This window comes from Mastacembelus armatus, chromosome 10, assembly GCF_900324485.2.
Source record: "Mastacembelus armatus chromosome 10, fMasArm1.2, whole genome shotgun sequence".
In the NCBI taxonomy this organism is placed as follows: domain Eukaryota; kingdom Metazoa; phylum Chordata; class Actinopteri; order Synbranchiformes; family Mastacembelidae; genus Mastacembelus; species Mastacembelus armatus.
The window spans coordinates 26671163-26735910 of NC_046642.1; the positions used below are offsets into that span (position 1 = coordinate 26671163).

At 40.4% G+C, this 64748-nt stretch overlaps 3 protein-coding genes across 6 annotated transcripts in view; 1 reads left to right on the forward strand and 2 right to left on the reverse strand.

The window, feature by feature from the left end:
• nocta (nocturnin a) overlaps positions 1 to 703 on the reverse strand; it is a 7575-nt gene extending 6872 nt beyond the window's left edge. Inside the window, exon 1 of the mRNA XM_026329877.1 lies at positions 84 to 703. Within this exon, the coding sequence (XP_026185662.1) occupies positions 84 to 246 (163 nt within the window). The 5' untranslated portion in view covers positions 247 to 703. The remainder of the gene's footprint in view (positions 1 to 83) is intronic.
• A 16292-nt stretch (positions 704 to 16995) lies between these two features.
• LOC113144128 (protein PELPK1-like) lies at positions 16996 to 19360 on the reverse strand. The gene is made up of 4 exons (XM_026329871.1): positions 19324 to 19360; positions 18873 to 19276; positions 18591 to 18760; positions 16996 to 18022 (listed from the first exon to the last, which is right to left on the reverse strand). Exons 1-4 carry the CDS (start codon positions 19358 to 19360, stop codon positions 16996 to 16998), a joined length of 1638 nt encoding a protein of 545 aa, XP_026185656.1.
• Positions 19361 to 21062: 1702 nt separating this feature from the next.
• On the forward strand, positions 21063 to 52553 carry csnk1a1 (casein kinase 1, alpha 1). 4 transcript variants are annotated; one of them, XM_026329853.2, is made up of 11 exons: positions 21063 to 21796; positions 22033 to 22139; positions 36334 to 36460; positions 36892 to 36990; positions 40558 to 40641; positions 43973 to 44112; positions 44362 to 44440; positions 45253 to 45327; positions 45417 to 45523; positions 46184 to 46332; positions 51795 to 52553. In XM_026329853.2, exons 1-11 carry the CDS (start codon positions 21674 to 21676, stop codon positions 51800 to 51802), a joined length of 1098 nt encoding a protein of 365 aa, XP_026185638.1. In that variant the 5' UTR covers positions 21063 to 21673; the 3' UTR covers positions 51803 to 52553. The 4 variants fall into 4 exon arrangements, with proteins under 4 accessions (XP_026185638.1, XP_026185640.1, XP_026185639.1 ...); XM_026329855.2 differs by having other exon boundaries at positions 46184 to 46296; XM_026329854.2 differs by lacking the exon at positions 51795 to 52553 and having other exon boundaries at positions 46184 to 46337.
• The last annotated feature ends 12195 nt before the right edge of the window (positions 52554 to 64748 follow it).

The following is a 64748-nucleotide window of genomic DNA, read 5'->3' on the forward strand; positions in this document are numbered from 1 at the left end:
TTGATTTGTTATTTAAATGTTCCCAGGTGGCACATACAGACTTATTACAAACTATACAGTATCGTGTACAATATGTAGAGTACCTGGCATTGCCCCGGTGGTGGACAGTCCGCTTGCTTCAAGCAGAAAACACGTTCTTTTGACCCCCCCACCTTCGACCTTATCGGACCGACAGTACCATGGTCCCCCCCGCGGACACCCACAGAGCTGGCTCAATAAAGCCGAACAGCGACGCGCTGGATTCATCGTGTACCGCCCTGTGTCCAACACAGAAACAGCTGGAAGTTACAGGCCGCTATCCTTTAACCACACTAACAAAGCCCGGCCATTTATTTAACAAAACGTCATCCACACATGATGTAGTCCAGACCGTTTCGTACTTTTATGAAGGTAGGCCCGGCAGAGAACCGGCAAGTTACATCAGTTTTAGGTTGAGTCACGGAACACGGACTGCTGAGGGGGACACCAAAGATGGACTGGCCCATAACGTTATCTTGGGGGCAATAATTACGTTACAACTGAAGAAGTGAATAAATGGCCCCTTAAATATTCCCCACTGTATTACTGTATTTTTTCACAGGCGGTTAAAAGTCTAAATTTAAACAAGAAGAAAACAGGAGCCCCCACCATGTCACCAGTGGTTCGACCCGCATTGAAACTTGATGTGGAAACTAGTGCGGAGTGGGCGTTAACTTTCCATTAACTAGCCAATGAGCTTCCAATACGGATATTGCAGTTAATGCGACTATGACAGCACGCCGGGCACGCCCCTTTCCTGAGCATCTGTCTGGCCTGTCAGCCTTATCTACAGGTATAGAGAGCATTTGTCGGCGTCAGAGAAACAGACGACTATTGGGTAGGTGTCCGTTATGTTTATATTATCTTAATATATTGTATTAATTATTTTTCATAATACAGAGAAAATGTATCACACTAAACTTTTTTGGCAAATGAAAAAAGTCAGCTTCAGAACATTGGAAACTAAAGGTTTGCCTAATTACACCACTTGGTTACACACCACTGCTGCAGTTACCAAACTGACAATCGGGGGGGAATAAACGTGTTGTGGCAGTTTCAATTGGACTTTTCAAATTGGAGACACTGAATAACATATTCCCAGATCATTTTTATAGCTTTTAACTGCCTTTGTATTTGTTCATTCTGCACGACTTCATTAGTTAAAGATTAATAGCCTGTCAGAGGACATTTTAGGCAGTTCGGTATAAAACGTAAACTTGATGTGTGAAACACACACCTGTTTTGCACAGGAACACGTCGGTACACTGGAAGTCATGAGGCTGATTGTGCTGCTGTGTTTTGCCCAGCTGCTCCCTGCCTCTGGTGAGTTAACACATTAAATAATGATCCCACTTCAAAGCACTTTTCCTTTTAACCAGTCAGCTTGTTTTGTTTTCTTATAAAACTGGATTTTCTAGAAATCAGAAACAACACATGAAAATGACACAGACTGCTATAGGGTGCCTATATTGCTATATAGGTCATATATCATAGTGTGAAAGAATGATCTGTAATGTTACTGTGCATCTTCATGATTCAAGATGGGTTTCTCAAATCAAACTGTTTATGTGAGAACAAGGGTTTTCAGATTATATGTTATACATACTTTTAAAGAATTTAAAGTAAAATGTGATTTGGAAAATATGAGGGACATAACTGTGACAGATTTGCTCCTCACTTTTTAATTTTTTTCACAGTATGTCATTTTACAGTATGTCATCTTCCCATGGTTGTTTGTAGCTTTTATAAGCAGTCGTGTTTATCAAATAGCACCAGACACCACAGGGACATGACATAAAGTGTGAACTCAAACCAGATTAATGTGAACCCTGATGCACAGAAATTTTAGGGAGTTGCCATGATGGTTTCTCCCCTAAAGGTAATACAGGAGTTTACCTGACTTAAGTCAATATTATAACGAACTGTGTGTGTGTGTGTGTGTGTGTGTGTGTGTGTGTGTGTGTGTGTGTAGTCTTGTCCCACGATGTGACTCAAACTGGGACATTGGAAAAAAAAGCTGTAAATGAAAACAGAGAGGTGAGGCTGCTGACTAACAATGTTTTTGTTTACCAGGGTGTTTATCAAGGTAAATGACCAAATTAAACCAGCCATATCCAGTATAACAAACTCATCTTTAACTGTCTTGTCCTACAACCTGTGATAATGTTTTCACACCCCAAATGCAGTTTGATCAAAAAAATCCTAGTCTGGTGTTGTAATATGACAAAGAACCAATGCTTTACAAAAGCAAATATGTAAAAGTGTGCCAGCCTGTTCTGTTATTTTAAAAATAATTGTCCAGTATGTTGGAAATACTCTTCCTTTCCAATAGTGGATTGAGAGATAAAGCAGAATGTTTCACAAAACTCTTGTTGACACCTCACTCAAAAACCATAGCCTTTATAATTGCATGCTAATTTAAAAATGAACTGAATCAGCATGTCAATAAACATGTGACTGACTGCATTTGTTTCCAGCCTGCCTGTGAGAAATATGAAGAAGGAATCTGCACTAAGGAGTATGATCCAGTATGTGGCAGTGATGGAAAGACATACAGCACAGTGTGTGTTCTCTGCCAGTACAACAACAGGCATGTGACATCTACCTACGCCAATAGGCACAAATACAAACCGATATATGTGCACACACATATAATACAAACCACAGTGCTCTAAAGCCATGTACTTATTTATTACAGCAAAAAGAAGAATGTGGAAGTGGTACGCAAAGGGTCGTGCCTTCAACACCATTAAGTCTGGGTGACAGTGACAAGCATGCACCTACACACAAACATTTGATTATATAATAGGCAGGTTATACCCATTTCTTCTTCTCAATAAAGATACATGTTGCATCATGTCTTCTGTGTTATCCTTTAGTACTCAAACGTCCTTGCTGTGTACACTATATACCAGTATAAACCACTCAACACTGGGGATACTTCAGACACTTGATATTATTCCTGTAAAGTTGTGGAAATGTGAGAGACAAATTTTGAAAATCAAAAGGTCAAATCAAGTAATTAGTTCACAGCATATGGACTCAATTTCCCATAACCTACCCACTATCTGCCTTCTACCTGGACTTCACCCAGACACTCAATGTTACAGCATCACACTGGATTTACAGTGAAACAGGATACTCCCTTTATCTTGCCATCATGCTCCATGTGAACTAGATAATATTTTTCTGTAGAACAAAGACAACACATAAAACACCAGCTTTTTTCTCTGTGCTCACCCCAGTGTTAACTGGAATTTAACCTAGTTGTGTTTATCTGTGATTAATTGTTTTAACCCATTTAAACCGACAGTAGTGCCCGAAATCTCTGATCTGACTTGATGGTTATAGTACTTCATATGTTCCATATATGTCATCACATTATGTGCATGAATGTAAAAATGTAAAGATATGGTCTGGCAGACCTGTTGTATGGTAGGCCATAAAAAGTGAAAGTTACTTACGTGGCCAAGTATGGTGACCCATACTCAGAATTTGTGCTCTGCAATTTAACCCAATCCAAAGTGCACACACACACCTGAAGCAGTGGGCAGCCTGTGCGCCCGGGGAGCAGTTGGGAGTTCAGTGCCTTGCTCAAGGGTCTCACCTCAGTCATGGTATTGAGGGGTGGACAGGGTGCTGGCTATTCACTCTGCACACCTACAATTCCTACTAGACCTGAGACTCGAACCCACAACTTTTAAGTTACAAGTTCAACTCCCTATCCATTAGGCCACAACTGGGTCAACCAGTTAATGTTTACTGCAAGCCACACAGCTTTCAGCAAGATAGAAGTGGCTGGTTCCCCTTTACTCTCCACGTCTGCCATTTTGCATTTTTTGGAGAAGTTGTTTGTCAGAAGTTGTCCATCCATCCATCCATCCATCCATCCATCCATCCATCCATCCATCCATCAATCATCTATAACCACTTATTCCTAATTAGGGTCAGAGGGATCTTCTGGAGCCTATCCCAGCTCTATCTGGGTGAAAGGCAGCGGTACACCCTGGACAGATCCAATCATAGTCAATCATTTAATGTACAGTCAATCACAAAAACAACCAATAGCATTTACTGACAGAAACAGCTCTTCTTTCTTCACATTTGTACTTGCAAGTGTGATATTTGCACATGAAAACTGTTAAATTGTGCAGATCTATGTTTTTACCCTGTGTTTTTGCACCCCCTAGTTTTGACATTGTTTTAATGCCACAGTTAAAAACAGTTAACATGCTGCACACACACAGCACTGCCCCTGTCACACAGCAAAGTAACTTTGAATACACAGCTATATTATAGTACTGTTGTTCAAGTGCTAACAATTATAAAACAAGGTATAGTATGCTACCATTTTTAATGGCAGGGTATTGTGATAACTCTCAGTATTAGCATCCTATACTGCATGACACTACCGTAGATGCAGGTCTTCACTCTAATAGTTGAGTCAATAGAATGAGGACAAAACACTTTTCATGTGGAAAATATTCTTACCAGACTGACATCTGGACAGTCAGTTTACCAGATGGTGTGTTATTTGATGCTAAAAAACTGCATATTGATGCTAAATGTTTACAAGGTTTTGACTGATTAAATTCTGTGTTTAGCCTGGTATACAGTGGTACTGATCAAAGTGTTTCTCTGTTCCTCTGATACCAGTCACATGCTCCAGTCTCTGTAATAAGATGTTGTGGTCAATAGTGTCGGGTGCAGCACTAAGGTCTAGCAGGACAAGTATATGTTTCTGTACTATGATGTGCTCTAAATCCTGATTGAAAATCTTCAAATAGTTCATTTCTGTGTAAGTCAGGGGTGTCAAACTTACGGCCCGCGGGCCAGATCGGGCCCGAAAACGGGTTTAATCCGGCCCGCGAGATGATTTGAAGTTTAAATTAGCTGCAATTTTTCAATGAAAGAAACTGCTGTTCTAAATGTGTCCACTGGGTGTCGCAATAGCAATTGTGTTAAGCAGGCAAACTGTTTATACCGGGGCTGAGCAAGTAGGCCTATACCTGTCAGCTGGCCCGGAGCTAGCTGCCTTGTCGGTCCGGTCCGGCCCACTTGGGAATAGATTTTCCTCCATATGGCCCCTGACCTAAAATGAGTTTGACACCCCTGGTGTAAGTGGTCTGATAGCTGCTTAGCAACAGCTTTTTCTAGGATTTTAGAAATAAATGGCAGGTTGGATATTGGTCTATAATTAGCCAAGACTCCTGGATCAAGACTAGGCTTTTTGAGTAAAGGCTTGATTACTGCAGTCTTAAAGGCCTGTGGTACGTAGCCTGATACTAGAGCTAAATTTACCAAGTCCAATAAAGATGAGTTCATTAATGGCAGGGTGCCTTTAAGCAGTCTAGTCGGGATGGGGTCTAAGAGACACCTTGATGATTTCGATGAAGCAACTACTGATGTAAATTCAGAGAGATCTATAGGAGAGAAGCAGTCTAAACATAACTGAGGTCCTACAGATGATTCAAGAGCTACTGTAGTAGAAGATTCATTTATTGCAGGTATAGGAAGCATCTGCTGAATTTGATCTCTAATAGTTGTGATTTTATTTGTAAAGAAACTCATAAATTCATCACTGCTGAGAGCTAAGGGAACACTGGGCTCAACAGAGCTGTGACTTTTTGTCAGCCTGGCTACAGTGCTGAAAAGAAACCTGGGATTGTTCTTATTTTCCTCTATTAGTGATGAATAGTATGCAGTTCTGGCTTTACAGCAGTTCTGGCTCTTTTTTATGTGTATTCATATTGTGCCTTTGTGTATATTATTCTTCGTGTTCTCCTTGTAGGTTTTTCATTATTATTGCATTCCTGTGTTCCTGGGTTTTGGTTTATGTTTAGGATCCCTCTTCCAGGGTAGGTGTGAGTTTTGTATTGATTTCCCCATTTTATCCTTGGACACCTTTAGTTTACCATTTATTTTTCATTTATAATAAACTGTTGATCTCTATCCAGTTCTGCCTCCTGTGGTCTGTCTGCACTCTTGAGCCCTACCTAGCTTATTTGTTAAAAAAAAACATGACACTCCACTGTGTTGGCACATGACATAGAAGTAAATAATGATGGGATCATTTCCTACATTTTTTTAACCACATTTCCACACAAGCATCTGCTGTGGTGGAATTTTCTCCCTCTGGAGCTGTGCAAAGTCCCTTCATGCTTCATGCTTCAAACGCTCCACCATCATCCCCATCCCAAAGAAACCCAAAATTACAGGACTAAAAGACCACAGGCCTGTGGCTCTAACGTCTGTGGTCATGAAGTCATTTGAAAGACTGGTGCTGGCCCACCTGAAGGACATTACTGGACCCTTGCTAGATCCTCCTCAGTTTGCCTACAGATTAAACAGGTCTGTGGATGATGCTGTCAATATGGGACTGTATTATGTTCTGCAACATCTAGACAGACCAGAGACTTATGTGAGGATCCTGTTTGTGGACTTCAGCTCGGCCTTTAACCCTCTCATCCCAAACCTCCTCCTGCCCAAATTAACTCACCTCAGTGGATCAACAGCTTTCTGACAAACAGGCAGATGTGCTGGGTCCAGCACCCGTATAATCAGCACTGGAGCTCCTCAGGGATGTGTCCTCTCCCCACTGATCTTCTCTCTCTACACAAATGAGTGCACTTCAAGGAGCCCTCTGTCAAACTCCTAAAGTTTGCAGATGTCACCACACTCATCAGCCTCATTCAGGATAGTGACGACTCCACTTACAGAAAGGAAACTAAAGAGCTGGCTGTCAGGTGCAGTCTTAACAACCTAGAGCTTAACACGCTCAAAACAGTGGAGATTATTGTGGACTTCAGAAGAACCCCCCCTGCTCTCCCCCCACTCACCATCACGGACACCACTGTAATAACAGTGGAGACATTCAGGTTCCTGGGCACCACTATCTGCCAGGACCTGAAGTGGGACACTCACATTATACACAGACTCCACTGTTAAAAAGGCCCAGCAGAGGTTATACTTCCTTTGCCAACTGAGGAAGTTCAACCTGCCACAGGAGCTGCTGAAACAGTTCTACTCTGCCATCAATGAATCCGTCCTCTGCACTTCTATAACTGTCTGGTTCAGCTCAGCTACCAAATCTGACCTCAGAAAACTACAATGGATAGTCTGGACTGCTGAGTGAATCACTGGTACACCCCTCCCTACTCTCCAAGAACTGTACTTATCCAGAGTGAGCAAGAGGAGTAAGAAAATCACTCTGGACCCCTCACATCCAGCCCATTCCCTCTTTGAACTGTTGCCGTCTGGTCAACGCTACAGAGCACTGCGCGCCAAAATGGCCAGGCACAGGAACAGTTTCTTCCCTAGGGCAATCCATTTTATGAACACTTGACAATAATTGTGGAACACACAACACTATTTATACACTTGTACAATTATTTATCTAACTCACATACTTTTTAGTTTACATTTCGAATTTGCACATAATATACATAATGTACATACAATTGTCAACATACCTGGCAATTAAGCTCATTCTGATTCTGATTCAAATGTTGCATGATTCATTATTTTAAATTCAAAAGTTATTAAAGAATGGAACAGTTTATCATCACTGACTTTATTAAACTTCTACTGACATATACTACCTATACTAGGTCACCAGAAGAGAGCAGCAGCATTAACAGCCACCATTATGCATGGTGGACCAATCTGACCTTGAACTTGTGCGTTTAAATGTCTTCAGTCTGTAGAATTCATTCAGTATCTATGAAGATGACTATAGGCCTTTGTGTCTGTGGGGAATAGAGCAGTCAATATTTTCTATATTACTTTTTTTTCAATTTATCATACATGCTTTTGAAAAACCCACAGATAAAATTAGCAATGGAATCTAACATTATCAATTCAGATTAATGTCACCAATTAATAGGCAACATAGAATACAACTAATGCACACAAGGAAAAAACAGAGATGACTAATACTTTACTGTTACACAAATAATCCAAGCAATTGTTTCCACGCGGCACGCACCACACGATATGCAACATGCACCACGCTCCACGGCTTCTTTTTGTCCTGTGTATGCCCTTGAAAATTGGTAACTGTGTTCGTCAATCAGTAGACTCTTGCTGTGTTTTTATGATGCCAAGCTCATGTGATGTTTGTAAATACATGCTTTGTTTTGGTCTTGAGTTCATGCTAAATATTCCCATGCCAAACTGCCAAGCCTGCTTAGTGAAGAGCCTAGTTTTTAAGCAGTTTTTGAAGTTGTGTACCTACACCTGAGCAAGTTTTCTAATCCACATCTAGAGTTCCTCTGATGTGCTGTTTTTGTTTGTTTGAGAGTGATTTTGAGTTATGTGTCATCAATAAATCTGTTCTTTTCCTTTATCTCTGAGTCTGAGTGTTTGTATTTGGGTCCATTCCTTGAAAACGTGATAGTAGGAAAATACTTTTGGAACTAGTTCTTGTCATTGTGTTTCTGATAATAAAGTTCTCTGTTTTCCCATTTTTTATACAGTGTGTGTTGGATGTTCCCTTTTAGCCAATTAGAAATTTCAATACAGCCTGATATAGTCACAATATTAAGATATCATGCAAGTTTTGAGGACAAACACATGTTTTTCAAGATATACACTCAACAAAACTACACAAACAGCAAATATCCAAACTGCCACTATTGTTGATTGTTTTGCTAAGGTTTATGACCTCAATTACATGTAAACACAAAGTTATAGGATCAGTGAAACAGTCAGCCCAGCAGTGCTCAGACAGTAAAGTGATGAACACATGATGTAATGTAACATGCAGTTGCACACTGTGCCTGTTTGAAAACGTTCATAGCTTTGCAAAGCTTATTATCAACCTAAGGAACTCAGCTGTAATCCGTGTGTTTCATTAAAAATGTAAGACTCCAAAATGAATGTGCATAAACAGTAAATGAAATACTACTGTATCTATCAAACTACAGTGATTTACATACCCTGTTACTGGCTTCCCCACAAGTTGTTGGAACTGATCTTTCACAAGTAAGTTTTGCCCAGTTTTTCAGGAACTTTACCATCAAATTAGAGATTATGCAACCTGGAAGTGAAGAACAGTTTACAAACACATTCACATACATTGATTATAAGACATGAGATGCATATACATATACACAAGAGCTATTCTAGATTTTGGGGATTAAAAAGGCATTCCTGCTGGCATATGTGTTAAATATAGTGCAGATGGTTTTCAGAAAATTAAATTGTTAACCTCCTATGACCTGGCGTCCACATACGTGGAATTTCTAACCTCTCCAAAAGTTTGTGGTAAATCTGTCAGTGCATCGAAGAAAAAAAACTTTACTATTCCATTTAAATGTAGAGCACAGAGTAGAAGAGGTAACTGTTGTGGAGCAGGAAGTAGCAAAGATCAGTAAGGATGAAGTGAGGAAGGTGTTGAAGAGGATGAAGAGTGGAAAGGCAGTTGGTCCGGATGACATACCTGTGGAGGTATGGAAGTGTTTAGGAGACGTGGCAGTAGAGTTTTTGACTGGGCTACTTAACAAGATCTTGGAGAGTGAGAGGATGCCTGAGGAATGAAGGAGAAGTGCACTGGTGCCCATCTTTAAAACAAGGGAGATGTGCAGAGATGTGGAAACTACAGAGGAATAAAGCTGCTGAGTCACACAATGAAGTTATGGGAAAGAGTAGTGGAGGCTAGACTGAGGTCAGAAGTGAGCATTTGTGAGCAGCAGTATGGTTTCATGCCAAGAAAGAGAACCACGGATACAATATTTGCTTTGAGAATGCTGATGGAGAAGTACAGAGAAGGCCAGAAGGAGCTGCATTGTTAAGGTTAGCCGCAGTAAAACAGAGTACATGTGTGTCAATGAGAAAGTCTAAAGTAGAACGGTGAGGTTACAGGGAGTAGATGTGAAAAAGGTGGAGGTTTTTAAGTACCTAGGATCAACAGTCCAGAGCAACGGAGAGTGTGGAAAAGAAGTGAAGAGACGTGTGCAAGCAGGTTGGAAAAGGTGGAGGAAAGTGTCAGGTGTGATGTGTGACAAAAGAGTGTCAGCAAGAATGAAAGGAAAGGTGGACAAGACAGTGGTGAGACCAGCAATGTTGTCTGGTTTAGAGACAGTGGCACTGAGAAAAAGACAGGAGGCAGAGCTGGAGGTAGCAGAGCTGAAGATGTTGAGGTTCTCTCTGGGAGTGACGAGGATGGATAGGATCAGGAATGAGGACATCAGAGGGACGGCTCATGTTAGATGGTTTGGAGAAAAAGCCAGGGAAGCCAGATTGAGATGGTTTGGACATGTTCAGAGGAGGGACAGTGAATACATTGGTAAAAGGATGCTGAGGTTAGAGCTGCCAGGAAGGAGGCCTAGAGGAAGACCAAAGAGGAGGTTCTTGTATGTAGTGAAGGAGGACATGAGGATAGTTGGTGTGGGTGAGGAGGATACAGAGGATAGGGTTAAATGGAGGCAGATGATTCGCTGTGGTGACCCCTGAAGGGAGCAGCCGCAAGGAAAAGAAGAAGATGCCCTTGTTATGCTTTTTGACACATGGAGAAACTTCATCCATGTGTCCAAAGTGGGGAATGTTTGATGTTTGACCCAGTAAGACAACCATTGTTCACACAAGGGTTCACAACCCATTCACTAAAAATCATACAATTATACCGTCTTTGTGCTACACATAATGTAGGAAGAGGGAAAGCAGTCAGATATGCTGCGGAGTACTCTGACTAAAATCAGCAGTAACAGTAGTACAGTATTTGCCAGAAATCCAATTTTAGCACCTTTTTCGGGTATTATTTAATGACAACACTGCTCCTACCACCCAGCAAGTGGAGGGTGCAGTGGAAAGAGATAATGTCACACTAAAAACTGATCTGGCCAAATGTTGTGATGAACAGGTCTTCTGTGAACTAAAGTCTTATCAGTAATGTTGATTTACATGTGTATGAGAACACAGACATGATCTAACTTCGGTCTAGTACAGATCTTGTTTGGAAGACCACCTAAAATGGGAACTGGACCTATAAACAGGCAGTCACTACCACCACATGAATGAAGGATTCAGTGTTTAATATTGTGAAACTTTGTGATCTGTTTTGTTTTCAAGAAGGTCATAGACCCTTTACCCACAGCAATGAACCATCTGCTGCATGATCTCAGACCAGGTGACCACCTCAGAAGGAAACACAGGAAGATCAGGCAGTGGAACTCTCCATTCCTTGTCACCCGCATTGCAATAAATGTTGCTAAGAGAGTCATCTGGGTACACACCAGCCACTGTAGATGAAGTTCAGCACCCAGTGCTAACCAACAAGAGCAGATGGCGAAGCACAGTGCTCTGCTCCAACAATCACCAGCATCTTACCCAACACAGTGTCTCAGCTGTGAGGAATGAGGGTTGAGTTGGTGCATGCCCGTACTCTAACCTCCAGCAATTGACTAACTTCAGGGCATTTGCGTTTGTGGTGAGAAGGTTTGAACTTGTCTGTGTGCACCATCATGTAACGTGGACGACCATGGCATCGATTAGGCACCCAGGCCTATGTGGCCTACTAAGGCACCTCCTGAATTTTTACATTGCTAACAATAATCAGAGTTACTACTGGTTGTGTCCAGCACCTTGTTCAGCTAAACGACACATGGGTTTCGCCCACTGAGACATTTTCAAGAATCCTAAATCACACTAGACATTAATTACCTGTTTCAGACATGCTATTAGCACAAGACTAAAATACATTTCTCACAACCAGCAGAAAATTAACCCATGATGCTTTGAAAAGTTTTGGTAAACCAACTCTTATGAGATGGCGACATATTAGAATTGCATTCTCTTGGGTGACTCATGTTGTAATTTAATCTCCAATAACACAGGTTTGTTACCAAAAATCAATCAATTTGCTGAAGCACAGTGAAAGTTATGGCCATATTATGAGTGAAAAATGACCCTTGGTGGATGAAAACATCCTGAACAGTACTTGAGGATTAACCCTACAAAGACCACAGTGGGTAAAATAAGTACTGAACATGTCACCATTTTTCTCAGTAAATATATTTCTAAAGGTGCTATTGACATGAAATTTTCACCACCATGTTGGTAACAACCCATGCAATTCACACATGAAAACCATAGACGTCCATGAATTCAGTTATGTGTAATAATGTGAAATGACACCGGGAAAAAGTATTGAACACATGAAGACAGGGAAAGAGCTATGAAGCCATGACACCAGCTGAAATCAATCAGTAATTAGAACGCAACCCTGTCCCTTGTCAGTGCAAAGTAATATCAGCTGGGTCAGTACCAACTCATGCCCTATGAAAAGGTGCCTCATTACCAGGTTGTCACAAAAGAAACATCTTATGATGGGTAAAAGCAAAGAGCTCTTTTAAGACCTTTGCAATCTTATTGTTGCAAAACCTACTGATGGCACTGGTTACAGAAGGATTTCTAAACTTCTGAATGTTCCAATGAGCACTGTTGGGACCATAAACATCATACACCATTTCACCATAAACTGGCCACGGCCAGGTGACCAAGATTTCTAATAGATGAGTGAAAAGAATTATCAGAAGAGTTGTCCAAGAGTCAAGGATCACATGCGGAGAGCTTCAGAAAAACCTGGAATTAGCAGGTACAAGAAAACAATAAGTAATGCACTCAAGCACCATGGCTGTACGCTCACCATGCAAAACTCTACCTGAGCAATGCATGCGACTAGTTTCTCCATACAGGAGGCGTCTTGAAGCTGTCATTACCAAAAAAGGCTTTTTTACAAAGTATTAACTAAATTTGAGTAAGCACGTTCGATACTTTTTCCTGTGTCATTTCACATTATTACACATAACTGAATTCATGGACATCTATGGTTTGATTTCTTTACATGTGTGAATTGCATGGGTTGTTACCAACATCTGGTGAAAATTTCATGCCAATATCACCTTTAGAAATATATTTACTGAGAAAAATGGTAAAGTGTTCAGTACTTATTTTACTCGCTGTATTTCTCTGCACCCTTGGGTCCAGTGAACCATCATTGCCAAACTGTCAAACAAATCCAGTCTCAAAGGCCTCAGTCAGATGGAAAATGCTGTCCACAGACAAAGAGATTTGCTGGCATCTGTTCATTGTAAATGAAAGTAATCCTTTGTCTTCTTGTCATGTTATGATAGTGAGAACAGACATTGTTGTTACAGTCAGCAGTAGAGCAACATCTGTCCATAGCTGGTAACCCAGCTACGCTTATCCTCTTGGAGTCTACCGCAGCAAGAGGGCAACAGCGGTGGACAGCAAGGTTTGGGTAAAGTTTTTTGTGGATGGTGTTTGGTCAGAGCCAGAGGATGGAGTATACAATTAACTCTCTTGTCAGTGTGTACAGGACAAGGAAGTGTAAAACTGACCATTCAGCCAATGGTTTTCACCAGCAGGAAAAAGGAAAAAAGCTTCCCCTGGAATTATTTTATTCTGTTTCATGTGAATTACCATTTCACTCATGCTGTTGCCTTCAGCAGTACTATCTTCTGTTATGTATTTGTCATATACAATGATATATGCACATACTGGTATCCCATGATACTTTGCCACCCCTTCACCACCTGGACTAAATTGTTTTAGATTGGTCACTGAGCAGAGCAGATTATAAACACTGAGTGAGCTTGATTTCTACTGAATGTGTGTGGAGATTGGTCATGTTGTAGTGGTAAATTCACATTACATTCCATTGTAGAGGGATCCTGATTTGATGTGATTAAATCCCAGCAGTTGTCTGTCATGTGACTGCGATGACACTTAACATGGATTAAGACATGGATTCCCAGACTTGAATTTAGCATGTCACTTCTCTCCTACCTCTCTATATTTGCTTGGGTACTTCCTTGATTGTGTGTTGGAAAGGCTGACTGTAATATAAATGTCTTGAGGGGAAGCAAATATTATATTCACAAGTGAAATGTATATCAACAGGAGACAACCACACTTCCCCCCAGTCTGTGACTAACTTACAAATTGGGGAAGCATAAAGTGAGTGAGACACTCACAGGCTTACGAACATACTGAAGGCTGTGTGCGCGTGAACATATTTAATAAATCCAGAAAGGCTTTTCCAAGATTAAAAATCACATGTATGTCATGATAATAACATTTGTAATGGTCTGTTGATTTCAGTTTTTAATCTTTGTAATGGAGACTGTGGTTCCATTACTTTTACTGTGATACCTAACTGTTAACTTGATTGAAGAAGCATATTGTATGTAAAATGAACAACTGCACACTGATATTTTGGAGTATAGCCTATTGTGATAATTGAACAGACATAGTTCCAGTGCCTTAGGCTACAGTTTATGCAGCATATTTAGTGTTAAACTCCAAACATCAAGCACCAAACTTTCCTTGTAGCAAACCATCAGCTGATTCAGTCAGAGGATGCATCAATAACTGGACATTCAAGGTAAAGCACAGTGGTAGCTAAGCCATTAGTAACTGTGTTAGCCAGAGGTTTAAGATAACTTTAGTTCAAAAGGATGAGTCACCTTGCTCTCGATTGTTCAGTTTGTTTAAATGGACCCTGGCATCTTTGCTGTGACCTTTTTTTTTGATGACTGGTCATTTTAAAAGTTTTCTGGAGGTGTGGCGACACAGGCTAAATTTTGACCTTGACATTTTACAGTATGGAGGTTTTCTGGCCTTGTTATTCCTTTTGCAATTCATTTTACATTTGGCAACTTAATGTGCTTCATTGCATATTGAATTGTCAATTGCAGAATACATTTTCAAATTCCATGATTGCAAATTGCACATGGAATCAATTGTAAAATGAATCATCTACAGGTTAAGTCCAGATGCCATGATTCAACCTCTAGATAACATCACCTGAGTAGACTGAGAATCTCCACAGACATAAAATAATAATATGAGAAAATCCATGCAGACACAGGGAGAACTTGCAAACTGCACGTAGAAGGATCCTGGTAGGCCATGGGCTTGAATCTATAACCTTCTTGCTGCAGAGACTTTACAGTCTGTATTTGCAACACGGTTGGTAGTGAAATCTCAAATGTATAGAAAATCAGGCGGACGTTAAACAACATGCGTCCTTGCAGGTAAGTGCACCTCTGTGGTAACCATTTAATATGAGCATGAAAAGCCCCATAATTTTTACAGTGGAAAAATTGATGTGCTGAAGCCTGGTGACGTATTTTTACTGGTTGCAGTTATGCAGCAGTTAATGTTTATGGTAGCTGAGTCAGGCTGATGACTCATTTGCCACCCCTTAAGTTATTTTTCCTGTGATGACCTGGCTCTTAATAGGAGGAGTTGGTGGCCAGCGATCACCATGGGGAGTCAGTTGCAGCCTCCTACAGCAAGTTGGCAGCTGGCAGCTGGAAAGACCAGATGTGAGCTTGGCCTGGCAACCAGATGGGTGGCAGAGAACTGGGGGCTTGAAAGCACCAGAGAGGATGTAGTGGAAATCTGTGGTTACCACTCCTAAGGGGGCCCAGAGACACCACACTAGGCAGGACTGTACAGACAGGTAGGCAATCAAAGAAAGGGCTGGCAGCTCAACACCAGAACACTAAAAGAACTTTAAAACTATTAATAAAGATACTACATTGCTGGCTGTCTGTGTCTCTGTATCGGCAGAGATGGAGATCCTGTGGTGGCAGTGGAATCCGCTAAAGTGGTAATTTGCATGACTTAAACTTAAATATACTGTCCCACATGACAGTTCAGACATTAAAAGCGAAGTGTATGCAAAGTGGAGAAGACCTAAAAGCGTAAGTGGAAACAATGCAAAAAGTTAAAGCCAAGTGGTGGTAGGACAGGGGGATTCATGACTGTGTCTACTAAGCTGGAAGAGTTCCTCAGAGCAATGTCAGAGTACTCTGTCCAAAAGAATCTTCTGATGATGCAAAACCTTTAAACTCCAGGGCTTCTGGTAAAGGACCTGAGGTTGAGGCAGACACATACCACCTGTAAATGTGAGAAGAAAACTAAACAGATAAGTGCAAAAAATAATTATGATAAACATAATGTTAAAATAAAAAAACAATTATGATTATGACAATGTCAAAATGTTGAAAGAAACCATTAAGCAGCAGTAATTAAGCGTCAGCAATTTTGTGTGTATAAAATCTACTAAATTTAGTCAAATAAGAATATTAATAAATCAAGAATTACCCTTGAGGACTGTCTTATCAGCAGCTTTGACTAAGCATGGTTTATACCTTTGTGTTGGAAAAGAACAGTAACAGATGATTTCCACCTTAACAAATAAAATATGTCGAAAAATCCAAATAATTTAAGGAATTTATTTTTAGCCTCAGATTTTAAGGGACACAAGGTACTCAATGTATGACCTTAGTCTTTCTAATGTTGCGCCCTCGTGGCGGTAATAAGGAAAACGGAGGTGAGGACCCAAATGCTGGACAACAGGCGTTTATTTTCCGCTGCTTGGAGGTCAGGCAGACAGAGGAACAGAAACAATAACTCCTCGAACGAATATAACTTAAAATACTCACTTCAGCAGGTGTACAGTAAATAATGTTCTGGCAGGGAACAAAGGGAAACGGAGAACTTAAATACTAGAACACAAAACACAGGTGAAAGCAATCTACTAATGACACTGAACATAAAGGCACCTGGAACAAGACACAGAACAGAAACAGGAAATTAACCAAAATAAAGTGCAAAACCGGAAACCAAGACTCGGGGCCTAACAGTACCCCCCCTAAAAAGGCCGGCTCCCAGACGTCCCATCACAAAGTTCGGGGTGGGAGGGCGGGAGCAAAGTTCCATACTAAGCCCCACACAGGGCAGAGTCTTGGGTCGCTCTGGGGATTGACCCCTGGGGCACAAAAACGTCCGAGGCCGTTCGGGAGGACGGCCTCGCGGGCAGGCGTGGGTCCGAAGCCGCTCGGGAGGACGGCCTCGCGGGCAGGCGTGGGTCCGAAGCCGTTCCGGGAAGTCTGGAGACTCTGGACGCGGCGGCAGACGAGGCGGCGCTGGGGACCCTGGAGATTATGGTGGCTGCTGCCTCAGCGGTGGCTGGTCGGGGAACTCCACTGGCGACCGCTGCGGCTCAGGGAACTCGGCTGGCTGCCGCGTCGGCGGTGGCTGGTCAGGGAACTCGGCTGGCTGCTGCGTCAGCTGTGGCTGGACATCAGGCAGCTGCGGCGGCTCAGGGACATCAGGCAGCTGCGGCGGCTCAGGGACATCAGGCAGCTGCGGCGGCGGCTCAGGGACATCAGGCAGCTGCGGCGGCGGCTCAGGGACATCAGGCAGCTGCGGCAGCTGCGGCGGCTCAGGGACATCGGGCAGCTGCGGCGGGTCAGGGACATCGGGCAGCTGCGGCGGCGGCGGCTCAGGGACATCGGGGAGCTGCTGCGGCAGCTCAGGACACTCGGGATACTCGGGAAGCTGCTGCGGCAGCTCAGGACACTCGCGATACTCGGGAAGCTGCTGCGGCAGCTCAGGACACTCGCGATACTCGGGAAGCTGCTGCGGCAGCTCAGGACACTCGCGATACTCGGGAAGCTGCTGCGGCAGCTCAGGACACTCGCGATACTCGGGAAGCTGCTGCGGCAGCTCAGGACACTCGCGACACTCGGGAAGCTGCTGCGGCAGCTCAGGACACTCGCGATACTCGGGAAGCTGCTGCGGCAGCTCAGGACACTCGCGATACTCGGGAAGCTGCTGCGGCAGCTCCGGATCCTCGGGATACTCGGAAAGCTGCTGCGGCAGCTCCGGACACTCGGGATACTCGGGAAGCTGCTGCGGCAGCTCAGGATACTCAGGATACTCAGACAGTTGCGGCAGCGGCTCGGGCTCTGGCTCTGACTGTAGCGGCTGAGGCGGTTCAGGGACATCAGGCAGCTGCAGCTTGGGACACTCGGGATACTCGGGGAGCTGCTGCGGCAACTCAGGACACTCAGGATACTCTGGAAGCTGCTGCAGGATACTCAGGATACTCAGGATACGCAGACAGCTGCGGCAGCGGCTCGGTCTCTGGCTCCGACTGTAGCGGCTGAGGCGGCTCGGGCTCGGGCTGCTGAGGAGGCTCGGGCTCGGGCTCGGGCTGCTGAGGAGGCTCTGGCTCGGGCTCGGGCTGCTGAGGAGGCTCTGGCTCGGGCTCGGGCTGCTGAGGAGGCTAGGCTCTGGCTCGGGCTCGGGCTGCTGAGGAGGCTCTGGCTCGGGCTCGGGCTGCTGAGGAGGCTCTGGCTCGGGCTCGGGCTGCTGAGGAGGCTCTGGCTCGGGCTCGGGCTGCTGAGGAGGCTCTGGCTCGGGCTCGGGCTGCTGAGGAGGCTCTGGCTCGGGCTCGGGCTGCTGAGGAGGCTCTGGCTCGGGCTCGGGCTGCTGAGGAGGCTCGGGCTCGGGCTCGGGCTGCTGAGAGGCTCGGGCTCGGGCCCGGGCTCGGGCTGCTGAGGAGGCCCGGGCTCGGGCCGGGCTCGGGCTGCTGAGGAGGCTCGGGCTCGGGCCCGGGCTCGGGCTGCTGAGGAGGCTCGGGCTCGGGCCCGGGCTCGGGCTGCTGAGGAGGCTCGGGCTCGGGCCCGGGCTGCTGAGGAGGCTCTGGCTCGGGCCCGGGCTCGGGCTGCTGAGGAGGCTCTGGCTCGGGCTCGGGCTGCTGAGGAGGCTCGGGCTCGGGCCCGGGCTCGGGCTGCTGAGGAGGCTCGGGCTCGGGCCCGGGCTCGGGCTGCTGAGGAGGCTCGGGCTCGGGCCCGGGCTCGGGCTGCTGAGGAGGCTCGGGCTCGGGCCCGGGCTCGGGCTGCTGAGGAGGCTCGGGCTGCTGAGGAGGTCAGGTAACCGGGACCGGCTCCGGAATCTCTGATGGGAGACGGCTGCTCGGGAAACGGCTGCTCGGGAAACTACGGCGGTTCTTCCAGCTGCTGGTGTTGAACCTCAGCGGGGATGGCTACGTCAGCACACTGAGGCTCCGGAGTCTGGATGGAGCCCTCAGCGGGGACGTCGTCGTCGGCCCACTGAGGCTCTGGCTCCTGCCTCTTAGGGCGACGGCGACGCCGGCGTAGAGGCATCCGGGATACCGGTCCAGGTGGTTGGGCAGCAGCGAGGGGAGCCAAATTCCAGGGAGCCAGGGGCTTCGCCTTCAGCTCCTGCCAGATGCCACGCGCCTCCGCCGGAGGGGTTGTGGCGGCTGGGACGCCGGGGACCGGGGATCTGGCGGCTGGGACGCCGGGGACCGGGGATCTGGCGGCTGGGACGCCGGGGACCGGGGATCTGGCGGCTGGGACGCCGGGGACCGGGGATCTGGCGGCTGGGACGCCGGGGACCGGGGATCTGGTGGCTGTAGGCGGCCGATAAACAGCCGAAGGAGCCCTACACACCAGCTACCCTCGGTGTCCGCTGGGTCCGTAGATGGCCGGAACATTCTGTTGCGCCCTCGTGGCGGTAATAAGAAAAACGGAGGTGAGGACCCAAATGCTGGACAACAGGCGTTTATTTTCTGCTGCTTGGCGGTCAGGCAGACAGAGGAACAGAAACACAATAACTCCTCGAACAAATAGAACTTAAAATATTCACTTCAGCAGGGGTACAGTAAATAATGTTCTGGCAGGGAACAAAGGTAAACGGAGAACTTAAATACTAGAACACAAAACACAGGTGAAAGCAATCTACTAATGACACTGAACATAAAGGCACCTGGAACAAGACACAGAACAGAAACAGGAAATTAACCAAAATAAAGTGCAAAACCGGAAACCAAGACTCGGGGCCTAACATCTAAGAGATCAAAGACCAAAGATTTTTTATTGTCACTTTCTCTAGATGTCCTGTACAGGGGAATCAAAACTACTGCTCTCTCACATCTGTGTTGAACATGTAATAAAATTAGACTAACAATAGAGATAAAATAAGTAGCATAAAAAATAGAAATTGTTGAAGATACAAATGGCACAGTATACACTAAACTATACTAAATACAATACGTTGCAAAGTACGTTATAAGTTTAGTACAATAAGACAATCTAGTCTTACTAAAACGTCGACTTTTGCATTGTCACTGCTTTGACACGGCGTCAAGGTACTGCAAACCACTGTGCTGTTTTCCACTGTGGAAAACTTTATGCGTAATTCTCAAACTGGTCTTACTCGGTTGTGTTTGATTTTCTCACCTGTTCGTGAAGCAGCATGCCACACCAATGTGGTCCCCACCCTTACGGTGCGTTCATGTAATAAAAAGAACAGTAGAAACTCCGGCACTTGAATTGGAAATGTTCACACAAAATTAAAACATTGTTACACTGCACTACTAATCCATTTCATGTGAATCAGAACTAAATTAAAATTAGCCTTTGTTGTGCTGTATTGTATAGTCGGTTTATTAGTGTTAATATAAGATTTCATTTAGACTTCCTGCATTGGTCACTTTACTGAAACTACATTAAGAAATATAAGTTAAATATAACACTGCACTATCCTACTTTTCCCTATACTCGGTTTGTGCTGTGAGACTCTCAAGATGGATAAAATTTAATATCTTTTCTAGCTAATAAAGGTGTGTGTCCACCTGGAAAAAGACGAGTAAAAAAACATCTTTCATATGACAAGAAATAAAAGAAGTAAACTGCCCTTTATATTGTTAAGCTTAGATTATTGTATATGCCAGTTAATGATAATATAGGTAGCTATATTTTGTGGGCATCTTTTTGGGACATTATCATGTAAGAAAAACACCCAGACAGTGAGAAAACAAATCAAGACAAGAAAAAACTAAAGAGCACAATATTCAGCTGAAAACTCTTGCAGCCGGGTGACTAACTGTACCTGACGCAGTCTCCAGCACCGTTAATGTTTGTTTAATCTTAACTTAAAATTAAAATTTGGGTGTAAAGGTATTCAAGGGAATAACAGTACATGACAAAAATAAACAGAAAGGATGCTCTATACCAAGCAAAACCTTCTGTAAAATAATTCACGTCTTAACTTTGCCCTTGTTGACTGTGCACATAGTGAACAATATAAACAATCAGTTTCCCTTTTCGGTCACATTTGTGACTTTGCTGTGACATTATTGCGCATTGTTTGTATTATTTCCGACGACACGTGAAGGTATCATGAGATAGCTAATCGCTTCCAACAGCAACCAGCTGAGAGAAAGGGTAGAGAAGACAAGATGGCGGCGTGAGTGGGTTGCGCTTTGTACAAGACGGTTGCGACCCTCGAAATATACCAAAAACGCCTCTAGACGACTGAAGAGCAACAACACAACTGAAGTGTAATTGAAACGGCATCTCTTGCTCCCCAGGACGGAGGAGGTCCGGGCAATTTTTTCCGTGACGGTCCTTGCGAGAGCGTTAGCTTGATGCTAACGTTAGCTAGCGTTGGATTGGATTGAGTAGCTGCTACTTCGAGGTAGCTCGGTGGTTGAAGGCCGCAAGTTTTATTCGGATTGAGTTTTTGATGTATGTACTTCGATACCAGAACGGTATTCGTTTTTTCCGAAGGGGCTTATTTTAACAAAGAATCGTTGTAGATAGTAGTCTATCGACAAAACGAATTAAGGCCAAAAGAAATCTGTTTTCCAAGTTGTTTGCCCTGTTCGCTGCAATTCGTTGGTAATATATGTAGTAACAGCTACACCAACAGGACAAGACTCTTATGTTCTGCTGACAATTGGGCTAGACTGACATACAGAATTTACTAAAACGAATCAAGTGGAATTTATCATTTGGTGGATATTATGGCGAGCAGCAGTGGCTCCAAAGCCGAATTCATAGTCGGTGGAAAATACAAGCTTGTCAGAAAAATTGGATCAGGATCTTTCGGCGACATATATCTGGCCATCAACATCACAAATGGAGAGGTAATGTTCTGCTTAATAAACAAATGTTTCTTTTCTTACAGGAAATCTGGTAACGTTAAGACATTTTTCCAACAAGGTAACGGATAGCAGCTCTATGGCTATGGGGCAATAAAATGTGTCTAGATTTGCGACAGGATGCAAGAACTGACATGGCCCTTAAAGTTAGTGTAACTGGTGCTCTGACAACAGAGCTATAAATACCAAAATATAAATGTTTCTCTGTGTGGTATTTTCAGGAGGTAGCTGTAAAACTGGAGTCACAAAAAGCCAGACATCCACAGTTGTTATATGAGAGCAAGCTGTACAAAATCTTACAAGGTGGTGTCGGGATCCCACACATCAGGTAAGGGGAAATCTGTTACGTTGTCCTTAACAATAATAAAGTGACACATTTGTGTTATGTTTTATTCTGTACCCATGTTGGTAACCGCTTTTGTAAGAAAAAGGGGGAAATTGATGATAAAGTGGCACCAGCCTTGGCGTTAGGCCTGCTAATCAACCTAACACTATCCAGTCCTTTCGAATAACGATATGTTTTCCACCGACGCTGCAAAATAGTCACGTTTACTGTCACACTCTAAAAGTGTCATTTTAGTTGCTCTGTATTGTCCCTGTTTTAACCACTGTGGTACACTTTTATCGCGAATAATAGTTGTTAGGTATGAGGAAAAGGAACTATGTGGTTGGAAATGGCCGCTCTTCTTTTGTTGTGTTAGCTCCCAACATGTCTTCCTCTACTGTATTAGAAAATGGCGGCGGAGCACAGGAGCGAAAACAAGCCTCACGATACAAGTATATTTTCACCGCGTGTTTTCAGCCCATATGTGGCCTTGTCTGATTCTGTAACGGGTCACAGACTGTTTTTTTGTGTTGAAGTAAGGGCAAGTAGTAATGTTGAGGATACACGCCGTGGCCCACTTCCACACTAGAAGTATTGCTTGGATACAGTTTTGCTGCTATCGTTAATGTTGTTAGTAATGGGCCTATGAAATTGATATGTCGATGCAGATCAGTTGCTGGCACCTTTTGTAGCCTGTGGTATTTGTTTGTTTTCTGAATAAAAAGGACAGGGTTGTTTACATGCTGTTGTGAAGACAGACAGCATTACTAGTCACTGACTGTTCAAAAGTGAGCCTGCATTATAACAGCGATATTATACAAGACTTACATTAGTGACATTTGCAGTTCTGTAACACTGTCCTACAGTGTCATAAACAGCTGAATTGCTAAACTGTGTCTGAATTAAGTCTGTGCAAAAAATGCTTTTTTAAGGATAAAATAAAAATAATAGAAGTTCATACCACAACAGTTAACTTTGTGGTACCTTTGTAAAAGTTTGACCAACCCTTATCAAGCTGCTGTATTTTCACAATTTGTCTAAAACCTTACGTTTTCCATTCTTTCATACATACCTACTGCAGTCTTTCAACAAAACCTAATTTCTCCTTGTTCAGTAAGTGTTGAGGCACTCTCACCAGCTGTTAGCAGTTACTTTGTGTACATTCTCTTGAAATAGTACAAATCTGACTAACATCTCAAGCAGTATAGAAGAGGAACTCTTTAATTGACTGCAGTAGAGTTGGAGTAAGTTGGAATGAAGACTGGTTGTTGTACTACACTTTTAAAGTAATGTTGCACATCATAGCATGATTTTACTAGTAGTAGTACTTCTTGTTTTCCGCGTCAGTGTGAGTCTTCTGTATTCCACTAGGTTAAATTGTTTAGACTTTTTCATTTTACCAGCACATTCAACAAAGTTTGAGTTTTATAATTGCGAATTGGAATGTATGGGGAGTTGCAGTGACTTGAAAGAATGCTGAATCCTTGTGCTTACACAGCGATGACAAATTATTAGTACTGTTTATTAAATTGCTTTTACAGCTTATGGAAATCCAGTCTGAGATTGACTTGATTTTGCTTTAGGAAAAATCTTTGTCCATGTATGAGCAGAATCTGCAAAGGACTTAAAGACATACATGAACTAACCTAGTTTCCAAGTCATGTTAAGTGAGAATCCAGAAAAGTTCATTTCTGAAAACCTATTTAATACTGATGTCAGCTTATACAATTCCATGGTTAGAAAAATTAATACTTTTCATTAAGCATAACTGCTATTTCAGGACAAAATAGCTTCCTATGTAACTGGTAGAAATGACTGGCAGGGAAATGGACAAAAAAAATAAATACTGGCATTGCCTGGTGTCAGTTTTCCTTCCCAGTTCTATATTTGTCTAACAGCACTAATGGCCATATACAGTATGGCTGGCACATGTCTGACTAGAGACAATGACTTTGAAGACACTAAAGCAGGGTGACTTGAAACTTGAACTCTGAACACGCATCTTCTTTACAGATTAACCTGCTTTGCAAGGCATTTTTGTATCAACCTTTAGACCACTTAACAATCCTAATACTGGCAGCTTAAGTTGTACTGATGGGCAAAACTAGTATCACTATGACCAATGGGAGGCAGTGTTAATAACTAGTATTTTGAAGTTAAAGAACACAATTAAGGATGTGTGTGTGGCCTCTGCCTGCCCTTTAGTGACCTGTATTCAAACACTGTCATATATAATGCATACTGTTTTTATTTTGATGGCTAGAAAATGCTCAACTTTTAGGACAGTGAGTCTCAGCTGAGAAAGTCGGCCACGTTTCGGGTTGTTTTGCAGTTTCTAAAGCAGGACTTTTTGACTTTTACTGTAATGCATGCAATGACTGGTGATTGAATCTTTTTTTCTATTGATGCTAGTTTCATGTTGCTGCATATTCCTGTCTAACCTGCTTATCCTGTTGCCCATCCTCCACTCTTACTACAAGCTGGCTTACCTTTTATGCTCACACTATCTTTCATAGTCTTTTCCTCATTCTTGCTTAACACCTACCATCCTTTTGGTGCTGCTTAAGGAACTGTGCCTAAGGGTAAATTATCATTTTAAGCAGTTGGAAAAAGTCTAGTATGTGTGGCACATAGTATCTCACATGAAGCACATGCAACGGTTTCATTTGTGTCTGTACCGGGCTTGTATTTACTTGCTCACTGGAAGCAATTTAATATAGAACACAGAGATGAGTCTTCAAGGAGAAGGGAAATCTGTGGGCCGAAAGTGACAGAATGTCGTATAACTTGATCATAAAACAGTTCAGTAGGAGTGATGTAACTATATATTTATTTTAATTATATTTGTCTAAAATAACAGTATTAGCCTATTAGTAGATCATTCACTGTTTATAGTTAATGTTCTGAGATTACTGTAATATTGTTTAGGGCAGCAATAATATTTTTTCTTTCACATTTAACCAAATGGACAAGGTTTTTTTTTTTTTTTTTTTTTTTTTTTTTTTTATACTCCCCCCATACAGTTCTCATTGAACTGATGTCTATGTGTTTACTTCTAAAGATTACATTTTCACTTTTGGTAGGCTGTCTGTCCATTACAAATTTGGTTTTGAAAAACCTCTAAAGTCTTACACTTATTTATACCGGTGGATACTCTGGGTATCCACCCATGGAAAAAGTTAAAAGAGAAAGGTTTGCTGTTGTATCTTTCCATTTTACTCTTTAAAACTCTATATCAAGATAATGACTGCACACACCAAAGAAATGTATTAAATGACATTAAATTTTGTGGAATGATGTTTCGATTCATTTTGGACCTTTGTCACCTGACATATTTTCTGGGCTATACGTCGCACTGAAACGTTAGTTGCTCAAAACGTATTGCTTTGGTGTGTAGGTTACATACTTCAACTGCATTTGGAAGTCTGAGACATAGCTTTGTTTTATGTAAATGTTTTGACTTCCCTCCCAAAGTATTATTTTTAATGTCTTTGTGAGGGTCAAGGCTTAAGGTCAAATAATTGGGCTGATTTTTAACATAATTACATCAGCTGACTGATGGCTGAGCATACTAAGCTGGTTAACAGGTACTTGCATCCGTGGGCAGCCCAGCGTTGTTGTGGAACACATGTAACATGCTCCCTAAAAATAGTAATGACTTATCAATGTTAATAGGCCTGTTATTAACCAATATTAGATTTTGCAAATATGGTCATTTTTTTTGGATTTGTAATTCTCCATGCATGTAAAAGCAACATAGAAGTAGTAGATGGCAGTGGATGTCATGGTAGAGATTGAGATCACAGTTACTTGTTCTCACTGTCAGCATTTGTTTAAAGTGATCATTACTGTGACTTAGCAAGCATGTGATTATACAGTTTGTCAAACATTAGCTGACTTAGTTGCACACTTGCAAGGTAATGAGCTATTGTAACTGAGGCTCTTTACTTTAAGTAGAGATGAAATAGCGCTAATGAGCAGTATAAAACATTGCAATTATTATTCATTAACAAATGAAAGAAAATTCAGTTCTATGTTTACATTAAACGTAATGGTAACCTTGCCTCCATATGGCTAAATTGCATACATCAACATGACCACATGTTTATGCTAAACTCTAACTCCTAGTGTAACACAAGTGAAAATGCTGTCCAAAAGAAAGAGCTATATTGCACATTTCAAGCTGCAGGTAATAAAGTATGCAGCTGAAACAAAGTTTGGAGTGAGTGTTGGCATTCAGGCAACCTGACAGATAAGGCGGAGATGCTGTTTTAGTGCAGTTTTTTAATGTTACTTGACATGGATGAATGAATTTTGTAATGCACTTCTGTTCATTATTACCTAGCCTATGTTCTTCATTGGATAATTTAGACTGTAATTAGTATAGTTAGAAATGCAACTTATGTTTTGTTTTTGTTTTTTTTCTCTTTTTCTTTCTGTTCAACAAAGCTGTTCTTACTAAAAGTGACTTATACTCTGGTGTGATTTATAGCCCAGAAAATACGGTATCTGACTGCTTGGACTAGCAACCCAATGTTAATTGAAGGGGAGGGAATCACCAGAAAGAGCACTAGGCATAAGGCACTGAATATGTATAACAATTCTCGTTAGCAGCTGATCACAGGCAATGTAAATGCCTAGTAAAAGAATATCAGCCAAAGAAATTCGGCATCCTATATCAGCCATTTCTAAAAAATCGACATTGGCCATGGAAAAAGCAGTATTGGTCGACCTCTAGTCAAAAGGAACATTTTTGTAGTTCTTAGAAGCTTTGGAGGAAGTTCCCCTTTTTTGTTTGTCTCTGCACCACAAGACCTGAAAACTATAATAGTTCTAAAAACACTGTTTTGGAGGACTTTTTATTTTTTTTAAAGCTCCACAGTAGGTACTTCTCAGTACAATAAAAGCTGTAAGTGCCATTATCTCAATTTATTCAGCGTGTAATCGTTAGGTTGCAGAACTTCAAAAATTTTAATCAAATTTCTAAATTCATTCGTACTCCATCTAATTTCAGATATTGTTGGGAAAGATAGCACTGTTGTCGGAATTCTAATAAATGTCTTGTCAGGTTTCTTCACTTTCACTCTTCATCTGTACTCCAGAGACTGTGCTGCTATTCTGTCATTTGAAGCTGACCACCTGGTTCTTTTCTTTTTTCATTTTCAATTTTTTTTTTTTCTCTGCCATTAACCCTTTGACTTGCTTTAATTGCTTTGTCTTTTTCTCACCTTTGCATTAGCAAAATGCAGTTCTATTTCCTGTTATGCAGTATTAGATAATGCTTCTGTGGGCCTCCTTACAATCACAGTAACAGTTTGTGTAAGAAGTTGGAGCATCTATAAAGCACAAATTTTTCATGTTTTATGTGTAAATTGTTTTTTAAGCCCTTAGTATTTTAAATCCTAGCGTTGTATCAGTTCCGATTAATCACTGGACTTGACTGGTTAAATGTCAGTCAAAACTAAAATAGTAGCGTATGTATGGACAATACTTTAAAATGTTATTTACTCCAGGCCATTTTGCACATCCCGATTCCACATCAAAAGTGTGACCAGCAGCATATACTAGCTATAGTGAATGAGATTCAAATATTTGTGCATTTGTCATGCATATAGTTCCTATGTCTTTCTTCTTTAATAGGTACAGAGTTGCAGTTCAGAATACTCCGCATTATAGCATTACTGACAGACTGTAGATGCGTAGAGCAGTAAATGACTACACAAACTCTTACTCTGGTGATCAGCACTCTTAAAGGTTTACTGTGAGATATTTAGTGATCTATTAGAAGAAATGGGATACCGTGTTCATAATTATGTTGTCATTAGTGTGTAGTCACTATAAAATACCTACCACTGCATTTTCTTAATCTTAGAATGAGCCTTTTAACCTTTGTCTTGGGTAATTTTGGCTGTTTTTGACAACTTTTGATTTTGCCTATATATTTTACCTTAAAATGTTTTTCTTTTTTTTTTCTTTTCTCAGCACAACCTCACTTATCTGACTTGGATTCATATATACATACTTTTCTAACACATTGGACCCAAAAAATACATAATAAATTGGAAAATTATGCTCTTTTTATTCTGGGGAAAAAACACATATATGCTTAAAGCATTTCTATGGTAAATGTGAACATATGGAAAAATTAAGGAAACAAGCTATATGTCACTATTCACAACAACAACAAAAAAAGCCTGTGCAGCAGAATATGTAAATAGACAAATTTACATGGCTTACAGCTTTACTACTACTAAAACCATAGTTGTACACAATTAGAAATAAACTTGAATACATGTCATGCATCCCCAAAGTGGGTAATAACTGAAATCAAAGTATATAAAACTATTTATAACATAGAGTGGGTACAGAAAGTATTCAGACCCCTTTAAATTTTTCACTCTTTGTGTCATTGCAGCCATTTGCCAAAATCAAAAAAGTTCATTTTATTTCTCATTAATGTACACGCAGCACCCCATCTTGACAGAAAAAACCAGAAATGTAGAAATTTCTGCAAATTTATTTTAAAAAAAAAACTGAAATATCACATGGTCATAAGTATTCAGACCCTTTGCAGTGACACTCATATTTAACTCACATGCTGTCCATTTCTTCTGATCCTCCTTGAGATGGTTCTGCGCCTTCATTGGAGTCCAGCTGTGTTTAATTAAACTGATTGGACTTGATTAGGAAAGGCACACACCTGTCTATATAAGACCTTACAGCTCACAGTGCATGTCAGAGCAAATGAGAATCACGAGGTCGAAGGAAAACTGCCCAAGGAGCTCAGAGACAGAATTGTGGCAAGGCACAGATCTGGCCAAAGTTACAAAAGAATTTCTGCAGCACTCAAGGTTCCTAAGAGCACAGTGGGCTCCATAATCCTCAAATGGAAAAAGTTTGGGACGACCAGAACTCTTCCTAGACCTGGCCGTCCAGCCAAACTGAGCAATCGTGGGAGAAGAGCCTTGGTGAGAGAGGTAAAGAAGAACCCAAAGATCACTGTGGCTGAGCTCCAGAGATGCAGTAGGGAGATGGGAGAAAGTTCCACAAAGTCAACTATCACTGCAGCCCTCCACCAGTCGGGGCTTTATGGCAGAGTGGCCCGACGGAAGCCTCTCCTCAGTGCAAGACACATGAAAGCCCGCATAGTTTGCCAAAAAACACATGAAGGACTCCCAGACCATGAGAAATAAGATTCTCTGGTCTGATGAGACCAAGATTGAACTTTTTGGCGTTAATTCTAAGCGGTATGTGTGGAGAAAACCAGGCACTGCTCATCACCTGTCCAATACAATCCGTACAGTGAAACATGGTGGTGGGAGCATCATGTTGTGGGGGTGTTTTTCAGCTGCAGGGACAGGACGACTGGTTGCAATTGAAGGAAAGACGAATTTGGCCAAGTACAGAGATATCCTGGAAGAAAACCTCTTTTGGTCCTCTTTTGGTGCTCAGGACCTCAGACTGGACCGAAGGTTCACCTTATAACAGGACAATGACCCTAAGCACGCAGCTAAAATAACAAAGGAGTGGCTTTGGAACAACTCTGTGACCGTTCTTGACTGGCCCAGCCAGATCCCTGACCTAAACCCAATTGAGCATCTCTGGAGAGACCTGAAAATGGCTGTCCACCAACGTTCACCATCCAACCTGACAGAACTGGAGAGGATCTGCAAGGAAGAATGGCAGAGGATCCCCAAATCCAGGTGTGAAAAACTTGTTGCATCATTCCCAAGAAGACTCATGGCTGTACTAGCTCAAAAGGGTGCTTCTACTCAATACTGAGCACAGGGTCTCAATACTTATGACCATGTGATATTTCAGTTTTTCTTTTTTAATAAAGTTGCAGAAATTTCTACATTTCTGGTTTTTTCTGTCAAGATGGGGTGCTGAGTGTACATTAATGAGAAATAAAATGAACTTTTTTGATTTTGGCAAATGGCTGCAATGACACAAAGAGTGAAAAATTTAAAGGGGTCTGAATACTTTCCGTACCCACTGTAAATCCTATTAGTGGGAATTAACAGAGCTGAGGGGTGGGTGTGCTCACTGAGGCAGTGGAGATCTGGACTTGCTTCACGTGCCACTCCTTTCCTTTGTCCTTGTAGACCTACATCTAATACTCTGTGGTTCTTGTTGTGGATGTGCACTTAAGTGGCTGCTGATGATTTTGTGCATGACAACAATACTACATATGAAAAATATATAAAAAATGAGTACAACTACAATATACCTACACATTGAGAAATATAAAAGTTTGTAAAGCATATAGAGAGTAATTGGTAAAATACTAGTAATAAATATTAAGAATAAATATTCATTATCTTATCTCCCATTGCCAAAAACAAAATGCAGATCTTCAATTTCATCAGATGCACTCGCTTTCTGGCTCTGATCGTTTTTCTCCGATAACAGCTTAGTAACTTACTGTAAGTTCAGCAGTTACTTCATTTTACTGAAATGAAACTCAAGTCTCTCTTTAAACTTCCACAACTCAGTCTCTGAACTTTATGCAAATTTGCATATCTCTCCCCATCTTTCTATCACTCAGTCCAAACACTGTTTGCACCTCTCCCACATTTCTAGTGTATTCAGACAGTAGAGCAGAGTTGGAAAAATCATTTTCATTTGATCATGCTAGCATGATCAGTGACTCCTAAGGGTTAAAACTACATAGAAGAAGCTGTCTTTTCATTTTGGCTATGTTGCGTCACACAGCATAAACTAGTACAGACTTGTAAATAGCCCGTTCGACATGGCTTGCATGGAGTCCCAGTGCATTTTCTGCAGCAGTAACTGGTCACTGGCTAACTGCAGCCATTTTCTCATATAGATTAGGGATTATAGGTTAGGGCGGCAACTAAGATTACTTTAATAATCGAATATTGGTCCGTTATGTTTTTTTCGTTAATCGTACTTATAGAGAAGCCTGTTACACTCATGACCCTTAGTTATAGTGATGTCACTTCCTGACAAATCAGTGGCCCGCAGTCTGACGTCACATTTTAGTATTGGCTTGGCACACTAGGTACCTCAGGTAAAGAGGTACTAAAAAAGTACCTGCTAGTAGGCACTGTGCCCCAATGGAAAACCCCATAAGTCTGTAGCTCTTTGAAATTGTCTTCACTATTTTTGAGTGTGGTAATCTTTCAAACACAGGTTTACCGTTAGGGGATAATACCTTGTAGCATTTACTTTTTTTTTTTTTTTTGTGGTTTTTTTTAATTGTTTTTAAAGTACCTCCTTGGCCGAGGTTCCAAGGGAGCTGAGCTGATGCTAAAATGTCACATCAACAGACTGTGGGCCACCAGTTGGACAGGGATTGATGTCACTGGAACAGTCATGAGCGCTACGTCTGACCATGTCCGAAATGAGAATCAGAAAGCTGGCATTTTTAAAAACCAGCAACAGTGACCATTTGTTTTTCCATTTTTAGTCTTTAGCAAAGCAAATGGCTAATGCTACCGGAAAGACACTGTGGTCCTATGAGGAGTTGTGGACATTTGTTTTGTGCTGCTGTGCTATGACAGCCCTGACCACATTAAAGTGTAGTTGGAGATTAGTGAACAGTGTCAGTTGTAATGGAAAATGACCTAAACTAGGGCTGAACGATTAATTACATTTGCAATTACCACCGCAGAGATGGCGATTACACTCCGTCACGTGATATGCAAGAGTTTAGCAGGCTGCAGAGGAAGAATAAAGTTGGCACGCTACACTACAGCTTAATCTGTTAAACAATGGCTTCAGCATCGACAGAACCTGACACTGCGGAAACTGCTTTAGTGCCGTTGTATGGAACTATTTGGGCTTTAAAAACGAAGATGCTGCACAGCGTCAGGTATTGTGCAAAACCTGCCTTACTAAGGTTGCTACCTCACGGGGCAATACTACTAACCTGATTCAGCATTTACAAAAACACCACAAAGTACTGTATGATAGTTGCATGGAAAAAATGCCGACCACCAGTGTGTTAAATAAGCCAAACTTTGTAAGTTTTACATGCTTACAAGGCTGGAAGTTCAACAAATCAGTCATTAGAGTGAGATTGTAGTTGATAAATAAAAATTTAATTTATATAAATTCTTGCATCATGGGATTTGATTGTAACATATAGGCCTGGTCTACAATGATTGCTTGTCATTGTCGAAAAATAATCCTATTGTAAATCGCAATATTGGTTTTAAAAAAAAAATAAAAAAAATCGCAATTAGATTATTTTCCAAAATCGTTCAGCCCTAACCTAAACTGAGTTGAGTAGAATTGAGCCGAGTAGTGCTAAAAAGTACCATCATCTGCATACCTTGTAGTTCATTTTTGTCTAGCAGATACGTTATGTATGCTAACAGCCTGGAACATGGATTGATTTAAACCATTTGCTTGTGGGTTCTTATGAGTGCATTCTGAATTTACCCCATGGTGGAGTAATAAAGTATCTATCTATTCATAAATTCAAACTGTTGGTGTTTGAAAACTCACGTTCCAGGTGCTCACAACAGGGCTGGATTTAGCGCAGTAAAAATACTGTCAAAATCCAGCTTCTGATTTTATTTTATTTTTTTAAATTTACGTTTTATTGGCTAATCATATTATAGTGTAGTGATTTCTTTAAAGCAATACTGTCGAATTTTGTTTTCAAGAAAGTTAACAGGGGCCTACTAAAGTGAATTTTTTTTTTTTTTTTTTTTTTTTTTTTTTTTTAATTTTAAAATTTTTTTTTTTTTTTTTTTTGGTTTTGTTTTAAAATAAGAACTGGACTATAAACATGAAACCCGATTACGAGTTAAGAATGGCTACTTGTAGTTGGGCGAAAATGCCCTGTAGGGCAGATTTAAAGAGAATTTGATTGTTAAATTATTGCAGTATAAACAAGATTTTAAATTTTCAATTGGGTAAATCACCATTAAAAACACAGATTATAATCTGTCTCCATACTCTTTTGCATTATATAGAGATGCACAGATTGCAATTTTCTTGGCCGATTCTGATTTCCAATTTTTCTGTGACCTGCCAATTCCGATTTCTTTTTTAAAAATGAACTGTAATGAAAGCAATATACAAATATATTTTCAATGAAATCTTTTATTTTATAATAAAAGAAAATATTAAACATTACAGGATCTTCTCACAGCAAAATAAAGTGCTTTGTGCCTTGAAACGATATAAAATGAGTTCCTGTATATAAATAACATAGCAGTTATACTAACAAAAATCTTTTCTCTATGAAATTATTTTATAACAAACAAAACTATTAAACATTACATTACGATGCAAAACCTGTTATTACCCAAACCCAACGCTGCAACAGTTTGTCAAATGTTGCCGCTAAGTTGGCAGCAGTATGGGACCCCTTAATTTCTTGACAGTGCAGAAGTAATTGTCACTGAAAATCTTTGTCAACCCAGTGAGCAGTCAGGCTCAACATTAACATTAAGCTAAAGTTACATGTCCAAATATCAGCAGTAAAAGTTATGGCTGCTTCAGGAACGGCTTTAGCAGTCTTTGTGTGTGTTCTGACACGAGGTTAAACAACTCGGGTAAGGCAACAATGGAAAAGTACCGCTAGCTTGGTGTAATGTGTTTTGGACTGAGGTAATTTATCAAATTTTGGAAACCTTTGTCTTCGACTATGGAGAATGGCTGGTCATCAAGTGCCATGAATTTCATAATTTTTCTTGTAATTGTTTGTCTTGTCACTGCTCATCCCAATAAAAGATAGCAGACGCTGCTGACTTCTGGCTGATGAGCTTTGGCATGGCCTGGGAGTGCTAGCTTTAGCCACTTTCACCTTTTCAAACTGGGCATATTCAGCTGAGTGATGGTGTTTTGAGTGTCTTAATAGGGTTGTTGTTCTGAACATTTTTGTGGTTGTTCTCCCACATTGATTTTTGGCATTACAAATGTCAAAAATGTCTTTGTCATATTCACTCACAGAGAAGAACTTCCACATCAGCGACATGTTTACACGTGACTGTGCGCTCGTGACGTCATTGCCTGCGTTGCTGGCAATAAAAGGATCACCTCAGAGTCAGCAAGACGTGAGACTGACTGGCCGGTCACGCGAAAAATCGTCCGATTCCGATGAGTGACCAGGCAAACGGTGCATCTCTAGTATTATACTCTGATCTACTAACTGCCTATGTGATATTGAAAAAGAGGAGGTAGTACAAGCTCTGATTGTAGCTGGACCAGATACTGGGGCAGTAGAACATAGCAGTTGTGAAATTAACTTATGCCAAAAGGGTTTTTTGACAGATGCATGGTGATGGCAAAATAAAACGGGTCTGTGGCTGATTTAATGTTTTTGTGTGAGACCTATACGTTGTTGAATGTCCTGATGTTTAACCCTCTGGGGTCTGAGGGGGTTTTGGGGGCCTGGACAAATTTTGACATGTCCTGACATTTGTGCTTTTTTCAGTGTCTTTTAAACATATTAATGTCAAGTCTAATAACACTGTAATCAGCACAAAATTGGCTACAATAATATGTGAGCAGCAAGTTTATACATTGTGTTTTTGAGAAAAAAGTGTTTATGCATGGTTAGTGCAAAACTACAATTTTTTACTCACTGAAATAAGAGCATAAAACACAAACAGAACATTGGTTCACAAGACTTTGGAGACCTGCATGTTGTAGGCTAAAGTGTTTACTTCAGAGTGCTGTGAATGTCATCTTGTTCACACATTCACAGTAAACAATACACTGATTTAAATTTTCTAAGACACTTTTTGTCCAGAAAGGCCATATGCAAGAGGGTGTGTCTGAGGATGAATAGTCATGTGATTTACCTGAGAACACAAAAGACACACTGAACGACCAGACAAAGACGCGCATAATGAGTCAATGTAGATGGGATGGGATTAGTGCAGCACAATACAACACAATGAGGAGCAAACGATCCTCATTTGAGTTAAAATCAGTGTTTTTACTCTGAGGACAAGCTAAACTATTTGTCTCTGTGTGGAATACAAGAAGCGCTTCTCCACGTCCAAACGCGCAGAAAAAGTGAGTAAATTCTATGATGAAGTTTTGACAGTTTATGTCATTTCTCGGGGGTGTGCACATATTTACCTGGTTCACCTGAGATTATTTACATGTGAACAGTGGACAGTGTACAAGGTGGGACCGCATTACCTGTAATGAGGTGAGACAGGAAAAAACGGACTTCTCCTTACGTTCATACGGATTAAATAAAAAGTGATGATTTGTTTTCGACTTGAATTGTTTCACTTAAAAGAAAACATTTCAAGCTTTCTAGCCATATAATTCTTATTTTTATGAGCCAAGTATTCGCTGAGATTCTGGTTGTTTTATTTACGCGTCTGTGAAGAGAAATGGCAGAGACAGAAAAGTACGAGCGCGCACCATGTCGGCTTTCTTTATTTAAAAAAAGAACGTTTTGTTGTTATTATGATGGTATACCACTAAAACTAGACCCTTCTCAGATTTGAATGATATATTTCTTTTATCTGTACGATCAGAATTGACGGAGTAATTTAAGTTTGTTTCGGCCTTATCAGGAAAAGATGCGTCAAAACGCGCCAGTGCGTGCGTCGACCCCAGAGGGTTAATAGGCTTGAAACACTGAGGTGTTGAAAGAAATGCTGGAAATGATGATTGAAGCTTGAATCAACCGAACTCTCAACTTAAGTGTTTTCTTTGGTTACATTTCTGGCAGATGAAACACTTCACAGCAGGTGGTATCACTTAGCATATGTCATATGTCAGTTTATTCTGAAGCGTTTAAGTGCACTTCATCATTGTCCATGAATCTCTAATCCGAACCATCTTTACTGATGGCATTTGCAATGTTGGGCGCTTGCCCTGATTGTCTGCTAAATAAGTGAAATAATGCCAATTCATGTGTCTGATTTGATTGCAAACCGTAAGTTCAAGAAGAGCACTTATATTTGGTGTTATGAAAGCCTTTTGAAGCTTACAGAGACAAGTATGAGAGACAAAAAACAGTATCTACTCTGCTTGAAGTTAAAGCAGAGTGCTGCACACACAAACTGTGCTGTCTGTCCGACACCAATGTAAAATGGGATATATGGCTTTTATTAAAACTCGTTCAAGCACCAACACCTATAAAATTAGGTATAGTATTGTTTTTAATTGTGATATCTTTCTAGTATTGGCATACTGTGCAACACTATTTAGACTAGTATCAATAAACATTCTCTTGTTATTGTGTCACCAGGTGGTATGGCCAAGAGAAAGACTACAATGTCCTAGTCATGGACCTACTTGGACCCAGTCTGGAGGACCTCTTCAACTTCTGCTCTCGCCGCTTCACCATGAAGACAGTCCTCATGCTCGCAGATCAGGTGAAAAACACATATACAAATTCACCTTTATGCACTCTTCAAATGCAGGAAGAGCTATAATTCCATACTAGTTATAGGGTGGTGCTGCCTTTCAGCAAGAAGGCCCATCCTCCTTGTAGTGTTAGTCTGTGTGCTGTAAGTGTTGTCTCTGCTTGGATTTACTGCTGTTCCCTCCCTAGAAACATTACTGTTACTTTGGCCACCATGTTGTTGGCTAGCTTGCTGTGCTACTAATTACTTAATACATAATTAGTTTAAATCTATGTTCTTTCTGCGCCATTGTGCTATATTGGATTCTAATAAGCTTCAAATAGATAAAGACTGGATTTACAGATCATATTTTACCGTTTTCCGGATTAATGAAACATGTAGTGGCTGTGTGAGCCCAACCTGACTTTGTGAAATATGTATTATATTCTTTTCATCTTCAGATGATCAGCAGAATTGAATATGTACACACAAAGAACTTCATCCACAGAGACATCAAACCAGACAACTTTCTAATGGGCATTGGGCGTCACTGTAACAAGGTAAGTCCAGGTTTTATATACACCAAGTATAGATTAAGGTTTTACATGGAGTGTGTCATAGTAGTCATGTTTTCTCCATCTTCTGGATTTCTAGCTGAATCTTGACCCAATGTCACTACTGTTTCAGAAAAAAAAAAATAGTAATTGGTCTTTGGCAGTTTTTTGTACGTCTACAAACATTGTTAAACAATCAATTCTTTGTCTGAAAGTGTCATTGCCTAGTTTTGTAAAAACACTATTACAGTTGCATATTTATCTGCTGTGTACGTCCTGAAAGATGTGATGACTTGAAGGAAAGTGGAAGAGTTCTGAAAAATTAAAGTGCTACAGTTCTGGTGCAAACTGAAGTTTAAATAGTAGTACAAATTAATGTTAATTTCACTTGTCACTTGTGCCATTTATATGACCTTTGTAACCTATGTAACTATGCGTGTTATTACCATTGGTGTTGTAATCTTTAAAATTTATTTATGGATGCCTGTATGTAGAAAGAACATTTACTTTATAAAGTCATTTTTACATTGTTTTGATTATCCTTAAAACATACCACTTGAGAAAATAAGGCATTATTTAAAAATATCACACCTGATCTTAATGAACTAATTCAAGTTCAAAATCTTTATTAATGTACATTATAGAATTTCTTAAGAACAAACTCACATGTCAGTGGAAAATAAAATCAACTCATGGAGGGCTGTATTCAAAATCACACTAAAACTCAAAGTGAAAAATTTTTATCACAGGCTCATCCAGGCTCAGTTATGTTACTTCATTACAGAAACTCATAATGTGACCCAGAAGTCTGTATGGCCATGTATGCCTGTATGCACTCCCATCATCTGGGCATGATTCTGAGCGGCAAGACCAGTGATCCTTTATATTCATAAAGATAAATTTTTAACTTTGTCAATATCAGAACATTTTTAATGGATGCTCATATGCCAAAGTATGGAAAATAAACCTCAGGAACACACTTCATTGTTTTTAAAACACTGATGAAAGAGATACTGAATTAGTACTTACAGAAGGTAGTGGAGCAAAGGCTAGCCCGGACGAGGCTTTCTGTTCAGCAGGTACTTGTTTGTGGGTCAGAACTGGGAATGAGAGTTATCGGCATTATAGACTCAGCAAACAAAGTGAGATTTTGCACATTCTTTTTTTAATAAAATATCTTCTACGTATACTGTGTGTATGTATGTATGTGTGTGTGTGTATATATATATATATTCTCTGTTCCTTTTTTTCACAGTAATTTATACAGATAAGTAAATTGTCATGTCTTCCTCTATCTCAGCGTAGGCTAGGGCTAAGAAATTTTTCTGGTTTCATTGGGATCTGTTGTACACAGCAAAGTTGACATAACTTTTTAATAAGCAGTTTTCTCAGATCAGGTCCCAGAGCATTGCAAGCACCTACATTTTGTAGCGATACATTGCCCTAAAGCTGGACTGCTGTTGTGTTGCACCACTGGACTGTATGCAGTGATATAGCCTGTGTAACTACACAAGTATTTGCATTAGTAATTTGTGCTGCAGTATATAAGTGCTAAATCCCTGTGCTCTTGTTCATCCTCTCTCCCTTTCTCACCATGTTACAACACAGCCCTTTAATAAACATGGATGCTTGGCATCACTGAAATCTCTGAAGTCTACTGATTAAAGAAATAGCATGAATTTAACTGCTAACCTAGCTAACCCAGAGATGCTTAAACTAGCTCTGTCAAAAAATCTCTGTGACCACTATGAACTGCAACTGGAAAATGCTGGATCTTAGTTAAATTCCAGCACAAGAAGGTACAAATGAGAAATGTATCGGTGTTTTATCCTGATATTCCCATTACAATCATGCAGTAGTAATGTCTGATTTTCATGCACTTGTGTAGCTCTGTGTTGTTGTTGTTGTTGTTGTTGTTGTTTAAATTTAGCCTCAACCCACAACAGTGTGTGCTATTAACAGGCTAATTTTTAAGAATCTGGTAGATTCAGCCCTGACCACTCTCTGTGGTGTTTGGTGGGATTTTTAGCCTCAGTTTGATTTGGTGTGCACTGAGAATGTGTTTGATTGCTATTGTTTGTGAAATGCTAGGGTTTGGGCAAAGTGCTGTGTTTCCCACAGGATTTTGTGGTGGGTGGACTTTGGACCCTCGGGGACATCCAGTCTCTAGGGGAGTCCAGGGGCATGGTTAGACTGTTGGATTAGCTGGGAGTGAGACATGCAAAACATTAGAGAGATTTGGTTATTCCAAGAAGTGTAAAATTTTCTAACTCACTAAAAACTGGTTTAACTAGACTATGTTGGTTATCCTTATTCATTTAACCAGGTAAAAGCCTCACTGAGACTGTTTTTCAGCCTTTCTACTGTGAGATTTCTGTGTATTTGCTGAGGCTTCAAATAATGTTATGTGCTATAAATGAGATCCTCATATCTTTTGCCATTGTACATTGAGAAACATTATTTGCATTTTTTTAACTATTCAGGAATTTACTGGATTGTGAACCTTTTCCCATCCTTACTTCTGAAATCAATGGCCAATATATAATACATTCAATGGTGAGATATTCTATCAGGTGTGTCTTCTGTTTGTTATAAACCGAAATGAAATTATTTGAACATTGGATAGCTCATCTTTGTGCTGTTAACAATTAAGTATGGCTAAAAGGTTTTTCAAGATCCTTTGTTCTGTATTTATTTAAAATTTACAGTGTCCTGACTTCTGGAAAAAAGTTCTATGTATTTAGATTCTTTTTGAGGAGGACCACATTTATCATATTTTATTTACTTAAGAGATATTTGCTGCTGAGCATTTCTGACACTTTGGGTGGTTTTCTTCTGGCACCTTAATTAGATAAGACCTTATTTATTCATGTAGTCATTGCGATTAAGGAACTACAGCTGTTTTAATTTGGGTTTGTAACTTTAGTAATTTTATATAGATAGGGGTGGAGTGGAAGAGGTTAATTTGTTTGCACAATACCAGTGAAAAACTTAAAATATCATGAAATTCTCTTCAGAGACTTGTTAACGCGTTGTCACAATTATAAAATAGGCTTTCTTTATGCTTTCTTTGTTTTGCTGGTGGAGTATAAACAACCATAGGCTCTTAACCATTTACTGCCCAAAAGTCCAGCCTCTCCCCCAAATCTTTATGGAGCCGTAGTGTACTGCCTGTCTGCACTGGCCTTTGTCTCTGACAGACATATCTTTAAGTTACAACATTTCTAATTTTCCAGAGCCACTTCTGACTTTTTTGTTGTACAGGGTTGATCTTCCCATGGTTGTCCTGATAGAAGAAAATCACATTTATGTGGTTTCTTCTAGACTGATGGCCAGAATGATCATATCTGTATCACAAAGATTTAAAGTGGGTTTCTTTGCCTGTGTAGGTCCAGTCTTGGATATACAGAGGGATGTGCTTATCCTAACTGCACAGAACTTTTGTTAGTTGTATCTAAAGGAGTAAACCATGTGGGTGCAACCCGAAGTGCCTGTTGTACTCATACTAACTGTGACTAAAGGTGGATAGAGGCTGTGTGATTTTGACCCCTACCCCTCTACTGTCTGCCCTAGTGTTTAGACTCGTCAGTGGGGAAGAGGAAAAGAAGCTTGGCTGTTAGCTCTTCTCAGGACCCATCTTTCTCAGGATTAAACCAGGTGTGACCTTTACCACAACACCAGCTGCCTCACAACAGCAGTTGTCGCTTTGCCATCATACCTAATTACACTGGTTTAAAGTGAATGAGACCACCAGCACCCATCTTGCATTCACAATACCCAATACCTAATTAATGTACTTTATCACAGTGAAAGGGAAAGGGAACTCCCTGTTAGCATTGCTAAGGGAATAGCAGTTGTCCCTATTTGATGTAACAAAGGGTCCTTGTGCATTTGAAGAGATGGCGACCTACCTGCATTTAAGACGTTCCTGCCTATTCAATGTGCTATTTGACCTGAGAGTAGCACAATGCTGTGATTTATTCTATGCTTATTCTTATTAAACAAACCTAGAACTCAGGCATTAATCATATTTAGTTAATGTATTCCTTGTGTTTTTAATTGGTAGTCTGGCTTAATGAACAACTGATGTTAAATTAGCAAAAATAATGAACCTAGAACCATGCATCGCATCAAAAAGGAAGGGCAGAAATGAAACCAATTGTACACGGTTAATATACCACTCTTACTATCCACTACATTTGTACAATTTATAAGTAATTTATTTGTATAACTTACTATGAAATCCCAGCTGAGGTGAAAGATGCATGTTAGAACTATAGTAGGACTTATTAGTAAAGAGCAAGAACACAAATTTGTTTAAAAATGCTTAGTGTCCCTGTTGTGGATGTCTGACTGTCATATCTGCAGTGGCATTGCATTCAGCACTTAGGTAGTAATCAGAAAGCAACCTTACCTGTGCTCTTGAGAAACACAGGAATGTCTGCTAAAAAGAGGCACCGGAAAGCAGTGTTGTTTAGGCTGGAATAAAATTTTCAGCAAAGTCTTTGATTGCAAAAGAAAGCAGCTATTTAAAACTTTAAACGAAACCTGGTCAAAAAATTTTTTAAGCGAAAGTCAAGCCAGTTCCTTATGTAAAATGTTTCTGCAGCTTTTGAATGTTACTTTTGAAATTGAATTATGCTTTAGTGGGCAAATCACAATCAAGCTACCACTTGTGTAAAACTCAGGTTAATCAAGACATAAAGAGAAACTGAAGGTCTTAATGAACTGTTACTTTCCTTTGTCAAATAAACAAACAAAAAAAAAATCCACTGTGAATGAACTAAACACCATTTTAAATATTTGTTTTACTCAAAAATGCTTAGTAATGGGCAGTTTATGACAAAAAAATGTAGATTTGAGTTTTTACCAATTGCTGTCAAACCTTCCTGTTCTTCAGAAATTAAATATCTTTAACTTAACTTAATGTACCACCCCATTTTCATGGAGGTGGGGCAAAAGAGCATGTAAATCACATTCATATAGCACGATGGGCTTTACGATGGGCAGTTGGCCAGCACTAAGAACTGCAACCCTGACACCCTGTGCTTTTAAAATAAGGTGATAACAAACCTAACAATAATACTGGCTTCCCAAAGGGTTCCCTAGACTATTCTCAGACTAATGTAAAGATTAAAGATCACATGCTTCACCAGAAATTAGCCTCTCACAATGTCTTATTCTGCTTTTACTGCCTAAACATGGATTTATTGGGTTCTTTTTAACTAAGTTTGTTTTGTTAGTGTTTATTTTATTTAAATTTTATTGATCTGGTGCATGAGTTTGTGAAATTGTGCAAATAAAAGTAACATGTTTTCCAGATTATAAGTCACACTGGAATATTATTCGCTTTTATTAATAACAACCTTGTTGAACAGGGGGGGAAAAAGTAAGTCGCATTTCTAATTCTACTAATTATTCTTTATTGATCTATAAAGAACATAGGCTAGGCATAAAAACAAACAGAAGTGCATTACCAAATATATTCATCTGTGTCAAGTAAACAACTCAACAAAATGTCCGACTTGTAGTCTGGAAAATATGGTACCCATTGGCATCCATGTATATACATCTGAGCCAAGCCTAAATTACTCAAACTGGAAAGCTTAACTCCATTTAGTTGTCAAAATGTAATGCAAATGTACATCTAAACTGCTGATAGGTTCCTTGAATTAGCCCATATTATAAGTATTAAGCAATTAGCCAAATGTAAGCGCTAATTGTCTGGCTTGTATGGTTGTGTTTTTGAGGTGTATATCAGATGTGCTTAAATTCTCAGAAATGCACACATTTACAACTGTAGTTCAGAATTTTTGACAAAATATGTTTAAGCTGTTATTCCAGATTGCCCAGTGTGTTCACATTTGGTTGTGGCATGCTATAGAGTGTATGGACATGGAATGTGGCAGTGTAATATGTGAAACTTGTGGTAATATTCCATAGAGTTCATGAGATATGGGGTTTGTCACCTTTTGTTTCACTTGGGTTGCTATATGTAATGGTTATAAATCAGTTATTGTTTGGATTGCTCATCTTTTTGCTTCAGTGTGGAGTGTCACATCAATATTTTGACGTTCAGTGACTATTGGCAAATGTTGGTTATGAGCCAGCAGGATTGGGGGGGTAACCTGTCTGTTTTTTTTGGTTTGTTTTATTTGCTTTTTTGGTTTGTTTGGTTTTTTTTTTTTTTTTTTAAAGATTAGCTTCTTAGACATCTACCATCTGCAGGGTGTGTAGGAGTATAGCCAAGTGGCATACTTGTCACCAGGTTGAACGAAAGGGTTGATTGATGAGCACTAGCTCTAGGAAAGCAGCTGCTTAACTGGACAAGCCACCTATTACATCACAGGAAATTGAAAGTGAGCAAGCCGCTTGCAGTTGAGTATGAACCCTCAGTCACAATCATGCTAATTGTGTTCCACTGATTAATACTTTTGGCTATAACCTAAAAGGTATTAACGTTCTTATTCTAACATTCTTGAAACCTTTACATTAAATTCTTTAATGCCCATTTTAAAAACAGAAAATTATGTGGTATGGTGTCTAAACCAAATAACAATGTGTCGTCATGGAGTAATTATAGAAAACTAAACTTGTATTTGTTGTTTTTGTAACAAAGTAAAGATGCTTTAGCAATTAGATAAACTATGCACAATTAAATGTGAAAAAGTGACAAGAATCTGTGTAAAGCAGCATTCACAGAGCACATCTGGAAGTTGGCTACATTTACTGTGGTGTAAGAATAGTGTGCAGAGCTGTGTTGAAGCTACAATAAGTGCCTTAATCTTAAAGGTACATAGTTGGTAACATGACACTTTTCCTTCTGTCTGCAGTGTTTTACTGCAGGACTCAATTACATTTCTGTTTAAAATAAAGCATAAAATGTATAAGTAATTTTGAACATATTCATTTCTGATGAGCTGTTTGTCATTGTTCATTGGGTTGTCACTGTCAGATAACAAGGATGTGTTTTCTCTCTCTCTGTCAGTTGTTCCTTATTGACTTTGGTTTGGCAAAGAAGTATCGAGATAACCGAACACGGCAGCACATCCCTTACAGAGAAGACAAGAACCTGACTGGCACAGCACGCTATGCCTCCATCAATGCACACCTGGGCATTGAACAGAGGTTTGTACACACAGATTTCTGGGGGGGATTCTAGAAAGCCAGGCAAAATGAGTGTTTTAAGTACCTGTAAAAACATAGGAGCTGGGTTATCACTTGAGCAGAGCAATCCAAGAATTGAGTTACAAGCAATTTATATTTGAGTTGCATGACAGTAATACGTGCAGTGTCGTCATGTTATCTTTTTAATCATTTTAGTGAGACAGTGCCCAGCTTCTCTACTCAACAACTAACATTATTGTCTGTCTCTAGTCGCCGTGATGACATGGAGTCGCTAGGCTATGTGCTCATGTACTTCAACAGAACCAGTCTGCCATGGCAGGGATTAAAGGTATAAAAATATGTCTGGGCTTTATTGACCTCTGTTTTCAAGCTGCTTTTGTTGACTGCTTGTTACCTTTTAAAATTAGTTGTGCACTCTACTATTTAGCATTCATACAGTTTATAAACATGGAATTATTGGTTTTTAATTAAAGTATGCGTACTTAAGTATGAATGCACACAATTTTTAACTTCTCTGAAGACAACTTTTCACATTTTATCTAATTTACTATATTGTCATCTGTTCACAGTTCCAATAATCATTGATTTTAATTTGTGCACATTATGACCCATTTAAAGGTATATGCTTGACATTGTGTTTATGCTCAGGGGGCTACTCAGTTGTAATGGAAAACGACCTGAGTAGAGTAGAGCCGAGAAGTGCTAAAACTATAAAAGTGGAAAAGGGGCATTACTGACTTCGGCAACACCATTTGCAACAGGGTACAACTTCCTCTACTGTTGTCCAGTAGCAGTGAGTGTTTGGCTGACGGCACTATCAGCAGTCCAGCAAGAGAGACACTCCTGCTGATTTGTAATAGAGCTATCTGACTTGTGTGGAAAGAGTGTGGGTCTTTAAAAGCATCAGAGTCCTGTCATGTAATACTGCAGTTCACTGATCTGTAGGTGCGCTAAACCGCTATACAGTGGAATGAATAATTGGGTTTCATATTTGTAGGTAAGGTGTATTGGAACCAAAAGACAACAGTAATTTTCATTATTCAGCAAAATATCTAATATAATTGAGAAAAATACTACGGATATGGACATGCATGAACCACTGGACCACAGTCATGAATACATTCACACTGTGTTACTCAGGCTGCCACAAAGAAGCAGAAGTATGAGAAGATCTCAGAGAAGAAGATGTCCACCCCTGTTGAGGTCCTCTGTAAGGTAGGAATATATTTTTAAAAAAAGAACAGAGCTGGATATCATCTTCCTCCTAATTCACACAGCTCAATTATGCCACTGCATGTTAACAGGGTTTCCCAGCAGAGTTTGCCATGTATCTGAACTACTGTCGTGGCTTGCGTTTTGAGGAGGCTCCAGACTACATGTATCTGCGCCAACTGTTCCGCATTCTTTTCAGGTAAATGCATACACATTTTTATAATAGCTGGTTTTGTTACCACCCTTGATTCAGGGGTTGTTTTTTTTTTTTTTCTTTTTTTCTATACTGCTGTATTTTCTGTACTAAACTGTTCATTACAGAAATACTCAATTACAAGTTTGCTAAGCGAAACAGCTAATATAGGCTGTTCCAGCCCTTTACTTGTCCATTCTAAAGTAATTTCAGCCAATTAATCTTAAATCTATTTTGATGAACAATTGTAGAGGACTTTGCCTTAATTTTGTCACAAACTTGCTAAACTGTCATGTCAAAAACGGGTCATGCATGCTTCCAGTAGGTTCTGACGTTTATTGCTGATCACATTGCTTTTGTTAATAGCCTGTTTTCAGTAAAGGAATAGAGGTAACTGTTCCTGAGTGCTTAGATTGCGGTTTTGCTGACCCTTCTCTGTTTTACTATTTCTTAACTATTATTTCAGGAGTGTACATATTCTTTCTACCTACATTTTCAAACTTTTCTCTTTTGCCTTTCTTCCTCTTGTGTTTTTCCCTGTGCTATTTTTTTCCATTGTCATTCTTTTTTTTTCATATCCTTCTTTCTCTAATCTTTCAAACCAAATCTTTCAAACAGCTGATCATTGAGCATATTATGCAGATAAAGTGTTTGTGTATGTTTTAGGACTCTGAATCACCAGTATGACTACACATTTGACTGGACCATGCTGAAACAGAAAGCAGCCCAGCAGGGGGCCTCCTCCGGGGGCCAGGGCCAACAGGCACAAACCCCCACAGGCAAGCAAACAGACAAACCCAAGCCTAACATGAAAGGTTAGTAGCAAACAGCCAAGCGACGTTTTTTATAGACACCAATTGCTTATATATTCAGTATTGTATTTAGGATTATAAGATATTGTTTTATTCCATAACCCACACCCCAGTGCCCTTTTAAACAAAAAAAAAAAAAAAAAAAAAAAAAAATTGCCGAATTGGAATTTAAACACAAAAAAGACTTGTTTGTGCTGGAATGATAAAGCCAAACAGCATAAACATTTAGGGAAGCACCCTAAAATCCAAAATCAACAATTTTATACAATTGGTCTGTCTTGCAGAAGCAAAGACGTCCTTGGGGAATTTGACTACTAACTTTGCTGCCATGCTTTTTTGTTCCTTTGTTGGGGCTGGACAGTAGACTCTCTCCACTGTGACACTGTTTTAATGTTGAACAACTCTGATCAAACACTTTTGACTAATCTGCAGTCTGTCATTACTAACAGTACCTCTGAATAATGTTGAAAATGTTTTGATTGATTTCCCTCCTTACTTGACACTTTTTCCTGTGCTGTTTGATTTTAATGATGTCTGGCTGAATGAGACCAGCTGTGGCTCATTAGGAACAACAACCTGAGGAATATTGGTGCCTCAGGACTAGAATAAAAGGTATGCATGCGATGCCAGCCACTGTCACTCTCCACAGTGCCAAACATAGGTGTTCGCATGGGAAACAAAGTTGGAAAAGCTGTTGTAACTGGTTTCACATTGTAGTTCAGAACATAAGTACAAGTTTTGACAGTTAAATAGTAGAGAGGGAGTTTTTAAGAGGGCATGTAACATGAGCTAACCAAACAGGTAGTTTTCAAAATGTTTTCTTTTACATGCTTTCCACAGACAAAAGTGAATATCCTTAGAGGACATTGATTTTTTTGATGAAATACAACACACTTTCATTCACACTTTTTATTTCCCTGCATGGCTTTCCTTCTCTACCTTCTGCCAAGTCAGCATTACAGATACTGACATGAGTAATCATTGTTAATTATTGAACATGAAATGATCTGCAGTGTTTCCACTATCATTCATTTCAACACAATCTCTGAAAGGCACAAAGCAGGCCACATCCCTATGCGTTGCACTGTCTTGCACTGTGCCCACCATTCCATGTTATCCATGCAGGTAACCTATTTAAAAACAGACAAGAGGAACTTAAGACGCCTGACTTTGTGAGCAGTCACAGGTCACTAGGTAATGCTTTTCCCAGAGACAGCCTCACTGCCGTAATTATATTTTGAAAAAGTATCCATAGGTTTAAGCAATGGTATTTTATTGTTGACAGTCGGCAACCACTGAATTAGCTTATTGTCAGTCGCAACATCAGAAACTGAAGTTGAACATAAACAGTTATTAAAGACCTGTCATGTTTCTTGACTATGGGCTTGCAGGCATAGTTAAAAGTGATTGACACATTAATGTAAAAATTTATACCATGATACAGCAAATAAATGCAGCATTATAAATAATCAGCAGTGAAATAGATTGTGCTGTGCGTGACATGAGAGCAAGTTTTTGTGAAAAACTGCCAGAACATTTTTTTTTTAAAGATTTTAATTAATGATGACTTAGTTGAGGCAGAAATTTGTGAGACTTAAATGTGATATGTCATTACAGTTTGATTACTGATAAGCTTCATTTCATTCTGCCTAACTTAACGCTGTTAAGCAAACAACCAGGGAAATTCTGACCCTTCACTTTTATTTAATTTGGCTCTTTAGTAGCATTTTCATTTTATGGCTGGAGATTGAGATGGGGATTAAGGCAGTTTCACTGCCTAGACACTTTGTAACCAGTGGTCAGCTAGCTTGGTCTGTCTGCCTGATATTCTTTAATATGCCTTACTTGGAGCATCACACACCTGCACAAAACAGCTGTCATTTTCTATGCATTTGTTTTTTGAAAGATATCCCCCGTGTCATAGGAGACAGGTAGTGTGAAGAAAACCATGAGTTGGACGATCATTCATATCATTTTGTAGAAACAAATGAAGATGACCAAAGATCGACTCCCCTTCTGTAAATCATACAAAATTATCAAAGTTTATCAAATATGTTTTGTTTTTTTTACTTTAAAAGAAGGCTTTAAATATGTTATTGTCTGTTGATAATGTTTTTGAGATATCATTTAGGACAAATTTTTCACATTAAACACATTGGTCGATTATTCTTAACCTCATATTTATACTGTTCATTTGAACTGTTGAGCTGGTGTGTTTACTTTGAAGTGTATTTTCACTTTTAGTCAGCCGCACCACTACCATTATTTTAACATTGGCATGATGATCTTCAACACTGTCAAGTAAAAGTAAAGGTGAAGCTGTCTTTATGACCAACTCTTGAGCACTGCTTAGTTGCCATGGTTTTAACTTTTAACAAGCACTCTATTACAACACGGTTCAAGTGGATGTGTGCCAGTTTTCTGTATCTGTATGTGCAATCCACCTTTTCCAGGCACGAGGGAGAGTATGGTGGATGTCACCTTTAAAATTAAATGTGATTCCCTGTCTAGGGCATGGTTAGTTTGTTCTTTCTGGGCCACTGTAAAAGCTGCCTCCATAACAGGTGACCCGTTCCCTAGTAGATTTAAAAATCTCAATCTAAAATAAAGAAAATGCAGTGGCTGGTGTTTTCCAGTGGTTACACTGGGACAACATACTTAACCCTCTGGGGTCTGAGGGGGTTTTTGGGGCCTGGACAAATTTTGACATGTCCTGACATTTGTGCTTTTTTCAGAGTTTTTTAAACATATTGTCTAAAGTCTGATAACACTGTAATCAGCACAAAATTGGCTACACTAATATGTGAGCAGCAAGTTTATACATTATTGTGTTTTTGAGAAAAAAGTGTTTATGCATGGTTAGTGAAAAACTAAAATTTTTTACTCACTGACATAAAACACAAACAGAACATTGGTTCACAAGACTTTGGAGACCAGCATGTTGTAGGCTAAAGTGTTTACTTCAGAGTGCTGTGAATGTCATCTTGTTCACACATTCACAGTAAACAATACACTGATTTAAATTTTCTAAGACACTTTTTGTCCAGAAAGGCCATATGCAAGAGGGTGTGTCTGAGGATGAATAGTCATGTGATTTACCTGAGAACACAAAAGACGCACTGAACGACCAGACAAAGACGCGCATATAATGAGCCTTTCAGTCAATGTAGATGGGACGGATTAGTGCAGCACAATACAAAACAATGAGGAGCCAAACGATCCTCATTTGAGTTAAAATCAGTGTTTTTACTCTGAGGACAAGCTAAACTATTTGTCTCTGTGAGGAATGTAAGGAGCGCCGCTTCACGTGCGTAATGCGCAGAAAAAGTGAGTAAATCCTATGATGAAGTTTGATATTTTGTGTCATTTCTCGGGGGTGTGCACATATTTACCTGGTTCACCTGAGATTATTTACATGTGAACAGTGGACAGTGTACAAGGCGGGACCGCATTACCTGTAATGAGGTGAGACAGGAAAAAACGTTACGTTCATACGGATTAAATAAAAAGATGATTTGTTTTTGACTTGAATTGTTTCACTCAAAAGAAAACATTTCAAGCTTTCTAGCCATATAATTCTTATTTTTATGAGCCAAGTATTCGCTGAGATTCTGGTTGTTTTATTTACGCGTCTGTGAAGAGAAATGGCAGAGACAGAAAAGTCCGAGCGCGCACCCTGTCGGCTTTCTTTATTTAATAAAGTACAACGTTTTGTTGTTATTATGATGGTATACCACTAAAACTAGACCCTTTACAGATTTGAATGAAATACTTCTTTTATCTGTACGATCAGAATTGACGGAGTAATTTAAGTTTGTTTCGGCCTTATCCGAAAAAGATGCGTCAAAACGCGCCGGCGCGTTCGTCGACCCCAGAGGGTTAAGAACACTATATTTCAGTTCTGCTCACAGATCAATATTACACATTGAACCTTTATATGGACCTCAACTCTCCCCTAGCCCTTATTGCCCCACAACACAGGCTGTATGAAAAAGGGGTTTCTTTTCTACGGTAGCTTTCATAATGTTGTGACCAGTTTGACTGTATGCTAACCACCACACTTTCACTTTCATTTTTAATTAAGTACTAGTAGCAGCTCTTAACTATGTTATATTTCCATGTGACTTGTGAATGAAAACTGAGTATTGTTTTCACTTGAAGCCGTGTGCATGGTGACATGTCTATGCGGATGATATTAGGAGAGGTGGTAAATGGTCTTATACTTGTATAACGCTTTTTTACACTCAGGTGCAGGCAAAGTGCTTTTAACACTATTTGCTCATTCACCCATTGGCACACACAATCACTAACACACTCTTATACACCTACGGAAGAGCTACCAGGGGCAACTGGGGTTCGGTGTCTTCAACATGGACAAGAAGGTCCATGAAAGAAGACAGATCAAACCATCTCAACCCTTCAGTTCATGTCTGACCTCCTCTACCTTCTGAACCAGAACCACTGTTTAAGATCTAATCATATGATCAGCACTCACTGAACTTTTCATTTAAAATATGCAAACACATCAACAGTCCACTGTACACATTACTTTATGGTTAATGTGGCTACTTAGGATGACATGCAACTACTTTCTTGAGGTGCATGCACATTATTTGTAAAATTGTGTTGCAACAACCTCAGCTAAATGATAAACATGAGAAAATTTGTCCTTGTCTGTGGATTGGACATGGCTTCAAAAATCCAATTTAGAGGAAGCTAACACATTAAAAAATATATACATTTGCATAGTGTGGACACATTGAACTCAAATGAAGTACATATATACATACATACAAACATGTATGGATCTATCAGACTACTGGGGGTAGTTGACACAAAAGAAGCATAGGATATTTCAAGGTGGCTGACAGTCAGATGCCTTAAGCAACATGAGGTATACTGAATCTATAGCCTAAAAAGTTCACTTCTCTATGTCAATACAGAACCTTTCTCATTTCTCAATGGCATCATCAATTAATTCATCGAAATTACCGCGTTGAAGTCCCAGCCCTAGTTTAAACAGTTTAAAATTCACTGAGAGAAAGCATTAAGAAGTAAGGTAGCCAAGTTTAAATTGGAGCTCAAGTAAACACAATGAATATTTAAGTTTTTTTATAGTATACTCTATGCAAATAAACTGGAATATAACTTAATGGAGGTATGCTTGAATTGCATGAAACAACTGTGGAAAGGACATATTGGATGGAACCGCATCAAACTGGACAACCATCAAGAAGTGTACTTGGGGCATGTGGTGTGTCATGATCTTCTAAAAGCCTGCACCTTCTCAAGAGATTACCGCTCTTTGGTCCCTGGTCCTTCCTCTATGTGTGCTGGTCTTCAGAGCTGCTGACCTGCTTTCAGACACTAACCTGCTGCTGTGGCTGTATAGCCAGCATCCATCTGCATCAGAACATGGTATTTATGCTGTGGTTTTAATGCTGCCTGTGTTTGTGTGTCTACAGGTTTCTGAATGTTCTCTGCCCAGAGGAGAGCTGCAGAAGTGTTGGTGACCAGGACCAACAAGCCTCTCTTCCTGGACAAGCAACAAACAGAAAGTCTGTCTCTCTCCTTCCATAATAACTATCTATGTAATGGAAATGTATAGATTTACACATGCTTTTGTCAGCTGTGTTATCTATATATCCATATGTGTATATATATATAATGAAACTCTCCACTCTGAAAGAACAGGATTTTTGGATGTGGAGGCTGTAGCCCCCTGCCCCTACCCTAGGCACACAAATCCCTTCCCCATTCATCTCTGTCTCTGTCCTCCTTTGAGTGTTGACTTTTTGTAAGGTTACTTTGGAAACTAAAGTTAAGTTAGTCAGATGACCCTTTGTTTTTCTCTCCCAGTGGAAACATCTCAGCATCTCCTCCCCTCTACGCTCCTTATTTCACTCCCTCCTTTACCAAACAAATGTTAAATCATTGTTATCCTAAGAGCTGTTCTCCCTTTTTTCTTTTTGAAATAACTGAATGATGCAGCCCTGGATGTTATCTACTAAATCAAATGTTGGATTTTGTTTCTTGTTTTCTTTTTGTTTCCTATGGTGATTAGGATTTTGCCTGATGACAATTTAAGCAAGTGATGGCAACAGTCAATGATAGAATGATACTCTGGCTCTCTCCCTCTCTCTTTAGAGCTCTGAATTATTAAATCTGTTGTAAAACATATGGTCTTCTCCGAAAATACAAATAAAAACATTACATAACTCAGACTTTCAAGCACAAGTCATTGTCAGCCACCTGCACTTGTTTCAGATGAAAATGTGGAAGAGCAGTCTGAAAAATACCTAAATGTTTGTTACACAAATTCTAACACCATGAACATTTTTTATAGTCTTACATTGTTTAAGCTCTACAGTATGTTTTGCATTAACCTTCTTCATCCACTGTGTTTTTTGTGTGTTAAGGTTTTGTTTCTAATAATTTGATTTTTCTAGAGCCTTTCTTAGAGTTCAAAGTACTTTCCAAATTGACAAATAAAGCTAAGTTCAAACACAGCAATCAAAAAAGGCAAAGTTGAAGCAAACTCCAAAATAAGACTCACATTAAATAAGCACATAAAAATAGGAAAATAAAGGTGGAGAAAGCTGTTCTGTCTAAATATGTTTTTTAAAAAGACTTAAATGAGGTAACAGACTCAGTTTTCATCAGCTCTTTTGACAGGATATTCCAGCAAAGGCTTGTTTTAACCTTATGTTTTAGGGAAAGTAGCTGGGACTAATAAATCTTAGTCAAACAATATACAATGTTTAGAGGTCAGCAAGGGGTTAAAAGATCAGAAATGTAAGCTGGAGACGGGGCCATTCGATGCCTTGAAAGTAATTAATAGAATTTTAAAATACACTCGGGAATCAGGAGCCAGTGTAATAAAGTTGAAATGGTTTTGTGTCCAATCTACCCTATTGGTATGGCATAGCCACGTACCCTAGGGTGTACTCTATGCTGTAGGCTTGGTGTGCACGTCCCACTGACAAAACTGTACCTGGTGGTGGGATGTCTTTTCACAAGTGGCACAGGTACGGCAGCATACAGTTGTACAGTGTATTCAGAAAGTATTCAGACCCCCTTCACTTATTTAAATTTTATGTTGCAGCCTGTAATTCAAAGTGCTTTCCAGAAATAAAAGACAAGTTAAAAGTCAAAAAATAAAAAAAACACTAAATAGTATAGAAAATTGAATTTGAAATAAAATTTAAAAGAGAATGAGTACAGATAAAACACTTTCAGTTGTCATATGCAGAGCTAAAAAGAAAAGTTTTTAGCTTGGATTTGAACATTGTCAGAGTTGAGGTATGTCTAACTTCAGGAAAACTATTCCAGATTTGAGCTGCATAAAGCTGAAACTTCTCCATGTTTAGTCAGAAGGCCTGTCCCTGATGATCTCAGAGTCAGAGATGGTTCATATGGCAGCAACATGTCAGAGATGTACTGTGGACCATGAAAAGACTTATACACAAGCAGTGCTGTTTTAAAGTCTGTTCTCTGAGCGACAGGAAGCCAGTGCAGAGATCTGAGAACAGGAGTAATGTGGTTGTACTTCCTGGTTCTAGTCAGGACCTGAGCAGCAGCATTCTGGATACTGCAGCTGCCTTACAGCTCGTTTTGAGAGCCCCGTTAGCAGGCCATTACAGTAATCTAATCTGCTGGAGATAAATGCATGGATGAGTCTCTCCGAGTCTGGTTTAGACATGATTCTAGTAATGTTTTTGAGATTGTGAAATGCTGGCGATGTCATTGATTTAATATGGCTGTTAAAATTCAAGTCTGAGTCCATGATTACCCCTAGATTTCTAGCCTGATTTTTAGATTTTAGAGAGACTCAAGGTGACTGCTGACACTTTTTGTTTCTGTGGCCCAGAGTTGATTCAGGGCTGTTGCTAGTGGGGTAAAAGGTGGTGACAATTATAGGGGGCCCCACAAAATCCAGCAGTTATACTCTATAGGCCCCTGTTCTGTGAATAATTGTAATATTTATATTAGCTGTATGCCAGAGATTTTAATGAAAACCACAGAAACATGCAATTTGATGAAAGAAGCTTTCCAAATATCTGCTCTTCACCCCTCCCTCAAAATGGTTTAGTCCAATGCGAGGTATTAATTACTCAGTCAGTGACAAACATCTGAGGGACCCATTACATCATAAGTCCCACCCTAACGTGAATAGGACCAATCAGTGTCAACGTGGCTGCTGAAGGTAGAGATTAACTTGGTGGAAGAGAAGGAGACTGACTGACCTATTGAAAATGAAATAGTGGGGGCCCACATCAATATTTTTTTAGGGTGCCCCAAATCTTCTAGCTACAGCCCTGAGTTGATTACTTCAGTCTGTTTATTTTGAGAAAGTTGGTTTGCATCCACACAGTAATCTGTTCAGTGCAATGACAGTGAATTGACTGGTCCACATTCATCTGTTGAGAGCAATATGTAAATCTGAGTGTCATCATAGTTATGGTAGGACACATTACTTCTGCGTATTAACTCGCCTAAAAGAAACATGTAAAGATTGAACAAAAGGGGTCCCAAGATGACCCCTGGGGGACCCCCACATCACAACGCCATGTGGTCTGAGACACAGTTACTAGTGGAGTGAGTTGTGGTAACAAACTGGTTAGTACTGATTTCAGAAATCTAGTGGGTAAAACATGGAGGCAGCAGGTGGATGAACTCAGACTGGAGATGGTCTCTTCAACTGTTTTGTCATTGACAGGTGTAAAATGTGTGAGTTCTAACAACTGTCTCCTGGATGGCTGCAGAGTTGACATCTGTGTTGTGCAATTTATTGCCTGTTTAATACCCTGAACCTTGTCATTAAAAAAAAAAAAAAACTCATTGCATTTAGAATCTAATTTCAACATCTAAATTTTAGGTGCTTATAAATGTCATAATGAACCTGGAGCTTTGATTTACGCCGTTTTCGTTCGGCCTTCCAGCACTCCTTCTGTGCCGACTGAGTCATTTCTCATGGCGCCTTTTGCTTGTTCCTGATGACTTTATCTTTAACAGTCACAATCACTTCCATAACATTTAAACATTTGCATTTAACATTTACATTTAAGTACATGAATTCAACAAATCTTCAACATGAGAGCAAGTGGTATTCTCAAACCTAATCATCTCCATTAAGTGTCATCAATGGTGTTATCAATTATGTGTCTTTTCTGAACAAATGTAGGTCCAACTGCATCTCTTGGTATTATGGACAAAACAAAAATGATCAGACAAAGTAACTTCAATCACAGTGACATTTGAAATGTTAATACCCTTAAGTGATGACAAGGTCCAGAGTGTGACCTCTGGTGTGGGTCGGCTCAATAACATGTTGACTAAGGCCGTAGGTTTCAAGGACAGCAGAAAGTTCTTTGGCATTTCTGGCACAGGCCTTATCAACGTGACATTGGGGTGACTGGTAAATGATTATGTGGACTATAGAGGGAGATAATTGAAGCTCCAATTTAAAAGATACATACTCGAATGACAGCCGAGTGGACATGACGAGTCTACTGAGTGGGGGAGGGCCCAAGGCAGTGGAGGGGACACCAATGGAAATGCGGTCGAACAGGGATCCTTGGCTGTTGAGGTATGAGTGCTTTCTCCACTCCTCTCTTCTCTCAGAGGAGCCCTTGGCTGTTCAGACGACTGTCCAGAACCAGTCTGGTGCCTCAGAGGGTGGAGGAGGTTATGCGTTAGCCGTCTCACTCCACATCTGCTCAGGTATGGGCCCTTTCCCTTGAACAGGTTGTCACATTGTCAAAACAGATTGAAGTTATCAATGAAATGCACCCCTCTTATCTCACAGGCCTTGGACAGCCATGTGTTCAGTGCAAGCAGCCGACTGAATTTATTAATCCTCCTCTGAATGTTTGCAAGATAAACGACTGGATTTTCAGTTTATCAAGTTTCTCCAATATTTTATAGAAGTCCTCTTTTAAAGTCCTCCCCTTCCTGCTGTCCACTGCACCCAATTTAATTTACTGCAGGTAGACTCCAATCAGGTGCAGAAACATCTCAGCAAAGATCAAGAGAAATGAGAGGCACCTGAACTAATTTTCACATGTTGAAAAGGATCTGAATACTTACTTACCTAAAAAAAAAAGCGAAGGGGGTATGAATATTTTCTGAATGCACTGTAAATGCTTACAACTGTTCTGTAAAGGCTGTAGCATACATCGGCTTCTAATCTGTCACCATGACACATTAATGGTTACATATGCTGCAGTAAGTCAGTATCACTTATATAGGTGCTAGGCTATCCAAATAACTTCAATAATTCAATAATAATCTGGATCTATACAGGTGCAGTATTAAACATCACAGAGTCGGGCTGTGTAGACACCCAAACTGGTCACGTCTTAAAGATTAGTTGTTAGGTGTATTTTATCCCAAGTGGCTTAGTGGCAAATATCAAGCCAAAGGAAGGTCAAACCTTTGCTCTTCATTCTATAGTAATACATCCTATGTTTATGCTTTGGAGACTTGTAGTACTGGATCATCCTAATTTAGTTCAGCACCAACAGCATTGATTGACATGGTGTCGGTTATTATAATTTCAATAAATATATAATATAACATATATAATACAAAACATGTAGTTTTTAAAGCATTGTGGAGTGCTGACGTAAAACAGGAAGTTCCTGTTTTAGAAGTTTAAAAAACTTCATTAAAAATCCCAATGACATTTTCAAGTCCATAAAAGTCCATATCAGCAATCACAAAAGTGGTGATTGCAATATAAGGGGGCCATTAAGGATTTGGATTTGGCCAGTGCTGTGTTGTAAAAATTTGGTTTCAAGAGGTATACCACAAAGAAGTGATTAGGTGAAGAGGTGCAGAGAACAGGTGATTACTCCAGTTAAACTGTCATCATTGAGTAAGTAAAGGTTATGTGGCTGTTTTCAATTTTGGAAAACCCTTCAGCAGTGCTACTCACTATACACTAAACACCTAAAAAAACTGCTTGAACTCCCCTCTGCTTTTTTTCAGTATCACCCTAATGTTTGATAAAATTGATAATGGTCAGATTCTCATGTGTTAAAACTACAAAATCAGGTTCCTCTGAAGAACTGTTCAACTGATTTTGTACAATATTGTGCAACCTGTCATCCTTAGTATTCTGATATCAGATGAATGCAGTGCAAAAATGGTTGATAATATTCCTACTATTGTAATTGTCAACATGTTGCATGTGCAGAGCAGAACAAAGTGAATGTATTGTGAATCAGATTTTTTATTTTTTTTTGAGGTATACTGTTGATAAAATGCAGCTGTTGTAAAGAGTGTGACCAGTGCCAAAAGCTGAGTGAGCAGTTCCAAGACAGGCTATATGGCCAGGATACTAGGCACAAACAGTTTATAGCAGGAATTAAAAGTGGGACAATAAGAATGAAAATAGATTTTGAAAAGCAGCTGGAGTTGGAAAAAGAGGAAGCAGAGAGGGCTCTGAGACAGCAGGCTGAAGAGTTCAAATGTGAGCTGGACAAAGTAAAGGAAGAGCTATAGCAGAGAGAGGAAAATAATATGAACAATCTGCTAATAAAATTTTAAAAAACAAGAGAAAAAGATGCAGCCACTGAAGAAGAAAGAAAAACATGGCAGGAAGCAGAATTTCAACATAAACTGGCGTCCAAAGGCCTGGAAGAAGAGATAGAATCACTGAGACAGAAAATAAAGATGAAGTGTCTAGAGAATCTGGCTCCAGTGGTGGCTGCATTAAATGGCACAGTTCAAGGAAAAGATCAGGTGATTTCAAACAAAAATAAAAAACAGGAACAGTGTTATAAGGAAAGAAAAACCAAGGCTCTGCAAAGCAGTCAAATCCAAACTATACAGAACAAGATGGAGCAGCTAGAGAAGGAACTTCCAGAGAGAGAGGCAAACAAAACAGATATACCCTTTGAACTCAGTGATATCATGGAAACACTAACATATTATACTAAGACTATCACAATGTTAAAGGCGGAACTGAAAAGCAGTGGATCTGCATGCAGAGATCTGAAGAAGGAACGCCAACACCTGAAGACACTCCTGCTACGTGTAAAGGAGGACCTGCAGGCCTCCATGTCTGTCATAGATGATCCCAAGAAACTGAGAAAAAGAATCATCTGTCTCAAAAGATGCTACATAGACGAGGAGAAGACTGTGCCAGTTGATGCAGAAACTACAGCGAGCTTACAGAGTCAGATCAGCTTTCTGAAGCCAAAAATTAGCTCTCAAAGTTGATGAGAATGACAAAAGTGAAATTAAAAATTTGAAAAAAGCAGGTTGAGAATGCAAACACAAAGCCGAGCCGGACGACAAATTATTACGTTAAAGAAATAAATCACTTGGTGATGGAGGTGGACAGACTGAAGAAGGAGCTCAGCGATGTTACTCTGCAGCTCAGAAAGGCAAAGAAGCCTGTACAGCAGAAGGTACAATCATGGGTGAAAAAAAAAAAATCTTTCAAACAGCCACAGTTCACCCAGTGGACACAGAGGAAGCCCCAAATGTTCCCCCAAAGACTGACTGCCCCTTGGCTGTCCACGGAACATCACATCACCTGGACAGGCCTGACAAGATGACAAGACACCATCATCATCCTCTCAGCCACTTCCATGTATAGACAACCATGTCATACATGAGAGGTGGTGCCAATAGCATGACAAAGATGGACATGTAGAACTGCCTGAACACAGTAAACCAGGGGCCATATTCATGAAGCTTCCTAGTTCCAAAAAGTGAAACATGAAAAATTTTCTGCTGACACTGCAGACAGGTATGATGGGCAGGCCAATTTCCAATTTTTTATCTTATTAGAAGTCCATTAAAGTGTGCTTCTAATAAGCAGCGCTCGCATTATGGTATTATAATCTGCTTAAAATGTCAAATGAAACGCTTATGATCACAGTACAACACCAGCACAGTTAAACTTCAGGGATATCAGTCTGTACATTTAGGAAGCACAAAGTTTCAGTTCATTTGGTGCAAATAAAAGTAACAACAGGTACAATGTTACATTATAACAGTTACAAAGAAATCTAAAGCAACTTGGCCAGCTTACTGTTGTGTCAAGTGCTATGTAAATATGATTGATTGAATGGTAATATCACCGTATCCCCTAGCACACCAAAAAGGGTAGAATGTCAAACATTATGTTACATTACAGTGTTCACAGGATCCTTTACAGAATGTGTGTTTGTCAGTCCCTGTTCATAGCAGTGAGTCAGTGAAAGCCACACCCAGCAAGGTACGTTTCTGTTCTTTTAAATACACACTTATGGGAACGGAGAGACTGTGCGTATTTGTGTTGCTGGGCCACTCCTTTCTGACTAATCTTTGCTCTGGGTTTCAACAGACCTTTGGCCTCAGGGGTGTGATGTGTAAGCTGTGGGACATGCTTTTACCTGTAGCTGCCCTCTCCAGTGATGTACTCACACGCACAGTTCCGCGTGTAAAGTTTTCTAATGGAGCTTTATGTTGCTGCATCCGTAAAATATGGGTTTGGTGAAAACATATACATCAGATGTAGGACATACAGACATAGTAGTGAGGAATAATTTAAACCACTGCAGATCAAGAAGCCTCTGAGAGTGAAACAGTTTTCTCTGTGAGTCAGCATGACCAGTCCATGTCACTCTATGACATCCTCTGGCTATAATAAGCAATTGTTAATAATTATCATCAAAATAACTAAAGTTGAGACGGTATCTGTACCTGAATTAATCAAGTGTCTTGGGAAAAGGAAATCACTCCCAATGGGCCTAAAATTCTCAGAAACATTTTGGTCCTACTTTTAGCAGTAGAAGTAAGAATATTTTATCAGCATTCCTAACTCACGAAATCATTCCTATCTCAACCAAATTTTAGGAGAGCTCCAGAGGGCACCTAACTAGTTTGGAGTTGCTAGGAGCTGGCATTAAAACAAGCACATGAAATCCATGGGAGGCTGCTAACACTTAATGACACTGAGCATTTCTGCATATTGCTGACAAGTTTGAATTGGCCATTAATGTGGCAAACATTGACATTAACACCAAACAGGATGTTTATGTGGTTTTATCATGTTTTATGTGGTTTAAAAACAGTGCAACAACAATAACGCTCAAGTGTCAACTGATGAGAACTACATGATCTTTGATGTAGTGGCCAAATTTTTTATTAGTTCATACACTTCAGCTCAGCATTCAACATCCCTCAACAGCTCATTCACAAACTGGACCAGCTGGGGCTCAACACCTTGCTGTGCAACTGGCTGTTGGACTTCCTGACTGGGAAACCACAGGCAGCACGGGTCAGCAGTAATACATCCAGCACCATCACAATGAGTATGGGACCCCCCATAATCACCACATAAAACCACATAATCATAATCCATAAAAAAACAACACATAATCATAATCATGTACCACATAATCATAATTATGTACACAACTTTATCATACAGATTTAGATAAAATTATTGGATATTACCAATGAGGATCACACAGTGGAGTGGAGCCTACAAGTGGCTTTTCAAAAAACCTCCATTCTTTGACACTTAATATAAAGCATATTATTAATGGACTCAATGATCATCTTCTCTTCTCCTTTCAGTTTACTGCCTATACACAAAAAGCTGGTCAGGGTGCTAATTAACGAAAGTAAAGAAAATAAAGAGCATTTTATACAGTGTTGTATTTTCTACATGGTAACTGAACTCTTTGCATACCATGCATTGTATTTGGCTTATGTGCTTAGTAAAGGTTGTCGGAATCTCATACAGTATAATAAACAGCTAAAGACTCACAGTGTTATATTTAATGCATTCGCAGAATTGTATTAATAAATATATTGTCTTTAGTGACAATACCAATGGTTGCATTTTCTCAATCTTAAGTCTACATAGGGAGCAGGTCTCCTTTCACAGAGGCAGCCATGTTGGTCCTACAGTGGCCCAGAATGGACAAACCAAATACTGATATTGATACTGATAATTTCAGTAGGTTTTAAGTCACGCCACAGCACAGAAACAGCCCTCATAAGAGTTTTTAATGATCTTTTTTATCAGTTGATTCTATTAACTCTGCTGCCTTACTGATTTTAGACTTAACTGCGGCCTTTGACACAGTAGATCATGAAATTCTTCTGACTTGTCTTGAAGAGTGTGTTGGCCTCAAAGGGACTGTTCTACAATGGTTCAGGTCTTATTTATCTGGGAGGTCCTTCTCTGTTAACATGGGCTCCTTTAGCTCAAGAAAGGCTCCTCTCTCCTGTGGTGTCCCAGAGGGCTCAGTCTTAGGCCCACTCCTTTTTGTTCTATATATGTTACCTGTGGGGTCTGTCTGCCATAAGCATAATATCTCATTTCATTATTTTGCTGATGACATTCAAATTTACCTTCCTCTAAAACCAGGTACTGTTTCAACCTGTGCTCTATCGGCCTGTCTTAACCTTTCCTTCAGGTAGTACGTGGGTGGATTTTCCAGTCTCAGCATTATGTTTCATGCGTGAAGAATTTGCTCCCTCTGGCCCCAGGTTCTCCTAGACAGCCACAACAGTGGGTAAGGGAGTCACCTCGTTCAATATCTCCTCTGTCACTAATGGCTCCCTTAGGAAAACCAGGTCCCAGAGTTTTTGGTTATGAATTCCCCCTGAAGGCTGCATAGTCAGGATGACCACCCCCCGCCCCACATTTTAGTGGAGTTCCGAAAATCTGTTAAGACTTCCTCATCCACTATGCGGACGGGAATGTGGGGATCTGCCATGCATACCAACATATACAGTCAGGTCCATAAATATTGGGACATCGACACAATTCTAACATTTTTGGCTCTATACACCACCACAATGGATTTCAAATAAAACGAACAAGATGTGCTTTAACTGTAGACTGTCATCTTTTATTTGACGGTATTTACATCCAAATGAGGTGAACGGTGTAGGAATTACAACACATATGCACATATGCAAAATCCTTAGTTTTCCCTTTGCCTCTTCTATAATCCAGTTTTTCCGAATCAAAAGGGTGTAAGTCCCCTGGCCCCCTCTGCATGGGCAACCTGCAGCAGAGGCCAATGTAAGTAGTCTCATTATAGGATAACACCCCCTTCAGTTGAGGCTGAACAGTTGCAATTTCCTTTGAACCCACATGGGTGTTCATATCTGTTTAGTCTGCAGCAGGGGAGCCCCTCTCTTGCAAGAGACCTAGGGCCTTCCGCATTCGGTGGTATAAGAAACAAGACTGGGCGGGCAGCAGCTATACCTTTCCAGACACACTCCATTACTATTTCCTGGCAGCAAGAACCTGGTACCTGGAACATACTTGCGCCATTCTAGTCGGTTTGTTTTCTCCCATTTATCAGGTATCATACCTTAAAGGGCCAGTTTGATATTTTTAAGGATCGGGATCCCGAAGGGCTGAGCACAGGGCAAGTGAAGTGTAGATGCAAAGGCTTTGAAGGTCAAGACAGGGCTCAGGTCTGATGGGATAAAGGGAGGCCATTTTACAAAGTTTTTGCGCTATGTTTCCTCAGGCATATTGCCATGACTTAACCTGTTGCCAATTTTGCTGAATGTTTATTACTGGAACCATTATGTGCTATTATCAAAATTAATTGTTCATAGCTTTCTGCGGGACCTGCAACCACAGTACTGAAGTGAACCCCTGTGTCCCTACAGAGTATCTTAAGATGCTCAGGGTTGGTCTTCTTAAACCCATCAACCATTGCACAGTTGACACCGCGACCTCACTCGTGTTGTATGTGTTCTAAGGTTAGGTATGTAAACATTGTGCTGCCTCAAAAAACCTGGAGATCTTCTCATGTGATACATGACCTAAACCAATGTGGACTTCAGTGACCACCTGAAAGGCTTGTTCAGGTTGCACCTCAGTCGATGCATTGTCCCTCTCCCATTCAACTGGGAAAAATCAAGTTTAGCCATTAGGGGCCTTTTACAGTTTGACCTGTGGTCTGAAACTCAACTTGGGGGTCATTAATCAACAGGTGCCATTTTCCCCATCAACTCCTTATTGACTTTGCCCCAGCCGTGGTCTGTTTTGTTGCTTCACTAATGGATAGGAAAGGGGTGTAACAGATTAATATTTGTGATACTGCCCCAGTGCAGTCCCAAATCTATAAGCAAAGCAAAGATACTTCTCCTCATCAGAATACTTCAATTCAGGGATGGACCGTGTGTTCAATAGAAACAAATCTGGTTTGGAGGAGCCGCGTTCCTCATCTCAATAGTTTCTCCCACTGAGAGGTCTCCCTTTGCATTTTATCCCACCTAATTGAAAGCTAGTAAAGCTGTACCTTTGGTTGAACTGTGATGTATTTATGACCAGTCCCATAATTTCAAATATCTGTGATGTATTTATGACCAGTCCTGACTGTAATTTCAGATATCTGCGGTGAAATGTTAACTAGTTAACATGCCTCAAGTTACACCAACACTGGGAGACAGCTGCTCCTGGCACAGGAGCCGGGCCACAAAATGGACACAGTTTTCTATTACTTTTAAAGCAATGTTACTTATCTTACTTATTCTCAGTCATCCAGGTGAAGTTATATAGAGGTTGAGTCATGGCAGCTGGACTTCCAGTTTTTACATTTAGGTCCTTCTGTGGACCCACCACCTGCAGGAGGATCCATAAGGGGCCGGTGCTCAGTGGAGTGGGCAGTGGTTAAGGGCGGGGACCTCGGCGACCCGATCCCTGGATGCTGAAACTGGCTCTATGGACATGGAATGTCACCTCAATGGGGGGGAAGGAGCCTGAGCTTGTGCAGGAGGTCGAGTAGACTAGAGATTGTCGGGCTCGCCTTCACGCACAGCCTGGGCTCTGGAACCCAGCTCCTTGAGAGGGGCTGGACTCTCTTCTACTCTGGAGTTGCTCGCGGTGAGAGGCGGTGAGCTGGTGTGGGCTTGCTCATAGCTCCCCAGCTCAGCTGCCACGTGTTGGAGTTTTCCCCCAGGATGAAATGGTCGTTTCCCAGCGCCTTCGGGTCGGGGACAGGTCTCTCACTGTTGTTTCGACCTATGGGCTGAACAACAGTGCAGAGTACCCGGCCTTTTTGGAGTCTCTTGAGGGGGTGCTGAAAGGTTCTCCTACAGTGGACTCCATAATTCTGTTGGGGGACTTCAATGCCCATGTGGGCAGCAACAGTGAAACCTGGAGGGGCGTGATTGGGAGGAACGGCCTCCCCGATATGAACCCGAGTGGTGTTCTGTTGCTGGACTCCTGTGCTAGTCACAGTCTGTCCATAGCGAACAACATGTTCAAGCATAAGGGTGTCCATCAGTGCACATGGCACCAGGACACCCTAGGCCGGAGGTCGATGATGGACCAGCTCTATACCCTGTATAGGGTGCTTGAGGGCTCATGGGAGTTTGCCCAACCAGTTCACATGTGCTTTGTGGACTTGGAGAAGGTATTCGACCGGGTCCCTCGCAAC

Coding starts and splice junctions, on each gene's coding strand:
- LOC113144128 (XM_026329871.1), bottom strand. CDS start 19,360: ATGTTCCGGCCATCTACGGACCCAGCGGACACCGAGG. Junction 19,277..19,323: donor GGACCCAGCGGACACCGAGG/GTAGCTGGTGTG, acceptor GGCCGCCTACAG/CCACCAGATCCCCGGTCCCC. Junction 18,023..18,590: donor GAGCCTCCTCAGCAGCCCGA/GCCCGAGCCAGA, acceptor CCTCCTCAGCAG/CCCGAGCCCGAGCCGCCTCA.
- csnk1a1 (XM_026329853.2), top strand. CDS start 21,674: ATGGCGAGCAGCAGTGGCTCCAAAGCCGAATTCATAGTCGGTGGAAAA. Junction 21,797..22,032: donor TCAACATCACAAATGGAGAG/GTAATGTTCTGC, acceptor TGGTATTTTCAG/GAGGTAGCTGTAAAACTGGA. Junction 44,441..45,252: donor TGCCATGGCAGGGATTAAAG/GTATAAAAATAT, acceptor TGTGTTACTCAG/GCTGCCACAAAGAAGCAGAA.